General features: G+C 37.2%; 1 protein-coding gene across 5 annotated transcripts; it reads right to left on the minus strand.

Annotated features, from left to right (window-relative positions):
- Positions 1-5190: 5190 nt before the first annotated feature.
- LOC132155102 (chloride channel protein 2-like) lies at positions 5191-50186 on the minus strand. 5 transcript variants are annotated; one of them, XM_059563895.1, is made up of 25 exons: positions 49663-50186; positions 29443-29596; positions 23273-23404; positions 20126-20254; positions 19885-20018; positions 19697-19774; positions 18475-18504; positions 18000-18078; positions 17741-17866; positions 17573-17657; positions 17133-17234; positions 16863-16947; positions 16519-16677; positions 15716-15785; positions 15229-15339; positions 14694-14904; positions 14453-14586; positions 13460-13638; positions 11655-11763; positions 11480-11526; positions 9150-9215; positions 8450-8488; positions 7749-7853; positions 6664-6750; positions 5191-6587 (listed from the first exon to the last, which is right to left on the minus strand). In XM_059563895.1, exons 2-25 carry the CDS (start codon positions 29594-29596, stop codon positions 6132-6134), a joined length of 2907 nt encoding a protein of 968 aa, XP_059419878.1. In that variant the 5' UTR covers positions 49663-50186; the 3' UTR covers positions 5191-6131. The 5 variants fall into 5 exon arrangements, with proteins under 5 accessions (XP_059419878.1, XP_059419876.1, XP_059419875.1 ...); XM_059563893.1 differs by lacking the exon at positions 49663-50186 and adding an exon at positions 45929-46110 and having other exon boundaries at positions 18475-18498; XM_059563892.1 differs by lacking the exon at positions 49663-50186 and adding an exon at positions 45929-46110.
- Between the last annotated feature and the right edge of the window lie 10665 nt (positions 50187-60851).

The raw sequence follows: 60851 nt of genomic DNA on the forward strand, positions 1-60851 counted from the left end.
TGACAAACTATTATAATTTTGTTAATATTTTAATTTAATTTTTATTTTATAAATATGTACATATAGTTTTAAGTTTTATTTTATTTATTTTTCCTTAAACATCTGACTCAATTTTAACCAAGTTTTGACTAAAATGAATGAAAATGAGAAATCTTGCCTTGTCAACCGGAAATAAAACAAGTAACTTGTTTTAGTTACTTATACTGTAACTTCTGTTTCAGATAATGTTTATTTCAAGTAATGATTTTATTTCAAGCAAGGTTTTTTTTTTTTTTGTTATGTTGTTTTAGTTTTAGTTAACGATAATAACCCTCAGATGCAAGCTGCTCTTTTCCAAGCAGTGAATGTGAATGACTCTCAAGCAAGAATGATGACATTTTAGCCAAACAAACTGATAGTATGACTTCAGAACATTAGGTCATGTGGACCCCTTATGATACTTCAATGGTGCTTATTTAAAGTTTCACTTTTATTCATTTATTTTCATTTTAGGTAGCCTCTAAACTTCCGTTGTAAGGAAAAGAGCAGCATGAACTTGAATCATAACCTCAGTGTGTCACAGTGGATTCAAAGATCCACTGAAGAAAGTAACTGAAGAAAGGATTTCCATTTTTGAGAGAACTCCTCTAATCTCTTCCTCTCTATCCCTGCTTCCTCTTGATCTACATCTTCTTCATTTGAAATGAGCATCCAAGAAACCACAGTACTGTTTCCTTGTTCAAGTGGCGAGTAGGATGATAGTGGCATTCAGGGAAATGCGGACGTGATGTTCATTGCCTGCGATCTCGGTCACGTGTCTGTGACGACACATCGAGAGACTGGAATATCTCTGTGGGGAACATGGTTTCAAACGTTTTCCTTTTGTGACTGTTCAAAAGTGACGTAATGCTCATAGTAAATTGTTGTTAATACTGCAGTTTCCTGAGGGACAGAAAAAGGCCAGTTGTTCATCATATTTGGTTTTAGATGTCACGCTGCGAGTGCTTGTGTGTCTCGGCTTGCTCCAGGAGGGTTCTGCTCTGATGGAGCGTTGTAACTATGAATAGAATGTGCCTGTTATTATGATCACTGTGTGATGTATATTACCAAACTATGGAAGCCCATTTCTGACACATTAGGAAAAAAATGCTTAGGTATTTAACCATGACATAAAAATGTCAAAATCTTTACATAAAAGTCGAAATTATGACAACTATGTAACAGTAATTACTACAGTATTAAGGCTGGGCAAAATGTTTAATTTTTAATATAACACATTGTAGTCCATTTCACAAACCAATGACTCTTTTAAATCATTTGTTCACTTTAATGAATCATTAAAAAAACTAACTTGGAATTAGTCTAATAAATTTGTTCATTGAATGAACTCGCTTTAATTTTGTTGTGACTGTATAAACATGAAGTTATCCTTACTTCTGATGATGAAATATTTTAATATATTACAGGATGGATAGAAGGATATTTTGTGTCTTATATTATTATTATTATATTTATGTTTTAAAATATTCTACCACAGGATCAAGGGAAAGAATGGAATACTGAATATACAGTATATGCATTAATAAAAAACTGTGTGTGTGTATACTATGTATACACACACACACACACATAAACACACACACGTTTTCTAAAAATTTTTTTTTTTAATAATATTGGATTTTGCATATATATATATATATACACACACACATATATATACACACATACATACATACACACACATATATTCTTTTGATTAAATCTGAAATAAGAATCATAATTATTATTAATCATTAAGTTGAAGATGAAAAGTCTAAATTATAAAAGTCTAAGTTGAAATGACTATGATATAAAAAGTCATTAATGAAAAGTCAAAATTACAATATAAAAGTTGAAATTGAATTAAAATGGACAAAAAAGTAAATTATTGGGTAAGAATATGTAATTATGATGTCATTTGTGAGATGAAAAGCTGAATTTAAAAAAAGACATCATTAGAAGAAAAAAAGTCATTATAGATCAAAGTTTTGTCAAATATTAAAAAAAGCCATTGTAAGTAAATAAAAAAAAAATTCCTAATAATTTTGTCCTTTTTTTCTTAATGTTTACTTTTTATCTCATAATCTGACACCATAATCATTAAGTTTTATGTCATGATTGCCAAAGCAATATTTTTTGTTCCCTTTTATGGCAGAAATGGGCTTTTATACCAAACTGAGTGAGAATCCTCTTCCATGTTTTTGCTTTCCATTCTGCCATCTTTTCCCTCCCTATCTGCACTTCAGAAGATATTTGATTTGTGATTGGCTGCTGAATGAACAGGTTTTTTGAAGCTACCAATTAATACAACCTTGACAGGCAGCTACAGTAAAACAGCTGACAGAAGAAATATGTTGCCTTTCGACACTGCATTCATTCATTGCAGAAGCATGGGGAAGGGCAGTGTTCAGTTCAGAACTCAACCATGTTATGTCATCATTATTCTCAATATGGAACAGTAACAGTAATGATGTGAATTGTGTGTTTTTTTTTATTGTTTGTACTGAAAATGACTTGAGGTCAAATGTGATAATTATGATTGCATTAAAGTTATGTGTATTCATGTTTCACTGTGTCTTCTGCAAAAAAAAAAAATATTGAGTGCTTTTGTCAGGTTTTCCAGTAATCATTTGAAATATTAAGATGTGAGCACTGTGCGTGTGTGTATGTATATATATATATATATATATATATATATATATATATATATATATATATATATATATATATATATATATATATATATATATATATATATATATATATATATATATATATATATATATATATATATATTATTCTTATTTACTTCAGGGGTACTTTTTTGTTGTTTCTATATTTTACAGGAAAACAAGAGGAAAAAAACTTATTAGATTTACAAAATACCAGCATAACTATACAACACAGTATTTACCACAAATAAAATGAGTTGCATAAAGCAGAAAGCTTTAAAGTTGAAATTTAATATTTACTGATGTACAAAACAATTTAATGTTCTCTGAAAAATAATGGTAAGAGCTGATTCAATATGCTTCTCTATATGTACAGGGTATGTGAGTAGAATTCATTTACATACCGCTTTACCCTGTATTCTGTACAAGCAAATGATTTATAAAAACCATTTATGGATATGGGAGCAGACTTATTGCTTATAACTCTACACTGAATGTGCGGCATGCTAGCAGACACTTTACACACCGTGGGCTTGACTTAAACTGCACAAGCAAACAGACAAAACCTGACACGACATATCTAAAGATCATTATTAGCTTAAGTTATTCCTGTCCCACATCAGGATTCGGTTTCATAACAAACGTTAATAAAACAGCTGATTAGTGCAGCCGGATGAATTTCTCTCTAGTGGCTCGCAGAACCCATAGCAGGCGATTCTGCGAAATTGAGAAAAGGCTGTGTCAGGAAGTCAGTCTCACGGATATGGTTTTGGTCCACTTTCCTTGATCCATTTAAATCAAACCCAATGCCTCCCAATTCTGCAGTGAACAAGAAAAAGAAATGTAAGTCATTCTCCATTTTGCTCTGCTTCTAGCTGTGTCTGGGGTAGTTGTGCTGTTCTTGACCATACTGCATAGCTTCGTTCAGCCACAGTTTTGATGCAAACAATAAAAGAACATTACATCATCCTTAGGCTGAAACTTGTGAAAACTCCTCCACCAGGTCCAGTAAACACTTTATAAGTTGTGAAAACGAAATCTGAAGGCATTTCAAACTATTAACTGTCCTTTTGTTTCAGTACATGTCCTATTCATGATGTGCATTATCGCGAGCAGTTTCAAAATAATATGCACTGTAGAAATAGAGCCAGTGTTCAGTAAAATAATCCTATTTGGCAAGCAGTAATTCTTATATGACATTATTGCACAGTTGACAGCTCAAAATCAAATTTTCAAAGCTTTGCGCATATGTAAAACAATTCAGATTGCAGGTACACAGTTGTAATGGATTACATTTGAATACTTTGATGATTGCTGGATGAGATCTGCACAGTGACCACAAACTCCCTGCAATTGTATTTATACAAAGGCTGGTTCTTGCGGTTCTAACACAGTCGAAAACTTCACTCGATCTACACGGTCATCGTAGTCTGTGACGTGTTGTGAAGAAAAATATTGCACTCTATTTCTGAACAAATCTGGCCTTGAATTAAAACGCAAAAGGCCATGTAAGTAAACCTGAAGAAGTAACATGAAACAGGTCTATGCAGTCTTTTTAAATGGCTGTATTTAAGCTGGCTGGAAAGCAGTATGATGCATATTGTTTATGCGAGTGTGTGAGCATGCAAATGATTGCATCGGGGTTCATGCATATAATTAAGAATTTAAGAGGCTCTGTTTCTCCACTTGGAGTCTCTCAGAGTATTTCGAGTTTCTAAGGAAGATGCTTATATATATTTTTAATGGCCAGGCAGCTATGCTACACACTGGTCCTGATACAGATTTTCGCATGCCACATAACGTGCCTACATAATGTGGGATATCATTTCTGGTAATTACAGGCAACACCATCCAAATGGTGAGTTCAATGATGATTTGTTAAAGCGTTTTTTAAAATGTATTTAATTTTTTCCCCCATGCTGTCAGTATGGAAAACTCCTGTGCATTGCTGTGTTTTGTTTGAATGATAATTACAATGTGCTTCAAAACTACCCTGGTTGGAAACTGTATGAGTCACTGCTGGTTTTATAGGGGAGAGTGGGGTAAGATGTGCCACCCTGTAATCTAGCAGACTGGATGGTTTTTGTCACATGACCATGCTTAAAAAAATGACCATTGTATTTAGCTGCCTGTAAATCACATAAGCAATTTTTTGTGTGTTACAACCAAAAACCAACAATATAACAAAACCTGCATGTCAAGGTAATTTTCCTACATGGCAGGAATTCCTCATTACATCACATTACATAAATAAATAAATACATGAATAAATAAATACATTTAGCAAAGAATTAGAAATGATAAAAATTTTAGCTTTTAGGTAAAGTGTGCCAGAGGCACGCAGTGGGGATGAGTTTTGCATCCAAATGCAAGAAAAAACAAATGCTCATATCATAAATTTTTGAAAACTGTTACACTACATGCAAATGCACTAGATTTTTCTAGTTGGTTTGTGAAAATTAGAATTTTGTACATCAAAATAAAACTTTGAAATAAGATTCATGTTCACTAAATTCACAACACATCCTTTCTCTAATGTGGGGTAAGTTATATCACTGGACAAAGTCATATATTTTTGCCCCATGTATTTGTAAAATATAATCAGCCATATTCATTTCCCTGATTGCTTATTTCTTCTTGCTTAGTTGACAACCTAAGTAAAAAGTGGCACAGTTTACCCCACTCTCCCATTCATTCTCCTGCCTTTCCACGACTTGTGTTCATGTATCCTTCTTGTCTTTCGCTCATTTTGCATCATGTTCTTGTTCTCTCCATGTCCGCTGTGTCCTCTTTTGCCCACCCATTCCTTTTTTTCCCCCTGCTCTTACTCTCCATGTTTTCTTGCAGTGTGGGTTATTAAGGGCTATATTTAGAGCAAATTTGTAGTTTGGCTCTCAGAGACAATTTTATTTGGATTTAAAGTGTCGGCACCAGATGGGTGCGTTGGCTAGGCGCAGCTGAGTCACTCTCGCACACACACTAAGCTTTTCTTACACACACTCTGTCGCTTGCGCGAGGAAGCCACAAATCAACGAACAAACACGTTTATGATGAAAACTCGCCGTGACATCATCGAACATAAACTTCTTTAAATGAATTTCATCAACATACATCAACACAGAAATGCGCTATGAAGCCACAAATCAACAGAAACCCAAATGTATGACAAGTACAAACAGACGATCGCTCATGAGCCCATCGTCAAACACATCTGAAGCCACATGGCACTCATACTGCAGTGCGGATCTATGACATCCCACACATACAAACACACGACGTGTTTCGTGTAAAGGCAGGACCAGCTATTAGGGATGATTTGATTAGTGCGGAACAGAGAGTGTGCTTCATCACTTAAAGACTTCCTCCAGTTTCTCCTTAACCTGACTTCACAATTCTGCTTATGTTGTAAATGGAGCGTGTGTTACCGAGCGCAAGCAGCTGTCATTCAGGCTGACACTCTGGTGGTGAAGGGATTCCCCCACTCACTGCTTCCTTGATCGGAGCTGGGCACTGCTCGCTGACGGCCTCGAAGCCCCCGTCCTCCAGAGGGTGGGTACAGTCACAGGGGAACTGCGTTAGGTGCTGCTCTTGGGGCGTGGCGTCGGTGTAGGGCAGCTCTGATTGGTCGTCTGTGTGTAATGGGCTGTTTTGACTGGACAGCTCTGTGCACTCGGTCTCGTTCACCAAGCTGCCCTCGGACGGCTGTTCCGTTTGGTCATCCAGGTCGGGGAGGTTAGGTTCTCGTGGCAACAACAGGCTCCTGTTACGACTCCAGAGCTTGTGGAGCTCAGTGACCTCTGAGACGCTGCTGTTGTTGCCGCTGTCACGGAAGCTGGCCAGCGGGGGACGGACTTTTACTCCAGTCACAGTTACAGAGCCCTCGATGGCCTTACGCAACTATAAACAGACATTTGTTTTTAAATGTGTTTTTCTGCTATAAAAGAAGGGCTAGTAAACGAATACAATCACACACCTCCTTAAGAGAGACCACTCCAACTAGACGTCCGGTGCTGGTGACATAGGCATGATCCAGACCAAGTAGTGAGAAAATGGTGTGTGTCTGAACAAAAGGAACAGTGATAAAGACTGACATTCATGTTTCATTAAAAGGCAACTGGGATAGTAAAACTGGCCTGTTCGATTTGGTCACACTTTAGCTTGGGGACCATTTCTTACTATTAACTAACTATTAACTACATCATTTGCCTTAATAAACTTCTAATTTGCTTCACTTGGTAATAGTAAGGTAGTTAGGTATGGGGTAGGGTTAAGTCTGCAACTAGTTGATAGTACAAACTGGTCCCTAACCTGTGTTACCTTTTCCAACTGACTTTATATACAGTAGCTTACAATACAGTCTGTTCCTAACAAAAACCTGCCATGCGGCTTCAGGAAATATCTTACAATTTATTTGCTCTGCTTTAATGTTTTTTCCATTTTAGATAGATAGAGTGCTGTAGGGATGGGATATTTTTGTAGGCCTAAACCCAGAAACATTTTTGCATTTCCGTTTACTTTAAAATGCGTTTTTTGTTTCATTCCTGAAATAAGTTCTATGTTTAACACAAGCTCAGAATATGTTTCACATTTTATTCTATGACATAGAATACATCAGTAATACTTGTGATGTAAAAGGCGGTTGCTGACAAGTGGCTTATGTGACATTAAAAGTCATGATACCGAACAGGTAAACTCATCTACTCACTAGTCTGTTTTAAATTAAATAGTAACACTCCGTCAACCCATTCTATTTTTTTTTTTTTTTTTATAATAATTATTATTTTTTTATTTATATAGTTTGTTTACAGCCTACATTTAGCTCTTCCTTTCTGGGGATCATATTTAGACTTCAAAATTCATAAAACTTGTGAAGATTAACTTAAAATGTGTAAGAATCGTAAAGGTTTGTTGGTCACAGAGCTTATTTTGTGCTATAACTCAAAAGCCAGAGGAAGAATCCTATTGGGTTTATGTAAAGGGAGCTAGGGTGATGTAAACATACAAAAATGCATAATCATTGCAGCACTTTAGGCTTGTCAGTTACAGCAAATATTTTACCTTATGCAAAGATGTCCGTTCCACCAGCTGAAAGGGTGCAGGGTCTATTTTACAGTTGTTGAAATTAACAGCCGCATCCAACTGTTGCTCCTCCCACTCTGTTATCTGAATAATAATAATAATAATAATATGAGGGGGAAGTCGTGGCCTAGTGGTTAGAGAGTTTGACTCCTAATTATTATTATTTTTTTTTAAGGTTAAACTATTAAAAGTTCCCAAAACAAATTTGGGCAAATATTAGGTTTTATACTATTTTATGCAAGATCCTAAGATTATCCTGTCCATAAGCAGTCCATTAAATATTAAAGAGATAATTCAAGCAAAAATGCTAAGTCATCATTTGCTCACCCCAATGTCATTTCTAACCTGTATGACTTTCTTCCTTTAGTTGAACACAAAAGGAGATGTTTATTGCAGAATATGCTCTTTTTCATTCAATGACAGTAAGTACACTTGTTAAGTATGATTCTCAAGGTCAAATTTTCAGTGTTTAATGTCTGAGGGTGAAGACATGAGGATGAGTAAATCATGATATCATCTTGATTTTTGATTGAACTACCTCTTACAAAAAGCTACAGAACTAGCTCTATTACTGAGTCTCCTAAACAGGTGCAAATTAGGTTAAGTGACAAATCCCAACGTTTGAAAAAATCACGAAACAATTATAACATAATTAAGAGTAAGTATAGTATTTAATATACCTCTGCTGTTGACATGTCATCTTCAACATCAGGTGAATCCTGAAAACATCAAGCCAAGAATTAGACACAGAAATGCAAAATGTCCTAATTGTCCTCACAAATGGTCATGCAATTCACTCAGTTCACAAGACAAGCTACACATACTAATGTAATCTACCGAAGCGGCTCAAGCTTTACTAAACATTAGCAAGCTTAAGCAATACATTAAACGCAGCCCAGGGGAGGGTGAGGTAGATTGGATGCCATTACCAAGGCAATAAAGAACTAAGACAGGGAATAGCTTTTCAAAAGGTTTTTAATTTGATTGGAGAGGTTAAGTTCCCAGTTCAAAATTGGACTTGAACCAACTTTGTAAAGCTTTGTTCAAAACAAACAGGCTCAACTGCAACATCCCTTGATGTCTGCCTGTAGGTTTAAAAACCTGTTCGAAATCTTGACAACTGCACAACCAAACCATGCGTCACACAAACACACTCATCCGATGAGATAAATATACACTTCATGGCATGATTCATCTCATGAGTCAGCTTGTTCCCTGTTCCCTAGAGGGGAAGTATAAGCTGGAAGAGAGTATCAATACAGCACACAGGCAGAACGCAATAAGGCCTCTGGGTAAAGGCCCTATTGGCTGTGCCACTGCCACCCCCGATGATGCGTGTTTGTGGGCGAGCGGAACGAGTCCCTACGGCTGCGTTCTTACCGCCATGGGTATCTTCACATGCTTGGGCCTCCTGCTCCTCTTAGGAGCCTTGGGGCCAGCATTGCTCTTCCGGACAGAACAGATAGAAAAGGGAGGAGCATAAAGTGTTAGTGTAACTCTAACACATCCCCCCCTTTAACAGCTGCACCTTCAGCATTGATTATTATCAAGGGACACTGTTAAAGCCATCAGTCCTCCGAAGAGAAAGACAGAAAGGGGTGTGTAACAAATAAATACAGCAGCCGAAATCCCATCCCAACAGATGTCGCTTGATAAGAGAAGTCCTGTGGGATTCTACTTGAACATGAGGTGAAACTCCAAAGAAACTGACTAAGGTTTGGTTCACACTGCACTTAAATCCTATTTGTTTTTCAAGTCAGGGGCTGGGTTCATAAAACATTCTATAAGTACGAAATTCTGCTGAACTGCTGTTCTCTCGAAGAATATTTTCTGTTCCCAAAAACATTTCCAAAGAATCTGTTTTAGATTATTTTATAGACTGAACTTAAGAAGAATCTGAATTCCTGAAAATAACATTTTGGAAAAAATAATTTAAACCTTTTAAAGTTAGGAAGAAAAAAAAAAAAATATATATATATATATATATAAATATATATATATATATTTTTTTTTCATATATATATATATATATATATATATATATATGAAAAATAAATACACACACACACACACACACACACACACACACACACACACACACACACACACACACACACATATATATATATATATATATTTGATCAAAAATACAGAAAAAAACAATAATATTGTGATATATTATTACAACTTAAAATAATAGTTTTCTATTTGAATATACTTTAAAAACATTACATTTATTCCTGTGATGCAAAGCTGAATTTTCAGCATCATTACTCCAGCCTTCAGTGTCACATGTAACATCCAGTCTATCACATGATCATTTAGAAATCATTCTAATATTCTGATTTATTATGAGTGTTGGAAACAGTTCTGCTGTCTAATATATTTGATGAATAAAAGGTTAAAAAGAACTGCATTTATTCAAAAAAAAAAAATTCTAATAATATATATTATAATAATATATTTTCTTTACTATCACTTTTTATCAGTTTAACACATCCTTGCTGAATAAAAGTATTGATTTTATTTAAAAAAAAGAAAGTAGTGTATATTGTTATTACAAAATATGTATATTTTAAAAACATAGCTTCTTCTTCTTTTTTTTTATTATACTTTTTATTCATCAAAGTATCCTAAAAAAGTATCACATGTTCTGAAAAAATATTAAGCAGCAGAACTGTTTCCAACTTTGATAATGAATCATCATATTAGAATTATTTCTAAAGGATCATGTGATAATGATCCTAAAAATTCAGCTTTGCATCACAGAAATAAATTATAATTTAAAGAATAATACATTTAAAAACAATTATTTTAAATTGTAATAATATATCACAATATTATATATTTTTTCTGTATTTTTGATCAAATAAATGCAGGCTTAATGAGCAGAAGAAACTTCTTTCAAAAACATTAAAAATAGTAATGTTTCCAAACATTTGGTCTGTACTGTATATATATAGAAGGGGCAAGCAACCCACACATCACTGATACATAATTCACACATCACCGACATACACACACATGCATACTTGACACTTCCCCTTTAAGAGTTAGAGAGTTATGACAAAAAAGATATGACTGTTCTGGTCTGATGCAGCAATCTTAACTTTTGATAGCTTAAAAAGCTACAATAAATTTAAATATATGGAACAATATGAAAAACATGACTCTGAGTGCTAAGTCTCAAACACAAAACTTGTCATCTTCTTTTTATGAAAAATAAAAAGGAAGTTGTCAAGAAGATATTTGAGAACTTCTTTGGAATAAAAAAAATGCATTCAGGAATATTCTTACAATCTTCTCAGAATTTAACTTAGGAAATTTCTTACGTTCTTGCTTAAGAAGATTTTTGTAAACTCAGCCCCTGATCTGTATTTATATCCAATTTAAAAAAGCGGATCCATTCAGCATTCAATAACTACAAATGTGAGTGAATTCAGATATTCTGCAGCATAAATGTTGAATAAAAATACTTGAAATCAAAATCTGAATAACATTTGACAAAAATGTTCAAACAGGAGACAACTAAACAGAAGTGAGCTGAATACACCAAACATACTGTCTGTCTGAACAAAACCTAAGACAAGCACTGAAACATTAAAAAAGTTACAAACAAGCTGTTTAGGCTAATCGTCTCTGGGCACCTGTAAAATCTACAGCTACATAAGTGCCATGTATCACCCACAATCCATAGAGAGCCATCGTACCTCTACTAGCTCCTTCACAGGTTCCCCAGAGGAGAGGTTTGGAGAGCCTGCAGAAGAGGATTGATTAGATTAATACAAGATGGGTGCATACCAGGGGTCGCAGACTGTTCGCAACACGAAATACATGAGTAGGAGGAGTTGAAATGTGTGAGTAAGTGTTATATACAGTACATACTGTTCAATGACTCTGTGTTGCTGATTGCAGACACCGTCTTCAGAGCAGACTTGAGGGGGATCTGGGAGTTAGTCAGTGTGGGGCTGAAGGAGGACTCTTCAGTGGAGATCTGGAGATAAACAGTCTGTTACATCCACTTATAAGTAAGTTTGATTACGAACACAGACTTCATGTACTCCCAGCTGTATTACTGAACTCAGAAATGACAGCCTGTCGGGAAGAAATTCTTTGGGATGAGACAGAAAACATGAAAAAACACCTGCAATCTGTGACACAGCAATCTGACAATCTTTAAACTTCTTGAGAAATACAGACAAATGGGAAACACAGACTTTGAAAATAATGTCAGACTAACATGAAATATAATTCCTATTCTCACTATTTACTAGTTGCTTTTTTGCATGCATATTGATAGCATATTTGCTGTTTATTAGTACTTATATAGCACATAATAATGTCTAATTATTACACATGACCATATTCTTCCTTAACTACCTTAATAACTATTAATGAGCAGTAATTAGGAGTTTATTGAGGCAAAAGTCGTAGTTAATATTTAGTTATACTGTAAGTGAGAACTGGACCTTAGAATAAAGTGTGACCAAAATTATTTATTACTTTCTCTGTGTTGTTCAAAACCCATATGCCGTTTTCAGCCAAACACCGAAGAAGAAATGTTTATGCTGTACTACGAACTCATAATGACCAATGAACACTTATAAAAGAACCATAAAAGGAGTCCATGTGCCTCATTTGCTAGATTTCAAGGCATACTACATAGGCTGAAATTTAGGACCTTAATTATGGAAAATGTGCCTCTTCTCTGCAGCTCTTGCATTTTCAGTTGCTTTCAGAGGTGCAGAATATATCAGTTCCACACTGATATTTTTGGATTTAAGGCATTGTTGGATATTTAATTGTTCATGCTCACTTATCTTATTTTAACATTTAAATTAACACTGACTTAAAATTAATCTTTTAAAACAAATCATTTAATAATACTGTTTCATGTAATCTTTAGCAAATATCTAAATGAATATCCATTTTACTATTAATACTATTATTCTGTATTATTTTTAGAGTGCTGTGAAGCCTAAATCCATTTGTAGCATTTAATATGATGAAATTTAGCTTTTACTGTTTCATTTTAACTTAATTTAGACAAGTATGGCACAATGTAGAAACTACAGATATGAATTCATCAGCTACTCTCCATAATCTGAAAATAATTATTGGCGTATCATTAGTGGCCATAATGCTAATATTAATGCATTCCTGAAGGCTTTTTGGCATCTAAAACATTGTGCAATCCGAAAGTACATGTGAGGTTTCAGTTTCACAGAAAAATTGCATTCAGGCTTAGAAAAACATGTGAGTCTACACTACTGTTCAAAAGTCTGGGGTCAGTGCGTCCTTGCTGAATAAAAATACTAGTTATTTATTAGCATCTAGTATAACTAGAAGTATGCTAATAAACAGACAATATGTTGATAAAAGACATATACTTTTATAAGTATACTTATAAAGCAAATATTCTGCATGACTATATTTTGCATCCTTTAATCCTACCCAATACCTAAACTAAACAACTACCTTACTAGGTAACTAGTAATAAGCAGCAATTAGGTGTTTCCTAAAGCAGAAGTCATATTTAATAGTTAGTTAAGATCTCAAAAATAAAGTGTAACCAAAAAAAAGTATTGACACCAAACTTTTGAGTGGTAGTCCATGTCTGATTCATCTTTATAATGACGATATAAAATGATTTGCCTTTCATTATTGTATTGTAATTAACACTAGCATACCAGGAACCGTACGCCACAACCAGTCCTGGAGGGAGAGTCTTGGGGGAAGGTGGGCACATGGGTGCCATTGTCCTGAGCACGTTCTCTCAAGTACTCCAGCCTGCGAGCTCGGCAGAGCTGCTGCGAGAGCAGGGACTGAAGCTGGGAGCGCTCTATAGAGCCCAGCAGGATCATGGACTCTGGAGCCAGGTGGGGACACAGGCAAGGGAGACAGAAAGAAAGAGAGAGAAAGAGAGAAGTGAGAGAGACACAGCGGGAGAGCTGGAGGAATGGGGGATAGCAAAGGGAAAGTGTGGGAAAGGAGACGGAGAAGGTAAAGAATGTGTCTGTCACAGGGTATGATGTGGAATTGTGGGATAAAATTAAATTAAATTAATGCATTTAGCAGACGCTTTAATCCAAAGCGACTTACAGTGCATTCCGGCTAACAATTTTTACCTATCATGTGTTCCCGGGGAATCAAACCCCCAACCTTGCTTTTGTTTGCTTGCTAACGCAATGCTCTACCACTTGAGCTACAGGAACACAAAGATAACATTTCCAGCTGTAAGCTTTCATTTGGGAACATCAAGAAAAACATCAAGCAAAACATCCAAAAGTATTTACAGCCTAATTTTTGCACACTTATTTACTTGTATTTTTTTTTTTTTAGCACAGTCTCCATTGTTAAGCATCATACAAACTACAACTGTACACTTCTCGTGGTCAAACAATACATTAACTCAGAATTGCTATATCCAGAGATCAATCTAATATACTGATTTGGTGCTCTAGAAACATTTAGTATCAAACAGCTGTGCTTCTTAATATTTTTGTGGATACTTTTTTTGATGAATAGAATGTTGAACACTGCTCATTTCTTGCCAAAAATCTTTCTAATGTAATTTCTAATTTCTAATTTAAGATAGTGGTATGAAGGACATGTGCAGAACAAATTATTATTATTTTTATTTTTATTAAATACCTTTATTACAGATATTTTATATGACTCACCTTTGGACTCCACCAAGGCCAGGGTTTTAAGCTGGCCTGTTATGAGCGCTTCCTGCAGGTCCCGGTAAGAAGAGGAGAGGGTGATATACCGCACGTCTCTCACCATTATGTCCTCCACACGGATATTATATTTCCTACATGTAAAAAATCAAATAAAAAGAGAGAGATGGGAGTGAGCATTGAAAATCCAGGGAACTGATATGAGAGTGACAATTTGGGAAAGTTAAGTAACAGCCCTCACTCCTGTCCCCAGCCCAGCTCTGGCAGGTAGGGAAGCTTCTGGATCCGGATGATGGAATCATAGAGGGAAGGCTGCAGACTCTGAGCCACGGCATTGGCTAATATCACAGCGATCATCACGGGCAGGATGTGCGAGATTTGACCGGTCAGCTCGAACACAATGACGGCGGTGGACACGGTGTGAGTGACTGCTCCAGAAAGAGCCGCCGCCCCTGTGGAAATCACCATTTCATCTCGTATCAAACTACAGTAGCAGTCACCTGCCGCAAGCCATCTGATTTCCTATTGTGCTCCTGACAAGCTTTCTGCTCCGCTGCACACTGCAGCACTACCTCTGAAACAATTTCCACGGGCGAGATCTAATTTGGCTGTTGGTCTGTGTGGGGTAATGAAAAATGTATGACTCTTGCATACAACACCCTGCAGGTTCAATTACGTGTGAGAATAAGATATAGCCACGACGGGCGGAAACTGATGGCTTTTGAAAGAAAACTAATGGATATCCCGGAGAAGGCATGCACAATCGACGGTCTCACCTACAACTGCGTATGCACCGGGAACTATGGGATATACAGTGCTGTCAGCGTGTATTCCTTCTGGGAAGACGGCGGCCATGCTCTCGCCCACCAGTCGACCGAACCCGGCCCCTGTACGACACACAGAATTCACAACTCAGATACAATGACGTTTTAGGAGTTACAAAAACACCAACGTGTGCTTGACGTATACTTACATGAGATCACAAACACTAACTCCTGAATAAAGCTGCAGTGATTTCACGACTTTACACACAGGCTTTAGTTAGTCAGACAGTGATGAGGGATGGAAATGGAGAACATGATTGCGGGAAAAGGAAAACAACCATTAAGAACAAACTAAAGTATGGTGGCTGGTATGAACACAAGAGCAAAATAATGTTCAAAAGTGCTCGCTCATACAATAGTGAATTGAAATGGAAACCAAAAAAGCATATCCCACAGTGCTGGCTTTCAAAAACAACACACGCACACGATAATCACATACCAATGAGGAAAACCGGCATGAAGGCCCCACAAGGAACAGGCATTGTTGTGGCCAAAGCTGACATCCAGAACTGAAGAAAACGTTTAGAAGCCACAAGGTCACACACTTGAACAAAGACACCGTTTAATAATTAAGCAATATCACACTCGCAGTTGTGATGCTGTAGTGAAAATCAGGATGGCTGTGATTTTCCTGCAGCTGAATCAAACGCTGGTTTTTACTATATATCATAAGCACAATTCAACACATACAATAGCTCAAACCAGAAGTTAATACTTAGTGACTGCCATTTCAGAGACATTATGACCAAATGTTTTATTTATTTTTGCAACTAAAATAAATATAAAAGAAGCTGTATAATACAATAATGTTACATTCACATATTGCCTAGTGTTTTACATTGCTGTTAAAGAAATACTTCTTCCAAAAATGAAAATGTACTGAAAATATACACACCCTCAGATCAAGCACCATTATAAAGAAATAGGTTGGTGGATTTTGATTTGACAACAGAGGATGGTCTTTTCTAGTGGAGGAAGAAATATTATGAAATTTAGACTTTTGGTATTTTGGCCAGAAACAATGGTTTAAAGTTAAAGGTGTAATGCTAAATTTGTAAGTAAATTTGTAAGTAAGTAAATTTGTAAGTAAAAATGCTCCAAATATGTTCAGATGAAAAAACAAACTTGTCTACATCTCGGATGGCCCGAGGGTGAGTACATTCTTAACAGTTTTTAATTTGGGTTGAACTATTCCTTTAACAATCATGGTCTTCATATTTAACATACTATGATGAGACACACCTTCATGACAATGAAGAGGAGGAGTGTGATAAACACACCGACTTGTGGATGCTTCCAGGCCTGAGGTACTTCACTTGAATACGCAAACTCCTCAGCAACACCTTGCTTGTACCAGGTCTGGTTGTCAAACAGTGCCACTAGTGACTCATGTTGAGTCAGCTAAATGAGGAGGCAGCGCAGTTTGTTATTTAATGCAGAAGTACTGATCTGCAACAAATAAATCTATCAGCATGAGGCACACTTGAAACACTGAAAAAGTCTGGTTGTGTAGAAAGAAGAAAGATATAGGGAATGAAATCTGAAGGAATTTAAATAAGAGACAAAATAAACATGAAACATCAGACCTGGCCTGCCATGAACTGTCCAAACCCCGGAGGAAAGGTGAGTGTAGAGACAAGAAGAGTGACCACTGCTGGATACACTAGTCTTCTATGGGATGCCAAACATGAGAAAGAAAACTTTTACCTAAAAATACTAAATAAATGTTTAATTATTATAAAGTAATATTCTTTGTAAAATTCTTTACAATGGAATGGAAATTTATACTGAGCTAGTACCTAAAAAATGCATTGGACAATGAGAAATACTGTTGAGAAGCAGTAAAAAAACCTCACTTTTTTAGCAAAAACTTGTTGATGGTTTTCTGTTTTCTCATAGACTCCACTATGATCCTGTTCAGGTAGACAAACAACGCACCTCCGAAACCACTGGCAATCCTGAGAAAACAACAACAAACAAACAACAACAGATTGCATTAATCTCATAAAACAAGAGGCATAACTATGATCATTGCACATTTCTATTTTACAAAAAAAAGAACTAACTTGTTGGATTTAAAGACTAGACGTGTGAACCTGAACACAACTCTACATGTTTGAAAGCAGAAGTCTAAGCTTTGCAAATAAACTGTTTTAATGCGCTTAGACATATTTGACACAAATGTTCTCAGACAAGGATGTTGGTTTGCATGAAATCAGTGTTTTGACTACTGTAATTTAAATTATGCAAATCGCATTTCTGTTTAGGAGAAAGATGGCGAAGGTGAGACACAAACCCGAGCACAGCAAAAGCTGGAAGCTCTTGTAGGTCAAAGGGAAAGTCCAGACGAAAGCGCGTTTTGAAGAGAGCCGTGATTGTCTCTGCAGTATGACGAAGAGTGAATGACAGTCAGAAATTTATGACGTATGAATCATCTGGCTATCATAACTGATTTTTCCCTCACCCTCATCCTTATTCCACACCGCCAGCACCCTGAAGATAAAAGCACTGAAGGTTGCAGCGAAGAATCCTCTCCAGTAGTTCCTCACAGCAAAGAACGTAGATGTGACCTCAATACTAAACAGCACTCCTGCCACAACACAGCAGATCATATGAAAAACAACTCTGCTCAAAGCTGGAAGTATACAGGGGAACGTTACTGTTATAAATGTGATATGGCGTTATCTCCAGTGGCCAGCTATGATCACAATGTCAGGACTTACCTCCAATAGGGGCCGCAAAGCAACAGCCCACCCCCACTGCACAGGCGGCTGACAGCATTTCTGTGTTTCTCAGCTCGTTCTGTCAGATTAACAAGAAAACCCAATGCATGCAAATCCTGTTTCAAATGACTGTCGCGGTGGCATTTAACAGACAGCCAAAAGTGGAACAGGGTAATTACACTGATGGATACATGGCAATGACATGCTGTGAACACAGTTAAAAAATGGACAAACACTGCTCTTTCATTCACTATATGCTATCTTTGTGAACGGTTTGCTACGGCCAGGTAGGATGAAGTCCAGTAAGACTCTAAATTACAATGGAAAAATGGTAAACTTAAAAAAAAAAAAAAAAGAATCACAAATGGAGATTTAAAAATAATAATAAAATTAGATTTTTTTTTCTTTCATTATAACACTTTCAGTAAATCTGATCACATGGACACACCCAAACATAATAATACCTGCATCTTACCTTGTTTCCCTCAAAGGGCTCTTCCTTCAGCAGTAAATCAAAATAACACACATACATGTGAATATCTGCACTCTGTTCTTTCAAAACCTATCAATACTTTAAGTACTGACACTGTTTCAATTCTGTATCTACAAAAAATAAATATGTGAATAAATAATGTGAACTGTAAAATTTTGACTACGTTTGATCTGTCTGTCTATCTATCTACGCATCCATTCCAAAAGAAATCTATCTATCTGTTTTCCCCTTGCCCTAATTGGAGCTCATTCATATCCAACTATCAAAAGTAACACCCACAGGTATGAGGTGTCAGACAAATAATTATCAGCACGACCTGTTACCCCAGACCCCACTGCCTGATTAACTGTGCAAACATGCCATTGACATTTGCCTAATTAAAGTGCATTCAATTACAGTGCAACAGTTAAAATGTGCCGGAATGTTTATGTTCTCCGATTTTCTGTCAGATTCACTCTGCTATAACAACATGTTATTGATCCATTCCCCAGCGTGCTGTGATCTCTCAGGTTACTTTGTGGGAAGAGTCCAGAGGGTTTATATGGAATCACATAAAGGCTGACAAACGGCTCCATTCACTGTACTTGACATTCCCTCGAGAACCGACACCTTGTGTACTCTGACTAATCACAGACTAACAAAAAACCCTAGAGAACCCTCAGCTGCTTGTTTGTATGATACACGCAGATGAGACTGGAAGAACAAGGCCATGATATTCCGGTTGCAGTGACATGTAAAGTAATGACACAAACACAAGTCATTGGTAACGCTTTATGATATCTCTCATTAATGGGTCATTATTAACAGGCCATTGCATCATTTAACAAATATTATATGATGTTTAATTGATCAGAAGTTAAAGCACAGTCAAATATTATTAGTAGGTGTTACCCCAACTATTGTTGTTTTCAGTATTTTTTTCCTTTTCAAGAAAAGTCTGAAAATATCAGGTAGATTTAAACTAATGCTAACTCTGTGTGCACATTTGCTTTCTAATTCCTTCATTTTAGAGTGTGACAGCAGTGCCCAAAAGGGTTCTTAATAGGGCCACTAACATGTCTAATTATTTGATTGTAAATTGTCTTTTGTAAAGCTTAATATGTTGCAATAATGTTTGTTAGTGGAAGGTATTATAAAGTGTTACCACAGTATGAGATGTCAGAAAGTTACTGACAAAAGACAGCATTAAAAGAAAATCTCTCACCATGTAGATTCCTCCAAACAACGCCATGAATTTGCTCAACAGAGCAGCACATAGACTGGCAACATGAACAAATGGTCCCTAGAGGACGCGAGGGGAGATAGAAATAACAGATGTGATCACAGGGCAAAGGCTTAAAGTATTTTAGCATAAGAACGCTTATCTAGGATCAGATATCCCATCTCGTGCACCTCTTTGCCCAGAGGCATGCCACTTCCAAGGGCACAAGTTAAGCCAATCACTTTGGCGACGAAGGTTTTGAAAGTGAGGTACTCTTTTAGCACCACACCTCGGAGAATGGTCTTCATCTCTGGGATCCCAGAGCCTAGAGGAAGAAAAGACAAAGGGGTTTACAAAGAGATCTGAGAACACTTAAAGGCCATTTGGCTTAAATTGATTACGTGAGCATGGGTGAGTGTGTGCGTATCTCACCCACTGCCTGTGGCGCCAGTATCTGTGTGAAACCGGCGGAGAATGTGATGAGAACTACTGGGTAAGTGACCCAGGCCAGGTACTGCAGTAACATGTTATTTTGCAGACCAACGTACATCCACTTCTGTGCTGCAGACACCGACACACAAAATATAATTACATTTCTGTAGAGGGATAAGATGTGTAGCAATGCGTGTCCTCATGCGCTATTCTATGTCATTTGTAGTATAAATAGTGTGAGTAATGTGTTAATGTTGAAAACTGCAAAAAGAAAAAGTACACTTCATATACCTGATGGTGCACTTAATAAAACAAAAAATGACACTTAATGTACTCAACATGCACTCAGCTGTCTAAAATTCATACACTAGATGGTAAAGTACATAGTAAATTGCATAATACCTGGTATGCATAACACCTGGTATGCAACTATAGACTATATATGTACATTTACTTGTGTTTTGTTATTTAACTGTTAATTTTTTAAGTTCATTTTCCTGCCCAGTTTATACTGAGACCTATTAATGTGGATGAAAAATATGTATGTATATATATATATATATATATATATATATATATATATATATATATATATATATATATATATATACATACATACATACATACATATATATATATTATTTTATTTTATGAAATGCGCATAACTTAATAAAACTATAGACTATACACCTACTTTTACTTGTGATTTGTCATTTATTTGTTATTTTTTACTATCCATTTTCCTGCTCAATTTGACAGCTGTCTTAGAATTAATACTGACACCTATTGGCGTGGATACAATAGAAAACATTTTTGAATAAAGAAATGCCCATGACTGAATAAAACTTGTGCTCTGTGATTAGTTGTAACCCTTTTCAATTATTTTCCTACCCAAATCAATGACACATATTGGTTTGGATGAAAAAGTGGTGTTTTTTTAATTGAAAAAATGCCCATTAAAGGTACAATTTGTAAGATATTTGCAGTAAAATGTCTCAAAACCACTAGGCTAGTGTTATATATTTTGTCCAGCTGATTACTAAAAATATCTCTAATGTTTTCAACTACTAGTAAATCATGAGAAAATTCCCATTGTAGACAGTGACACGGGGTAGTACAGTCGCCTGTCAATGACGTTAGTTACCCTTTGTTACCGCCGTTACTGACATAGAAACCACATGACAACAGTGTCGTGGACAAATGCGGAAGTAGCTTCGTGACAAACTTCAAATAGAAAGAGATGCCGATCTCACTTGTGTTTTACTCGACAAGTGAGTTGTTTTGATTCGTATCTTTACAGAGAACGTATGCTATTATAACGATCAACAAGATAAGTATTATAGGGCATACACGCCAAACGCGGAGCATCGCGTCTCTAGACCCGCACGAGGACGCGTCTGGTTTCATAGTCTGATCGCGTCTTTGAATTGACTTTGTATGTAATCTACTTGCGCAAATCGTTGATCTCGCGTTAAATCCATGATTTATCTTTCCTTCTGATTGATGGCCGTCAGCGGTTGGGTAGAAGACAACAAATCCCATCCCATCACAGGTCCTACAACCTGTACCTTTAACTAAATCACACTATAGACAATTGTTTCAATTCCTTTTCCTGCCTGAACTTTATACTGACACCTACTGGCGTGGTTGAAAAAATATTATATTAATTTTTATTATTTTCATTGAAGAAATGCCCCTTAGCTGAATCAAAAGTGCACATTAATGTGATGATTACTGGGATCATTTAAATCGGCTGAATATGATCTCAGTGGTCCACCTACAGTTTTCAAAGTCCCTTTAATGCTAGTCATTTCACTTGGTAGGCCATCTTTGAAATGCTTCTTGGGCATGCAAGTGCAGTTCCTATCTCTCAGAATAGGGAAATTATCGAATTCTCCAAAACTGTTCACCAAGCTTACGATTAAATTTCATCTTTGAAATCAACAATGAAATCTGACAACAACTGTCTAATAAATGTTGTTTCTTTTGCTCAAATAGCGTTAAATGGCTAGACCAGCTAGTGCGCATGCAGTCCTAAATGCAGTGACACGTTGACTTCTCCGATATGTGATTGGCTCTTCTATTCAGAAGGTGGGGCTTCTTCGAAAGAGTGGTCATATTGAGTGTTGCATTTTCCCACATTCAAAACTATATAAGTGACAAGCCTTGGGTATTCTATAGTCTTTGGGGTTTTTCCCCTCTTTGAAATCTATATGGCAACTAACATTAGGGGGTTATCTACTCTATGGCCCTGTCCTGTACACTGAGTGCTCCTGCACATTTGCATTGGCAGTTGTCTGCCAAAGGTCGTTGTGCACCCTTAATGCTCCCTTCCTGATGTAGACTCCACAACAGACTACCACTGACAGTCCATGTGACATTACAAGACCAAGGTGTGGACTCAGTCTAAAAACAGGCCATGTGTAATATAAAATAGTTTTCTGGGGGCCATTGATACGACTGGGTTCTTCATTTCATGCGAGTGTACGTCATTTTAACATATCTGTCATAACATATGTAATACTTCACAAGTACTACTTAGCAAGTACTACTTGTATTTTTTGTACACTTTTGAGGTATTTTTATGTGTGGAAAGCACTTGATGCAGCAAATACGGTGACATTAAAAAATGCCCTTGGTATGTACTAAGATAATTCTGTGCTTTTTTGTTAATCTGAACTGTCACACCTCCAGTCCTTGTAAATAAACATATTCTTTTGTAAAAAAAAAGAAAAAAAGAGGTCTGCGAGATGGCATCAATTTGTTCAAACATTAATGCACAATCGCAGAAAACACATGATGATGAAAAAACAAACAAAAAACAAAACAATACTTGACTGATTAAATGACACCATCTGTACTTTCATGGAACCGTGCCAAGCAGCACTTTATTTTACAGTCCTGTTCCTCATGTACATACTATGTACTTATTAATGTTATTAATAATAACTAGGTAATAACTAGGTACTGACCCTGAACCTACCCCTAAACCTAACCCTACCCCATTTAGTTACCTTATATTACCAGTACTTTTTAGGTAAGTACACTTAAAGTACACTGTAAGTACTGTACATGTAAGTGCACATACTAAAATTAAGTGCAACGGAAAATTGTCCTTTTCTTTCTTGTCATTCTTTTCTCTCTCACCTTGCTGGCAGAAGGCAATAGTGTAGTCCATAGCCCAGCTGACCAATGCCATGAGAAGCCCCAGGAGGATGAGAAAGATCCAGTCTTCACCCACACGGGAAATCAAGAACTTCCGACACCATGATGTACAGACTGCAGAGAAAAATTATACAGATTACCTAAAAAAAAGAAAATTCAGTCATCATATACTCTACCTGCCATTCCAAAACTGTATTACTGTATTTTTTTTTTTTTGATACACACAAATGGTGAATTATAATAATATGCTCCTGTCCAAGCAGTTCTAAGTAATGACCACCAAGGCACTGAAGCTTAAAAATATGCAAAATCTATAGGAAAATCAATTTATACAACCACAATCAAAAGACTGGGGTCTGTAAGTCTCTTCCGCAGGTCTTTATTTGATATAAAAATACAGTAAAAAAAATGTAGGTACCACTTTATATTATGTGGCCTTATCTACTATGTACTTACATTTTAATTTATCATTTGGTACAATGCACTTATTGTGTACATACATGTTTTTACATTGTACGTATATTTTTTTCAATACCCGCATGTAATTACATCTGTAATTAACGTCTGTAATTACATTAATAATAACACTGTTGACCCATCCCTTACAATTTAACCCATCCTTAATTCTACCCATACCACCAACCTGTCCCTAACCTTACCCGTATCCCACCTCTATAGCAGCAAAAGTGTTTTGCAATACAATATGAACACAATAAGTACATTGTACTTATTTTTGATGTAAGTGCAGTTAAGGCCACTTAATGGCCTTTTATAACTGTTGTGTAGTTAATAGTCTATGTGTGTGTGTGTGTGTGTGTGTGTGTACACACACATAGAGAGAGTGAGAGAGAGAGAGAGAGAGAGAGAGAGAGAGCATGAGTCATGTGGAATACTTTTATAATGCATTTATAGTAATTGCAAGGCAAGGGCAAAATTATTGAATTTTCTATTCTAAATTTTAATGATCAAGGGGTGTGAGTAAATTCGGTCATAATTTTGTTTTTTGAGTGATCTAATCTATTAGGCACCTTCAACACCCACAGTTTCCCTGTTCTTTATAGGTCAGTCTGTGTTCACAGCATAGAGATAGGCTGTATGAATTGGAAATGAACAACTCAAGTGCAATTACCCAAACCCAGCAGTAGGTGCACAGTATGCTTTAATGAAGTTAACATTTGCTCATAAACGAGCTTGTTTTTTCCCTGGAAAGTTTCCAGACTCCTGAGAAAACAGAGTGTGAACACTTGTGCTGTTGCATAGGGGTGGACAGGGTTGCAGAGACCAAGACAGGAAATGGCTTGTGTGTGTGAAGATAAGACGCATCTGAAAGACAGCAGAAAGGGAAGGGTCACGGCAGGTGAAGGGACACCTCTATGTAGAGATGCTGCCCCGCCAGCTTCAGCACCCGCTCAGCAGCCCTTAGTGCTGGAGTTGGCACACGGGCAGATTTGCCAACTGAAGTGACACAACAGATGCTCTTTGCTCTCAAAATAAACCCTGTAACAATCCACAACCGAGAAAGCAATAAGCTGAACCAAATTTACCGCAACTCAAGCCACATTTTGGATGAGCAAACCTGCAGTGCTTATCTGCAAACCGTGCCAGACAGAAGTGCTGAGATGCGGCATATTTTGACACTTAATGGGAGTTTGAGGAATAACCGTATAAATATGCAGAACCCATGCTTCCCCACACAGACTTTAATGTCTTTGACAAGTGAGTCACAGGCCAGCACTGGATGTGACATCCTTATGTGGCATGCATGCATAATATAACAATGTATTATATATCCAAGACCTATTTATATCCCCAGAGCGAGTGGAAAGGTGTAGGAGGTTTGGTGAGTGGCAATAGTATCTGCCCTCTTTCTGCCTGATATGACAACTTATGCTGCATTTTCTTCATTGAGCCGCACAGTTTCCCATGAGGGCGAGCTGCTGGACTGCTGCCAGTTCTCTGTTTGCATCCACAGTTCCAAAACAATTAGTACTGAAATAGACAGATTAAGTCAGCTATGGTTGTAGGACTTCTCTCTAAGTTGCATAGAGAACAAACAGCAGGATGCTGACAGCTTGTCGCAAATCTACCCCCCTCTGTCATCTTGGAATTCACAAATAAAGTGTAATTATACAAGAGAGAGAGAAATATGTGCTTATATGCTCTGTTTGGTTATGGGCTGTATACTGTATGCTCTGATGCTGGATCTCATACGAAAAACATGCATATTGTTTTGACAAATATGCTTAATTAAAATAAGTTGATCAAGGCAAACTGTTTGATTTCATTAATGTGGTTTATTGAAGCAAAAATATAATAATTACATCAATAATGTTTTGGGGGAACACTTTATTTTGATAATCCACTTTTTACTAATTATAAGCAACTATGTAAACCACCTGTCATTTAAGTATTAGTAGACTGTTTACTGTCTGAAGTGGACTGTCAAAATAAAATGAATTGGAATTGCATGGCATTATTGTTAAGAAAAAGTGTTTATAAATTTGTCACTGTCATAGAGCCGTCATGAAAAATTTCTATATTATTTCTGGGACGTAACAACTCATCACTACATAATGTGTTTGTGGGTGTGTATGTGTGCTGATGCCGGTGAAAATTTTGTCAGGGTAGTTAACATTTTTACAGAGCCATCTGATAATAAAATAAAAAAATATTTTTTATTGATTAAATCTTGTTCTCTTTTATTGAAAAACAATCAATACGTCAATACATTTTTGCAATTAGACATTTGAGTAAAGAAGGAGCAGGAACAGGCAGAAGGATAATGCAAATTTTGTATAGTGCAACTCAGACTGTAGGTGGGGGAATAGTAGTTGGTCATACTCTATTGTGCTGTATCAACCACTAACAAACTCAAATATGTTGTTGTATTCTGGAAACAGGCCCAGAAAGCACAAACCATGACTGCCTAGATTTATAAATGAGTTTATTACAGTATTTTATGATAATCTGGCATAATAACACTGACTTCATCTCAAAAGCTAATGAGCTGCCATCAAAACCAACACCATAAGCCCGTTCTCGACCAAAAGGTATGCTATCTGCCAAAATACTCTCTTCTGGCCAAAACATCACATGTATCCTTAACACAGAAGGCAATCCCAAAACGCACTTTGACAAGATCAGTGAAAAAAAAATCCATTGCACAATACTTAAAAAATACTGTAGAGTAAATACAAATTTATTATGGCACCCAATATTTCAGTTTGCTATGAATTGCTTATTAGAGTATCATTTTCTCAAAAGCAACAAGCTAACAGCAAACTCAATGTTTTTGCTTAAACAATTGCTTATTTCAGTACCTTTTATTAGTTTAATTTGTATAATTTAGTATTTTGGTTATTTTTAAATGCTTGGTGTGACTTCTACAGTCAACGGTCATTTATACTCAAACTAATGTTTGTTATAAATATATCTACTTTGCTCAATCCATAAAAGTATTTACTATAGTTAGTGTAGATAAAAATGTAGCATTTTACCCAATATTTCTATATGCTGTGTATTTTAATGCATCTCGAGCACCTTGCAGTTATGGAAATCTATTAGAGACCAGAGTCCATTGCAGAGAGCCATGTATGTGTTTCTGCATAATGCATAGCATTCCAGATCAGTCACTCATGAGGTTTCATGATGGTTAGGATGCCTTAGTAGGTAGCCACCTATGTAGGCAGTATGCAGAGTGGCAGCTCGCTAGAGTTTTACAGTCAGATGGAGGAATAAAATAGAAATGAGACAGAGACACAGAGAGAGAGAAACAGACATATGATGCCAGCTCTGTAGACCAGTGTGTAGGTAGTGAGCTGAGAAGCCTCCAAACCCCTCAAACTCAGTCAAGGAGGATCAGAAGACCTGCGCTGCACACTTCTGATAGATTTCTCATGCTTTGCACACTCAGGGAGGCAGGAAGGATGATATAGAGACAGATGCGGTGTGTCTTTGGAGATTAAAGAGCAGTCTATTTATATTACAAGAAACCAATGACATACCTCATTAGCACTAAAAGCATTGGACTGTGAGACACTGTTGCCTATTTAATGAGAACTTAACTATATATATATATATATATATATATATATATATATAGTTCAGGGAATTTATCACAGACTTCTAATATGAATGGCAACTGCTTTTGTCCAAAACTCTCTTTTTTCAGCAAGTCATCTTAACATACCATAAAATGGAAAAATAAATCAGTTTTGGGCGAATAGTTTTTATCTGTAAACTCGAATGTTAAGGTCCATATAATACCTCGTTTGGTGAATGGTGATGCATTTCTAGACCCAGATGCACAGGCACACAGAGGTTCATTACAGATACACTGCACGTCTATGTGCATCTATCACCCCTAAACAGCGCAGACTGATTATGCTCCCTGCTGGTGAATGGCAAGCACTGCACTGAGGTGCAGAGAGAATTGAACAGGCTGATAAATGCTGCAAGTTGTTGTTTACAGGCTAGACAACAGCAAAACGTTCATCGCCAATGCTTGAAAAATGAAAAGTGTCTCCGCCATAAATACGAAGACCATGAAGATGCCTTTAAGATTCAGTTGATGACCACACCTGAGGAATATGTGTGAAAGATTGATAAACATTGAGAGCTTCACAAACCACTGACAATTAATCACCAGTAGAGGGCAATCTAGAAAACAGGAGGTTAAACACTACGTCTGCATTGCAAGCACTGAACTGCCTCAAATACATGAGCAGACCCAGATGAACTTTTTCAGGAATATATGCGGAATGGATTTAAATATGCTAAAAGCTATGCTTCATGCAGGTTAGTGCTGGTTTGATGCTAGTCTAACAAGGGTGAAAAAGCTGGATAGCCACCATGTTGTATTATTGTCATGCTTTTTGACCAAGAAAGTCTTGCTGGTTAAAGGGATACTCCACCCAAAATGTAAATTTTATTATTTATCACTTACCCTCATGTCGTTCCTAACCTGTAAAAGCCATGTTCATCTTCAGAAAAATATTGAAGATATTTTAGATGAAAACCGGGAGGCTTTTTACAGTCCCCCTAGACTCCCAAGTAAGTTACACTGTGTCAAGGTCCAGAAAAGTATGAAAGACGTCGTCAGCATAGTCCATCTACAGTACCATCAGTGGTTCAACCGTAACATTATGAAGCGACAATAATTATTTTTGTACACGAAGAAAACAATAAAAAAAAGTCTTTATTCAAAAATTCCTCTGCTCTGTTTCTCTCCTCATCACCGTAGCACCATTTTGGAGGTTATGAGCTGAACGCAGGCAGTGTACGCTCTTCTGTATCAGCGGCGCTGGGTACAGCCTTCCGGTTTTCATCCAAAATATCTTCAATTGTGTTTTACGAAGACGAACGAAGCTTTTACGGGTTAGGAACGACACGGGGGTAAGTGATTAATGACAAAATTTCATTTTGGGGTGGAGTATCCCTTTAAGTTGGAACAGCAGTCAGGTTTGAATTATGGTCTGCCTCCCTTAATTCAAGGCCAAAAATCCCCTAACGATGGGTCTCAAAAGTATGTAAAACTTTTACATATAGAGGAAAATATTGTTTTCAGATAGGGTTTCATTAACCACAAAAGTTAGATTAATCAGAGCACAAACAGAAGTAGTGATATCTGAGGGGGGGGGGGGGGTAACCATAGCAACAGCTCCTTGATGGCTGAGTACAGTACTGTCATCATTTTTGTCATTTGTTTTTCTTTGGACAATTCTTATTTTTATGGTATATTGCTGTGTATATTATAAGTGATTTATTGGTAGATTAAATCATGCATTGTTATTTTAATTCACGTCTCCTCATAATTTTGAATCAAAGTTCCAATCCTTGGCATGAAAAGCATGAATCCTTAGTGCCCAGTTTTACTGCCACTTATTCCATGTGGGCCTGAACAAGAGCTGAGAAAATCCCTCCCATTCAGCTCCACGGTCTCACCTAATCCCCAGTTCCAGCATGTTCTTACCAACTCTTTTGCCTCCTGCCTTTTGAAATCTTTTTTCTTTCGATCCCTGCTGCCCTTCATCCTTGTGGATTTGCTTTGCTTTCCTAGCTTTGCTCTGTAGCCACTGCTGCAAATAGCAAGCTATGATGCTGGCAGACCAGCCAGCAAACAATTGGCACATGCATTTATATAGCACACCCACCTTGACACTTGGCACACGGGTCCTTCTCATACTCCATCAGTTCTGGCGCCTGGCCGCGCACACTGGTGGTCCTCCGCAGTGCTCCATCCTCACGCAGACGAGCTGCCTCTTCTTTGGCAAAGGCCCCCAACTCCTGTGTATAGCGTCCATACATCTGAAAGTTAGACAGGAGTGAATGAAGATTTTACTTGGGAAGGAAATGAAGGGAAACCAAGCCCTGAAATAATGTACAACTTAACAGGCTGGTCAAAACCCCATCAAATTAATATAGGTAGTCTGTCAGAGGTTCCTGTCCCTGAGTACGATTCCTGAAATATTAAGCTACCATGCTTCACTGCAGTGGTGCTATTTGTGAGATTTACTGTATATAGTTAAAGAAATAGTTAGCCCCAAAATAAAAATTGACTAAAAAAAGTACTCACCCTAAGGTCATCAAAGATGTAGATGGGTTTGTTTCTTTATCGGAACAGATTTGGAGAAATGTATCATTACATCACTTGCTTAAAAATGGATCCTGTGCAGTGAATGGGTGCTGTCAGAATGAGAGTTCAAACAGCTGATAAAAACATCACACTAATTCACAAGTAATCTGCAAGCCTCCAGTCCATCAAGTAACCCTGTGTAAAGTAAAAAGCTGCATGTATGTAAGCAAATCCATCAATAATGCATTTTAATTTTAAACTATTGCTTCTGGCCAAAATATGTGTTCATAATCGATAATCCAATCCATAATCCAAAATAATATTTCCACCGGTGAAAAAGTCAATCTCCTGCTGTCGTCTTGCATCAAAACAACCAAAATATTTAAAACTGTTTTGGACTGTTATTGTTTGTAAACTATGCTTGATCTGCACATATTTCTCTCCTGATTCAGGTGGGATGGAGAAAGCAGTATTATGGATATAGGACTTATATTTTTACTGGAAACAACAGTCTGAAGTTAAAAATTTCTTAATGATTAATTTATTAGCATGCTAATTGCTGTAATGGTTTTATCAGCTGTTTGGACTCTCACTCTCATCTGATGGCAACCATTCACAGCAGATGAGTTGTTGATGAATATGTCGTGTAATGGTACATTTCTCAAAATCCAATAAGTATCATTATAAAGCCTATAAGGGTGAATAAATTCTCATCAAATTTTCACTTTTGGGTGAACTATTCCTTTAAGCATCCACATTTGACCTAATTGGATGATGGAAATTGTTGAGTCACTCTCATTCCTCTCGGAAAAGTCCACCTGAGATGTGATTTGAGCTCTTGCCCGTACAAGACTTGCAAGAGTACAGAGTTATGAATTGTTGATGTTGTTGTGTGTCTCAAGCATGTTCTTCATGGAGGCTGTAACTTCTATGTTCTCTTTTCCTAAGGCTCCGTCCACCTAGACAAACATCTTGGTGAAAAAACGTCTGAGCAGATTCAGAGTTATTCCACGTTTTTGGACATAATTTACTTTTCTTCAAGGTATGTTCAATGCTTTGGAAATGTCCTATGTTCTTGACCTGAGTATATTTTATATGTATGTTGACGCAGTTTGGCTTTGAAAATGCCTCTGTCCTGATGACATAATGTTTCCTTAGAACTGCAAAGAGATGCTCCCACACAGAGCCAGGTGTGTATTATTTTCAATACATGTGCGTCATTCCTCAGATTTAGATACACAGATTCCAATTAAATCATAATCTGATTGGATAGATCAGTATTAATTTAGCTTTTAAATTAAGTCACTAAATACTTGTTGATTCAGTTATTATTATTATAACTATTATTATCATTATTATTATTATTATTATTATTAATAATAATAATAATAATAATAACAATAAACATTTTTAATGTGTGTGACTTCAAATATGGGCACTTGGGTACCAAGTTTTATGTACAATTTTATTTTATTTTATGTCAAACAACAGATTTTCACATTTTTGTAATAAAAAGGCCAGATTAAAGTGGAAACTTTACTGTACATGTTCCAGACAGACTGTGCTGTTAATATTCAGCATATAACATTGTTATGCCAGTGGTGACAAATGACTGTCTTGTCTTGTCAATGACTCAGCTACTCAACGGATTTGTTCAAAGACAACAGCTCATTCAGGAACAATGTAAGTGATGTGAGTGAGTGAGTCATTGAATCATTTACATAACCATTCATTTTAAAAACACTAATTCATTCAGGAATGATGTGCCACTACTCAACAGTTAATTCTGCTTGTGTTATATTCCAGATTATAGGCCTACTTAATAGTACTTACAGTTTTATACTAGATTCTGCCTCCTATGTCATTGCAGTGCTTCAGGGATGAGTAACACATTCGATTATGTAAGAATAGTCTTTCACTTTTGTAAAAATATGTTTGGGATTTTCAAATACTTTGGAAAGTTTCAATCAAAAGTTATAATGGTGTGATTCATCTCTGAGCTGGTTAGTTTGGGTCAAAGAAAAGAATACATCTGTAATGAAGGACACTGGAAAAGTGTGCATGTGTTCTTCACCAAATCTGTAATTTTCAAGACAAAAAAGAGAAGAAAACAGAAGGAGAAGAAGAGATTACTTGTATAGCTTTTTCTAAGCTTCTGGATAGGATGTGTATTTCTGTTCTCCCAGGGCTCTACACATTAAAGCTAACAGTGTCAGAAACAGTGCTGCTGTTACACACAGATACAGGACCACAAAACACCATCAGAATTTAAAGTGCCCCTATTATGGATTTTTGAAAAATACCCTTCATGCAGTGCGTTATGTAGATGTTTGTCCATCATAATTAAAGTTATTTTATCTAAAATACTCTGAACTGCGCAAATGAGTCGTTTGTAATTCAAATTCCATTTCAGTAAAATGCATTTGTCTCAAGTTAACACATCTGCATAATGCCCTCCTATGTTCTGCGAGGACATCCCTCAAACACTGTAGCTTGTTCATGTGGATAACGTACTGTTGTGAAGATGCCGTGCTCTGCGCTGTGAAAGTGAATTCGGTTTATTTTCACTTCCAAAGGATGTGAAGAATCAGTTGTTAAAACTCATCTCTACTCTGATACCACAGCAGTATCACCTTTTTCTGTGTTCCTGTCATTTCACTGATGACTGCTTTCCTGATCTCCATGAGTTCAACACGGGATTCATAAACCAGTTATCTGTGAAAAATGGGTCAATGCCCAACATGTTTGGACCATCTTGCTACTCCGAATCACAAGCTGTAAGTATGATTAATAATTGTTGCTTTAATGCTCTGTTGAGCGTGCAACATATGTAGTTTTGTGTATTATGTTATGTATACACTCAGTATAACTGACGTTCTGCTAGTCAGCTGGGGGCCTGCTATTGTCTAGAAATGTGTCAATTAATATAGAATGGCTGATGTTCTTATTACTTGGAGTCATGATAAAGGATGGAGCAATACGCTGGTTTACAAACTGCAGTGATTTATCAGTACTCCATGTCTGTGTTCATCTAACGCAAAAACCATTATTGTTTGGGTCTTTACTACCAAGTGGTGGGCCCGGTTCACTAACATAAGTGTAAAACATCTTCTCCCCCTCTGATTCTTTCTTTTTAGAACAGAGTGGAGCACTATCATGATTATAATAGGATGTCTTTTTGATAAGCTGTAATCCAGTCATGCGGAATGCGCTGTACTTAGTAAACCAATCACAGTTGACTGGATCAACTGACCAATCAGACCAGAGTAGCTTCACACAAAAGAGGGGTTTGGAAAGTTTCAACTTTGAACGAATCATCTGAGAGTTGCTAAGAAATAACATAAAATTAAATGCATATTATAAGACAATGAAAGTGTTTTTGACCTTGCATGCATGTAAACCTGTTGTTGGGGACTCCCAAAACCAAAATATGACCCTAGGGGCACTTTAAACTACTTTCAGATTTTGCTGCATTCAGCTGATATACGGTAATGTCAAACAGTGAGAATCAGGTTGTTTAATGGCCACGTCCACACGAACACAATTATTTTTTAAAACCGCAGCTTTTTCTACGTGGTTTGGCCGTTCGCTTGCCAGGGTGAAGATTTTCAAAAACTCCAGTTGAAGTTTAATCGTGTAGACAGTAAAACTGGAGATTTTGGCTTGTGATGTCAGAGCCAGCGCTGTAATCTCTGCCTACTGGAAACTTTTTCAGGCTTCTGATTTGCCAACATGGCTTTAACAGTTTAGAATGTATCACCACCTGTTGGTTTGGAATGGTCTTGACAGTGCATCATAGCATACAGTTGCGTTTTCACGTGGACAGCATGCTTTATTGGTGGTTTGCTTGATGAAAAACATTCAATACAAGTTCAGTTCCAAAACTATTTTGGAGACTAGAACAAAGAAACATACTAAACATCAGCATTTTCCAACCACCCTGTTGCCAATTAATATTTCACTAGACAATAAAGTAGTTACATATGATTGCACACAGATCCATGAGACCATAAATCAAACTGAAATCTATGCTTCTACTCTCCAACTGCCCAGCACAGGTTTACTGAGGTGATCTTGAGAATGTGATTTAAATGAGCAGTGAAACTTCATTCTTCTCCTCTGAATCCAAATGGCTTGTTATTTGATAAAGATGCTGTATTGTGCATTGATATAATTAGCAGACATTTCCCTGTTTAATCTATCAGTCTGGAAACTGGATAAACAATAACTTTAAAGTGAAAAAAATGTAAAAGGTTTATTATGTTTCTGGTTTTCAGGAACACCATGGGAGGTATATTGAGGATATTGCAAAACAATTTAAAGAGACGAAGATACACATTTACAGAAGGCTGGATAATGATACTTAGAAAAGTCTCTATAATTTATGTTTTTAAAGCCATAGCACAGCTTTATGCATCGCATAAGAAACCACAGACCATGATTTCTGTCTGAGATTCAAAACCCAGACAAACAATTTATCAAGTTGATCAAAGCAGAAGATGAAGTGAGGATAAAAAAACAGAGCAATTTATTCACTGGATTGCTGGATTTGTTAGCTGCATTACTATTAAAACTTAGTCTGAATTAATTTGACTAGACAAGCAAAATCAATGTAAAAATTGTATGCTATGGAAGATCTTGAAATAAAGACAATGCACAGCAGCACACAAACATGCCAAATATAAAAAAATTAAAGGATTGCAGTGCAAAATATTTTTGTAGGCTAATTAAATATTTAATATACACAACGTGCACTTTACACTTTGCGTTTAGATCGTTAAAATAGGGCCCATTGTGACTTGTTCTTATGTTAATTTGTGTGGCTTAATTTGGGAAGCAACTGACATACACATCTCCACATACAGTACAACAGACAGCCCAAATAAAACTACCACTTTTAAAATTGTTAAAAACATGCTTTCCCACATGGAAAAAACCTATATAAACATATATATATGTTTCAATACAGGTTTTGATATAGGTTTTTAATATATGTGACATATATAAAATTGGCCGTTTTCCTATATTATATGTACATATATGTACATATATGCACACACATATATATGTACATATATGCACACATATACTTACACATATGTGTACATATATGTACACATATATATGTGCATACATATACCTATATAGGTACATATATGCACGTATATATGCACCTATATGTTCACCTATAACAGTAAAATTAAAATCCATAGCTGCTAGGCAACATAAATAAAAGTCCAAAATGTAGAAATGTACATTATTTATTTACTCAAGATCAATCAAATAGTACAAAACTACAAAATGACCAGATCCTTCCATTAGCTATTTAGAAGACATATCTTGTATGTATAGGGCTTATATGTGGATATGAAGAAGCAATACAGGAGACCTATATTTCCTGTATATGCACATATATGCACCTCAATTTTGCCTATATGAGGCATATATACGCATATATGCAGCATATATATTATCATATATGTGCATATATGCAGCATATATGTGCATATACACTGCATATAGGTTTCATATATGTGCATATATCCACATATAGGTTCTTTCCATGTGGGTTAGTAGGATGCTTTGAATCACTATGGTTTGAAATGTGCATATCCCATTTTGTGGCATTATAATTGCTCGCCAAACCCAATTTAGCTTTCATTTGATGCACTTAAAAAAAAAAGACTTTTCTTAGTCTAACAGAGATTATTGGAGTATGTTTTACAAGAAAATGCTTTTTCAGTTTTTCTACTTCAAGATTCCACGATTCATTCAATGTACTACCTGCCATTTCTTTGTAATTATTTGTCAAATTAATGAAAATTGTTTCCTATGCCACTATATTTTCAGTGTTTTGAGCGAGGTTACATTTTGGACCCTGACTGGAGATCTGATTAATGAATCAATAAATTTTACAATTTTCTTTTACACCAGAAATCGGGGAGTCAGTTCTTTCGGCAAATCAATTGCAAATTTGCAACAATACTTTGAAAAACTTTGTATCCTCCAGCTGAATTTCCATTTCATTACGTTTAACAGTATCATCTTGACATGATTTTGTCCTCAGATATGAAAAAAAAATCCTCATGTGTGGGTGACGTAAGGGGGTATTTTGAGCCATTTCCCACCCATTGTAACCCTGCCCTCTGCCTTTCCCTTTTCCTTTCTTCTCCCATCCCTCGTTCTTACCGTCAGATGCTCCCACACATAGGCACATGCCCACGGCACTAAAGATGGAGAGACAGAGATATTGGCAGGTCTGTTGTGTAGTGCCTCAATCCTTCTCTCCTACTCCCTCCTCCTGTTTCTCCCTCTCTCTATGTTCTATAAACACACGGCACTCTGATCTGAAGAGCTCAGCCACCAGCAGCACATTAAGATGAGCATCACGATTCCAGTAGACTCTCTCTTCGCTCGCATGAGCAGGTGCAGCTCATAGAGAGAAAGCAAAGCAGCCTGACGCAGACTGATCCGCACTCTCCTCTTCCTCCTCTGCTCCGTCTGCCTTGTTTCACACAACTCACTCATTGAGAGCATCGACCCACCTGAAGCCATCGCCCGACATGTGATGCCTAATCGTCTTCATCACCTTGGCACCCGTCCCTCTCGGACAGCTTGATATATTCATCTGGCCCAATTAAACTCTCCCATCTTTTAGAAGCAGAGTCACATTTAACCTTAGCAAAACAAGCTGTCACATTCAACGACCTGCTGCAACCAATCAACTACACATCCGTAATGTGATGGTCCTATTATAGGTGAGTTTCTGACCTCTACCAGAAATTCAGAAAAGGGTTTAGGCAACGAGCTGTGAAAAACAAGGTTCACCCACCAGATTATGCCTCATCACATCAAGCTCAACCCTTCCAACACTTCCGAGGACACTCAATCGATACAATAAACCTCTAAAAATTCCCCTTCAGTATCGTAGCGGTCAAATAGACCTGCGGCATTTTGACCAAGAAGTGCTGTGCACACGCTACACAACTCTGTCACTGAGTTATTGGGCAAACGGGCCACACATATTCACACCTGAACTAGAAGTCAGGTCTGACAGTGCTGCTTTTGCTTGCAACAGTTCAATAACCCACACCAATAAGACACACCATATATGCTGGTTAGGTATGTTTTTAGCATGGCAGCTGGTTTAAACGGGTCATAGGTTGGTCATAAGCTGGTCCTGAGCTGGTTTAAGCTGGTCGTAAGCAACTAGCTCCAGCTCAGGACCAGCTAACCGGCAATCTATCATGGCTATGCTCACTGTGCATTATAGATCAATTAAAATCATTATTATAAAGGTGTTTTTAACAACAAAATAGATTTACTTACATGCATTTGATAAGAATATTAGATATTTTACAATATACTAACACGTTTGTGTATACTTTTAATAAAAAGTCATAATCTTGCATAATCTTACATACAGTGCTGTGATGTGTCATATAACAAGCTTGAAATAATAAAGTGATAAATGATGAATAACTGTCGGCTTTAAAGTGTTAGTTCACCCAATAATCAAAATTATGTCATTAATAACTTACCCTCATGTTGTTCCAAACCCGTAAGACCTCCGTTTATCTTTGGAACACAGTTTAAGATATTTTAGATTTAGTCTGAGAGCTCTCAGTCCCTCCACTGAAACCGTTTGTACGGTATACTGTCCATGTCCAGAAAGGTAAGAAAAACATCATCAAAGTAGTCCATGTGACATCAGAGGGTCAGTTAGAATTTTTGAAGCATCAAAAATACATTTTGGTCCAAAAATAGAAAAAACTACGACTTTATTCAGCATTGTCTTCTCTTCCGTGTCTGTTGTGAGAGAGTTCAAATCTCTGTAGTGTAGTGATATCCGGTTCGCGAACGAATAATTCGATGTAACCGGATCTTCTTGAACCAGTTCACCAAATCAAACTGAATCATTTAAAACGGTTTGCGTCTCCATTAACGTTTTTAATGTGGCTGACACTCCCTCTGAGTTAAAACAAACCAATATCCGAGAGTAATTCATTTACTCAAACAGTACACTGACTGAACTGCTGTGAAGAGAGAGCTGAAGATGAACCAGATATCTGCCGAGCCAGATAACGAACAAAAGATTGACTCGTTCTCGAGTCAAGAACCGGTTGCATCGGTTTTCGGTTGGGACCATAAACTAAGCTTCGGTTGCATCGGTTGAAGAAAACGGTTCACTGGTTCTTTTGCGCTCGACCTAATGACTTCATTTGCGATGATTGCCCTTGATTCAAGCCTTCGGTTTACCCGCGCTCATAACACTAGCACAGAATCAGTTCAGAATCAATCACCAAAAGAATCAGTTCAGAATCAATCAACAAAAGAATCAGTTCAATTCAGACACTCTGTGTGTCAGTCTGCTTCACGCTGAATCACACATGCGCAGTATCATCAGCTCCTCGGTTCTTGAGTCGGACGCGTCTGACAGAAACGGTTCTTGAAGCGAGAACGAGTCAATCTTTTGTTCGTTATCTGGCTCGGCTCGGTGTTCATCTTCAGTTCTCTCTACACAGTAGTTCAGTCAGTGTACTGTTAGAGTAAATGAATTACTCCAGGATATTGGTTTGTTTTAACTCAGAGGGAGTATCAGCCACATTAAAAAAAAGTTAACAGTTTAAGTCATTCATGGATTAATGCGTATTGGAGACGCGAACCGTTTTAAACGATTCAGTTCGATTTGGTGAACTGGTTCAAGAAGATCCCGAATGATTCGTTCGTGAACCGGATATCACAAACTGCTTTGTTTTGAACTCTCTCACAACAGACACGGAAGAGAAGACAATGATGAATAAAGTCGTAGTTTTTGCTATTTTTGGACCAAAATGTATTTTCAATGCTTCAAAAAATAATTCTAACTGACCCTCTGATGTCACATGGACTACTTTGATGATGTTTTTCTTACCTTTCTGGACATGGGCAGTATATCGTGCACACAGTTTCGATGGAGGGACTTAGAGCTCTCTGACTAAATCTAAAATATCTTAAACTGTGTTCCGAAGATAAACGGAGGTCTTACTGGTTTGGGACGACATGAGGGTGAGTTATTAATGAAATAATTTTGATTTTTGGGTGAACAAACCCTTTAAGAACTCATCTTGGGAGCTTAGCTAGAATATTTGAAACGTGTGTAAGTAAAAATTGAATTAATTATGCTATTCATTTTGATAATTGGCAAAAGTAAAGAAAATAAATAAATGAATAAACATTTGTTTAAGTCAAAGTCGTGTGACAGGACCCATGGAACTACCATGGGATGAGATGTAAAAGAGTGAGACGTGGGACAGTTTATGTGTGTGTGTGCGCGTGTGTGTGTGTGTGTGTGTGTGTGTGTGTGTGTGTGTTTTGTCTATTTTTCTATTTTCTAATTTATCTATTGAGCAACATAAATAAAACATTTACAGGCACAGGGGTTGGATATTCCAAATATTTTTAGATTGTGGGTGGCAGTGAGGAAAAGCAAAGTTTTCCCTGCTTCGCCAAATTTGACAAACTAAGGTTTGACGCATTTTGTGTGTTGTTGGTGGAACTACACAAAATAGTCTATGGCACCAGAGTGAAACAGAATCTTATGAAAAAGGGTCTGAAAATCCTCAACCTGACCTAGTCAAGCTTATTTTATTGTCCCAAAACATTCACAGATAAATGCTTTTTACTTGATTGTTACACCACATGGCATATTAGAGGCATGAAATTTGACCCTTTTTTGGTTATGTTATAAAAGTTTTTCCAACTGGTACACAGCTAGCAAGTATGCTAATCAAAAATAAATCTGAAGGAGGGTTTCAGGTGGATACGAGTGGTCTGTGGCAAAGATCTCTCTGAAGCATTTTGGAGTGTAAATGGAGCCTTTCACCACTTCTGCCTCAGATCCTTATGCCAGCCAACTGAGAATATCAAGTGCCCTAAGCCAGGTGCGGTGGTCCACTAGGTTAAATGGGATGTTAAAGCCCCAAAATGTGCAATTTGACCCCATTGAGATCTTAGAGGATGCCCACAGCAGACTATGAAACAGTCTGCCATTCTTCTGCTCTTTTTAAGGTGGCCCAGTAGTGAAAGAGACAAAGGGAACAAAGTCGCCAAAGACCCCCATACCAGGAATAACCAAAGTTCCAGTTTAAATTTCCTTTTGACATTCCTATTTTCTTAGCTAAATAACAAAAATATCAGTTTTACTAACTCGCCTCTCTTGTGTTTTTTTTGTGGCAACTTAAACCTTATATTGCCCTAGGACATCAAAGTGTCATAAGAGCAATCACACTGGAGAAATGTGACCAACATATTTTGACATTAACAAAACTCAGTAAGAGAAGATTAATCACAAAAGCCATGAATTGCTCATCATTGATTATGTCACAATGAGATTGCAGATTCTACATTACAACTTTGTTCGATCTACAAATTATCTTAGTAAGCAAAATCAGAGTAAAAATACTAGAATGTGTCTTTGGGTTAGCCAACTGTAGTGAACATGAGAAACAATTATTAAGCACGTAATTTTTTGCCAGTAATAATGATAATAATAATAATGATTATTTAACTTTCATCTATTTAACCTTGGCTTTGTTAGCACCATTCTCTAACAGTTGAGAAGATTAAAAACAAATCTTGATGCCATGAAAATTATTTAGATAAAAGAAGGGGGTGGGGGGAGGGTTTCTGTGTCACATGATCCTTCAGAAACTATCAATTTAAAAAAATAAATAAATAAATAAATAAAATAAAAGAATATATATATATATATATATATATATATATATATATATATATATATATATATATATATATATATATATATATATATATATATATATATATATATATACTTAACCCCATAGTTTTGAAAGGTAGTCTAAATACAGCTGTAATTTTTGTTTGTTGTGATAATAAATCTTTCCATAAACTAAAACCTACCTCAGCTCTTGGCTTTAAAAATTGAATCTTATTCTTGATAGGGTGTTATCAAGCATTTTTGTGCAACTTCAGTCAGGGCATTTGATGTCACATCTCTACAAGTAAGCTTATTAAGATATTGCACAAGTTTGAGCTCCACCATGTCAGACCTTCTTCAATATATATAATGGGAAAAGTAAGGAAAAGGGTGGATTGGATTAGCATTTAACAGAGCCAGAAGATGCATGAAAACAACCTCGGTCAGCAACCACAGCACCTCCTGTTTCTCAATACATCCCTTCAAGAATCAAGGCATTGATCCCATTAAACTAATGACTCCTCTGCAATCCAGTGCACCAGGTGTGGGCCAATTTGACATTGAGCCAGAATGAAGAATATTAAAGAATTGTGTAATATCTGAGGTGTTGTATTAAATTATAGTTGTCTTGGCCAAATGGTTTTTCAGATGCTTGGATGGAGATCATGCGACTAAAAGCTGATGTGAGATTAAACTGCCTTCTTTAATCCATTTTGCAATCAGGTAGATATGGCCGTCATTAGAGCTGTTGCCTTGCCTGCTTAATGTTATTCATCGCTTCATTTAAGAAAAAAAAACATAAATGGGGTAGTCAAATCATCTCGGTGAGTGATGAATAGCATATATATTCAGCTGTTAGAGTCTTCCCACCACAACCTCTCTCTTGTCCATGGTTTGTGGGTAAAGTGTGAGGTCATTAGCATCTTCCTGCTTTAGTAACTGCACTGTAAACATCCTCTTGCAGTACTAAAAGCATAATCACATGTCTGTGACTGCATGCACCATGCTGGAGAAGAGAGGAGAGGTTGATGTTACACAGTAGGACTTGTCCCCTCTGCACATCAACAGTCCTCTACAGTGATCTCATTGGTGGCCAAAATCCTACTCCCCTTGATGGAGGACATTGGGAAGCTGTCTAAAACACCTGTTCTTGTATATCCTCAATTCTCAAACACACAAAGGTCAAAAACCAAGGGTCATATATCTTCACTGCTAAATCTGAGGCAGAGTTTCATGCACAAATGAAAATCATCTCACATGCTTGTCATACCAACATATTTCATTCTATGAAACTCAAAAAGATGCAATGCAGAATGATCGATCTTCAAAATAAAAAAGAATCATATCAAAAGAATCAATGTGGCTTTTGCGGTATATTCCAAGTGTTCTGAAGTCATATAAAAAAATAGTTCCGTTTGCCATTAAAGGGTAACTAAGGGCCAATCTCATTTCTCTGTCTTACCCCTTCCCCTTCCCCTTACCACTTTGTCTGCGTCTTCCCCTTGCTTCTCGATACCGAGTGAAGGGGGGTAGGGGTAGAGCGTTCCACTAAGAAATGAGACGCCACTCGATTGCCGTTTGCGTCATCTTCCCTTGCCACTATCTGGCTGCTACGTCAACAGAGGCGACAAGCATTGACATAAACAAACGAAGATGCCGTCGTCTCAGGTTGTGATGTCGATTTCCTGGGCTCTCTTTATCTTTGCACGCTTGTGTGCCATCAATCAAAGACACCGTAGAAGAAGATTGTGTCCACCGGTCAAATCAATCAAGGAATAACGAGTAATGTCACGAAAATTCACTTCACACTAATTTCACCTAAAAAACATAATATGAAGTGTCATGTCAAGGATACAGATAAAAATTAACGTTAGCTTAGCTCGACAAATATAGCTGCTAGCTCGATTCAAAACAAAAACATTACAATTAAAATCGCTTAAACATTGTATTAAAGTATCCTAAAACACGAGTGTCATAATTATAATGTCAATTAAACTGATGAAAATTACATTTGTGCGACTCCTTCACAGTACGACGCTCAGCCATAAAAAAGCTTGATGTTGGCACTTCTTGAAAAAATTATACGTTGTTACCCCTCTCTTTCAAGTGTGGTCCTCCGCAAGCTTCGTTTCAAGGGCTATGTAGCCCTTCGCCTTGGCCCTAGCCCTTGATCAGAATGAGAATTGAGACGCCACTTCCCCTCACATGAACGCGCAAAACCGAGGGGGAGGGGTAAGGGTAAGGGCTAAGACAGAGAAATGAGACGCAGCCTAAACCCCTGGTCAGAGCCTGACTCCACCCACTGGCAATATTTGAAAAATGCTGAAAAGTGGGCAGAGCACAGAGGAGATAGGGGGGGCGAACCGAGGGCAGGGCTGAGCGGGTGGGGCGTGAATCTGAGACCCGCAATTACCGATTAATTGATAGCTGCTGTCAGAGTCGCTAAAATGGAGAATGACTGTAGTGACGCAAATAGCTTTGCAACAGAGCATTCATCAGAAGTAGAGGACTTTTCTCGCCCACCTTCGACTGAAGTGGAGGATGTCGAGGTGTCTGTGGACACAGGGCCAGGGCCTGAGCCTTATCAATTCAAGCCACTGGCTCAATCTGCGGTCTTAACTCCCGCATCGCGATCGGCACTGCATCGCTTTTCAGCGCGAGCTGTGTGGAGAAGCCCATTTCCACCTCCATTGCATTGGGGAAGCAATACTGCATAAAATGCAGTTTGCACACTCCAGCTCAAACAAGATGGTTTTATACTGCCAAGGGCGTGGTAGCTCGTACCAAGGGGCGTGATGAGCTGGAAACTGCTTACGTCACCTGCCACCGCTTACGTCACCTGCCACCGCAAACATCCAATAGGAAAAAACAACTGCAGTAGCCACCGTTCAACCTGAAGAGGGCAGCACTCAGACGTTTTTACACCGTATATTGTGGAATTAAAACACTTTATACTCAGATGTCAAAAAAGTTACTCGAATCAATGACAAGATCAAGATCATTAACTAAAAAAGGTGGTTTAGGGTTTAGTTACTCTTTAATGACATCCAATCTAGCTCAAATTGTCTATTAGCACCATTTTTAAAAGAACACTATGTAACAGTGAATTCTCTATTGACATCTGTGACACTGACATTTGAAATTCCTCTCAGACTCACAGACTGCTTCACAAAAGAAAAAAGTAATAAGGAATGACATGAGGGTGAGTAAATAATGACAAAATGTATTTGTGATTACTTTTTGGGTGCATGGCTGATTTGATCACTATTCCTTTAATTTTCACTGCTCTTGTAGTTCTGACTAATGTCTTCTCTGACTCAACCAGTTTCACCAGCACATTCAATCCCTCTTTTAATCACTCTGTCTTTCAGCATACCATCAATTTATCCATCCTCTCAGACAAGTAAACAGCCACTCTTGCGATTTGCTTTCCAGCACTGCTTGCCTCCAGACTGACTCCTGTTTGTAATCTCTACTCAGCTCTTATCCAGCTCTCATATGTAAACCCAAACTAGAGCTGCGGCATTTCAACTGGAGATGGAGGACGGATTTTTGATGGATTGAATACTGCCAATGATCAGACAGGGTGATAGCAGAGACTCTCCACTGGTCCATGCAGTTGGGGCTGAGTGACACAGAGTGATGTGTGCTAAAGCTAGGAGGAAAGTGTCCCCAAGCATTCTATTTTTGCTGAAAGCTTGAAGGAAACATTTGACCTGGCTCTCTGGAGGAAGCAGAAATGTAAGCTTCATGGTTCCCTTCTCCCAAACAATATAGAAAAATCGTCCAAAGGTACGGCCAGTGCAAAAGAGAAGCTTGAGAGAAATAGATACTTTGAAAGGAGGGGGAGAAAATTGCAAATAGTGTGGGTATGTGCAATCGAGAACTGCAAGATACAAAAGGCCACTGAAGAGCATACTCAATGCACTTGTGATGCCCTTCACCACAAGACCATTTAAAAGGTACTATGAGAAAATAATATTGGCAGTTCAATCACATGAGTTTCAGTGTATACACACGAATCACTGAGCAAGGCCGGATTTCTTATACTGACAGTATTGAGTGCTATATTTGATCATTTATACTCAGAAAATGTGAGTCACAAAAGCATAAGCATTGCAAAGTCCATTGAGAAATTCAATTAATAGACAATAAAATACAGAGAGTGAGCTTGTGCACATACTGAAAGAAAAACAAACATGGCATTGAAAAGCACACACCACAGCCTAATCCTGCCTTGGCCAAATTTGTCCAGACAGACTGTGTGTCTGGCAGTGCAGCTAAGCATGTTGTGAGCACAGTAAATGATAAAGACATCAATCAAAACTAGGCCCAACCCCTGGTTAAAGGGAAAGGTGTTGAGAGAGGGAATGTAACTGTGAGTCTTCAGCCACCATTTTGTAAAGAGCTTTATTGATCCTCTCACCAATTAGGAAAGCAGCGCCGAAAAAAAATGTCCCAGTTTCATTCATCACACACAGAGACACTGAGGAACACATCGTCTGGCCCTGCAGGGAGTAAGGCTGCTCAGAAATAGCCTGAACTCAAAAAGATACAAATGCAACACATGGATCCAAGAGCGGCCACTTCACGCCTTCCTTCATTATGCAAACGCATTTGTCATAACAGTGCAAAAAAACTTGCTCAGATAGATGGATGTTAGTGGGAGGGGTGAAGCAGGGGATTTTGGTGCAGAAGAGACTGTACCCCACACCGACCGTTTGAACGTGTCCTTCTCCAGTTCTCCTTCTCTTCATATCTGCCTGAATGTAGAGATATCCCTGTCAAGAGCTCCAGGGTACAGCTGTCAATCACCATGTGACAGAAATGGGGGGAAACTGGTGCATGAGTCAATTAATATTCAGAGTGGATCTACATTTAGTCCACAAGTGCAAGAGCAGGAGTAGGAGGGGCACTGGAAAAATGAAACAGGGATGAAGGGAGGACTTTGATGATGCCCTTAAACTTGAATTGTGGATGAACTCACAATGCAAATGATGCCATTAGTTATGCTTCAAATGTTATTGTGGACGCGGCAGATCTGAATTACCTCCTATATCAACATACAAATGACTCAATTAGCTGGAAACGGCATATAGGTTTGTTACCAATTCCAAGCAACACGCAGAAATGAAATATCAAATGTCTTTTACACTCCTGGCCTACAATAATTAGGCTATATTACATTCTCGCCATTCAACTCATGTAATTGCCCACTTAAGCAAATTTAAAATGTGATTTCATACATACCTCTGCGGATAAAATAGTTGGTCTCGTGAAAAATAATTATAAATAAAATAATGATAAAAAGAAAATCAGAATCACACTGTCTACCAATACTCACGAGAGTTTGCTGGTACTGAAGTACGCGCTGAGGGGCTCGGTCTCGTGCCATAACCGTGACTACAGCGGGAATTAAATATTTAAATGCTATATGAAGTTCCCAAAAAGCTGCATGATCACCTCCGCATCACCGGGACGCAATTCAACAAGCAGCATGAACTGAGTAGCAGGTCCTTCACTGCAGAAAACAGTCCAGCAGCCCATCCAGCAGACGAATGAACTCTTCCTCTTCCCTCTTCCCTCTTCCCTCTTCCCTCTTCCCTCTTCTCGCACACACTAAATAAATGCCATAACATGCTGAAAACCCGCTTTGTGTGGGAAGACAGGGGTTACTACACTTCATGTTGTCAAAACTCGATTGTCAAAACTCAATAGATACATATTTTTTTTTACCACTGTGTGAGTAATAGCTATTTTGCACTACTGTACACTCAAGCACTTATTGCGTAGATTACGCATACAAAGGTGTTTTATGACTAAGTTTTAATGACCTGAGGCGGGAACAGATATGTGTTCAGTTTATCATACAAAGATTTGTTATTTGCAATGAGAGAAAACTTTGGATACTCAACACTGATACTCATAAAGCTGAATTATTTTCAGTTGAAATTGGGATGCACCCGTTACCCTTCTAAATGAACTGATTTGTACGGAAACAGAACATCACTTTCAAAACCTGTGGAGAGCCTGAGCAATTCATTACACACCTCATTAATATTACTTATGCTTATACTGTAAATACGTCTAAATATAGATGCAAGCTTGAAATGCATAGGATGCATTTTAAACTCATCCCACGAGCACAAACAGCTCAAAGGCATCATGGGATGAAAGACAAAATTCATTGGAGAGAGAAAAAGAAGCCAATGAGTTGATAAACAGATCTCCATACAGAGACAGAGACTGGTAGGGTGCTCTTAGGCTCAGTAACAGGTCTACTGCCAGCTCAGGGAACAGCAGGAGCACAGGCTGGGATGAAATATCAATGTAGAACTGTGAATTCTGTCAGTTTTCTTGCAACACTGCAGTGTTTTTGTGTATACATGTGCAGTGTTTTTGTGTATACATGTTCAAGCTCTCTCTCTTTCCTCTATGCATGCAAATGCATACAGACTTAACTCAAAAACCCTGTCTTTGCTTATAAATACTTTTAGAAAACAACAAGTCTTTGTGTTTGTAGCTGTCATCAAACAGATCATTGCAAACTACACTGTCATATCTGGTAATCTACCTCTATCCGATGTTGTTTAACCCTTTAACTGTCACCCCATCCCGTATACGGTACACCTACATTTACTTCACTATATTACAATTAAATCTAATCTAATCTTGACCAACTATATATCGTTGGAAAGATCTAAGACTCCCAAATATATATTTTACCAATGTTTTTTGTTAAAAATTATATAGGAATAGTAATAAATTAATTTATGACAAGAGTGCATGCTCAAAAATCCAAATTATAACAGGAGTTTTGACCTTTGTTTAAAAAAAATACTTCTTTGTTGCCTTTTTCTCTATCACATTTTAGAAATTATCAGAAATTATATATCAACTGAAAACTTAAAATTCATCCTTTAAAACCCATTTTAAAATCAGACATTGCATTACCATGTAAATGGTACATCAATATCATGTTACAAAATGTTTTCATTCATGAAAAAAATGTAAGTTTGAATCATGCACTATAATGTCTATGTGCAAAAATGTGAGTGACAGTTAAGGGGTTTTAAACCAAAACTTCTTCAAAATATCATCTTTTGTGTTCCACAGAAGGAAATTAATTGGTATGTATGGACAGGTGAGCATCCCAACCCATTGCACATGGGTGTTCCAATTCCCCTTAACACTAACACACTGACCCAATTCGATGCATCTTCTAAAAAACTTTCTGTAATGTTCTTTTAATGAATTGTGGAAGCCCAAAGAGTTCAAAAGAACATCTTGGTCATTCACTACTTAATGTGGGTCTGGGTGAGAAAATATAATCCATAGTGGGTTTGACAACGCTATCTCACAACAAATTCGTACAAATTTTACGAGGTGGCTAATTCGTACGAATTTGTACGACCTCACTCACTGGTGTTGGTCATTCGTACTAATTCATACGAATTGTGCAACTCGTAAAATACGTACGATTTGGCAAAAATCGTATGAATTTGTACAAGTGTGGTCATACAAATTCGTACAAATAAGCCACCTTGTAAAATATGTACGAATTGCCTTGAGATCGGGTTGGGTGTGAAACAAGGGTTGATATAAGATTACAAACACATTACCATCCCAGATGACAGGGAATAAGACCCAGAGCGCCTTAAACTCAAAAGCATGTGGCTCTTTTTGAGTGTGAATAGGCTACGTTAAGGCTGGAAATACACTGTATTATGTAATTTGATATACAAATGCTATACAAATCTATTCACTTATTAACTGAACAGTTAACTAAATAAACTTAAGTTATAAATTTCGTTATTTTCATATACAATTAAAAATTTTTGAACAAAAACAATAAATGTAATTTCAATGTAGAACACTGCAAAAATGTTTTCTAGAAGTATAAAATTGTGAGGAGAATTTTATTAAATTCAAGAAGGCAATTTACAGTAAAATATTGCTGAAATTGTGATTCTATTTATATTTATTTGTCTTTTATTTTATGAGGAAGAAGAGTTCACAGAATCCCCTCCATGATCAATCAGATTCGCTTAGATTACATTCAAATAGTTTTTATTTTTGTTATTGAGATGTTCTGTTATTTTTTATTTTATTTAATGTTTTACATTAGTGTCATGTGAGTTACCCTGATGGTGTTTTGTGTTTGTGTGTCTTCAAGTTATTATTTGTCACTGTTACTGGAGAGGCCAATGTTACTGAACTTTAAGTCATCGTGGCCTTCCAGCGTACCATTTTTTATCATATCAGCACACTTTACAACAAACAGATTAAACCTCAGCTAGGTTATTATAACACTTTATATAATTAAATGACATAAATTTAGCAACTGTGAAATCTTTTTATGGTAAAGTTCTAGCAAATACAGCTGACATTTTTACCATACATTTACAGAGTAATGTGCATAATTTCTTCAATCAAACTTGAATTGATAGCAGTTTATCAACTCCACATGGCACCAAATCAATCAATCAATTTAAGGGGAAAAAGTTTCTCTCCAAGTTGTGAGACTTTTCTCTCTTCTGAATGTGAAGTGAACTCTTCATTTCCAATTTGAACTTAATTTTTCCCTTAAGTGAATGCAGAGGCTGAGATATCGAATTATGTAGATGCAATTATTATTATTATTAATATTATTTTATTTTTTATTTTTTTCATTTTTATCTTATTTTTTTGCGTTTTAGATTCCTCCAACACTAAGAAAGGACCTTGAAGGGACATTGGCTCTAAACGACGGAATCCACAGGGTTTCTTGAGAGCCATAGGACATCATCTTACACTAATCGGTCTGAAAAAAAAGTGCATATTTGTTCTCATTAAATGATTTGAGAATCATGCGCATGTTTAACTCCCTGCACGAATAACACTGTGCCCTTGAGCCCCACAAGATACCCTGTCGATTAAATGCCCCTCGGAATAAAAATGACACGCAAAAGCTTAAAAAGGGGAACAGATTGTTCCGATGGCAGTTGAGTGACTTCTAAAGCGCTTTAACGCGCAGTTTATCGTCAGCAGCATTGGACACCTTAACAGGTTGCTATTTCGTCTTTGACGGCTACTCACATTTTTCCGCGCCGGCTTTTAGTCTCGTAAGAGCTCCTCTTGAACGCAACAGTCCAAACGTCACCTACGCCGCTCCATTTAATGACGCAAAAATATAAGAAATCCCCACACAATTAGAGCAATGCAATCAAAAGCGAGTAATGACGTCAGTGTCGATCGGTCCCAATTCTTCGTCTAGACGATCGAGATGCTTTCTGTATCACTGTCCTCGCTGGTGAACTGGCAGTGCCCTGTTGCTGATGCCTCTCGCTCGTATTTGAATTCGCGTCAGACTGGAGGCTAAACTTCAAAAAAAAAAAAAAAAAAAAAATGGAAAAAGAAAATTACACTATTGGCCAAGCGCTTCCCTTAAAACATACTTGTCGGTGGTAATGCATGACCTAAACGGTTCGGATTAGAGTGCACGGCACGCGCTAACAGGTAAAGGAGAGGCACGTGCACTGGCCAGGAATTGATTCTGTGATGCAATGCGGGCTCGGTCACTGGTTTAGTTATTGCGGGTTTACTCCACTTCTGTTCCTATTGTCCGTCATTAATACAATGTGATGGCGCATTTGTCTTCATCGGTGCATTGCGCTGATCTATCTATCTATCTATCTATCTATCTATCTATCTATCTATCTATCTATCTATCTATCTATCTATCTAGATGATCTACCATGGGACATGTTCCCCGTCTATGTGTGGTGTTGTAATCATTTCTGATGGGTTTCAGAGCTTGTCGTGATTGCAACGACTCCAAGGCTTGTATACAAGTCTTTTTGCCCTTTATCCTGATTTTTCGCAGCTGTGACTTGTGGGCTGCTGCAGGGTGACTGAGCGGAAGATTGTTTCTGCACTGCGAAAGAGAGAGTGTGGTGACAGCCTCTAATTTCAGTGTGCGCTAATGTTCAGAGCAAACACTGTCATATTTAAATATAACTATGACCATTCTGCACTGAAAAAAAAATGTTTTTAGTCTTCCAATAAAAATAAAATAAAAAAGTACACTGAATTTTTTTTTCATTCATCCAATATAAAAAAAAAAATCCATATTTTATAACTTGAGCCAATGAAAAATAAATAACTTGCCCTAAACAATATTTTCTGTCTATGAAAACATATTTTATTTTATAAAACCTGGTACAAGGTATATTTTTCTTGTTAAAGAAAGTCAATTAATTTAAATTATATTTTTTATATATATATTCATGTGCTGATTCTTGATCTCTGTGTAAATGATGCTGTTGTTCTAAAGGTTTTATGCATAAGATGTTTTTAAAACCCTTTGTAATAGTTCATAATTTCATCTTGTAGCTTCATATAGCTATTGTAAAAAAAAAAAAAACACTAATGTTAGATGAATGATTACACCATTATCAATATTTAACCAAAACCACTTAAAGGGATAGTTAAATTAAAATGTGTTGTTTATCTGTTTACCCCCAGGGCATCCAATCTGACTTTGAAGACACAAATGAAGATTTTTAACTCAAACCGTTGCAGTCTGTCAGTCATATAATGGAAGTGGATGGGAATCACAGCTTTGAGAGTCATAAAAACATACACATACAAAACCAAATTAAACCCTACAGCTTGTGACAATACATTGATGTGTAAAGACGCAAAACTACTGGTCTGTTTGAGAAACGGAACAGTATTTATATGTTTTTTTACAGCTGATTTTCACCACAATGTCCGAACTGTCCTGAGTGCGTTCTCAACAGCCGGCGCCTGATGCATTTTCTTCTTCTTTACAGCTGATCACAGACTTATAAGTGCATTACCGCCACCTATCAAATGGACCATTTGTGGACCTCAAGTGGACCATTGACTCTCCTAATTGAGACTGGAGATAGAGTGTCAATGGTTCACTTGAGAGATATATGCACTTATAAGTTTGCGATCTGGTGAAAATCAGCGGTAAAAAATGATATAAATAATGTTCAGTTTTTGGAACAGCCCAATCGTTTTGTGTCTTTATACATCATTGTATTGTCATGAGCTGTAGGGTTTCATTCGGTTTTGTATGTGTATGTTTTTATGACTCTCAAAGCTGTGATTCCCATCCACTTCCATTATACGACTGACAGACTGCAACGGTTTGTGTTAAAAATCTTTGTTTGTGTTCTACTGAAGAAACAAAGTCACCTACATATTGGAGGCTCTGGAGGTAAGCAAATAAAAATAAAATCTTCATCTTTGGGTGAACTATACTTTAATCCCAATTATTTGTGGCTTTTCTTGCTATAACAAACGTGTTTTACTAACACAGTTACAGCAACGAAAAACTAACATTAAAAAGTCAAGAGCCCAACTTAAGCAAACCCTGATCGCCATAATGGTGAGCTCAAACCAAATCTATATGTTTTTGTTTAGTTCAAAAATAGAATTAAAATTAATTGACTTTCTTTATATTTCAACAAGAAAAATATACTTTGTGCCAGGTTTTATAAAATAGTTTTCATAGACATATTAAATATTGTTTAGGGTAAGTTATTTATTATTCATTGGCTCAAGTTATAAAATGTGAACCATTACCCTAAAATTTTTAAAATTGGATGAATGATGAAATTTTTTTCAGTGTGGCTCAGTGTTCACATTTGCAGCAAATAAACAGTGAATCCACTATGATCTCCTCATGTTTACAACAATTCACCAAATCCATAGACAAAAGGTGTTTTGCTAGGAAGATATGCCTGCTATATTTCTACCACTGTCTGTGCATGCATTTAAACATTATAGCCTTACAGGTGACAGGTGTTGTGCTAAGACTTAAAAATCTTAAATGAAATGACTGCCGAAGCTCGTCTTTTGTGATGTGTGTGTGTTTAATCTGGCAAAGAGATATGTCGATATCAGTGATGTATCAATAACAATATAAAGAGTAAAATATAAAGTGTGCATATATGGAGGTAGCCTATAAATTAATGAAGGAATACATACAAAGCATGTCCTACTGCAATCCACTGAAAGCAGAAGACTGATCACGTAATAAAATATTAACTAATACACGTGGGCTCATTTTGTTTGTGCAGCCTACCTCTTTTCAGAAACCTTATTACAGATTTATTTATTTAGAATTGCATCAGTTTCCACTACATCTGCAGGGTTACTCTCATTTAATGATGTTTTTGGTGTGTAGTGACTCACTGCAGAGACGTCGGGGCATGTTCAGAGACGAGATAAAAAAACGTCCCAGTCGAGAAGGGAAGATTCAGGATTCAGAAAGTGTGGGGGCGATGCACATGATGAGTGTAGTGAATGTGGAGGATGAGCGCACCTCTTGGTGGGCGTTTTCACGTTACTTCTTCAAAAAAGACGATCTCCAATGGAAAGCAATGCAAGTGAAGATCTCATGTTGTCACAGGGCATGGATTTAGGTAAGTATGCATACATGATGCTCTTCTTTTGCAGAATTGGTCGTGGAGATATGTGTTAGCAGCTTTTAAAACTCTTTCTATAAGAAATATATATATTTTTTGTGCAGTTATTTTGAAAATGCTTCTAAATTTGAGTTTTGGATCAGGTCTTTAATATAAACTAAATAAAAAAATGAAATGTTTGATAGATTATTTGTAGATTATTTTAAAAGCAAATTTAGCTGCACACGACTAGTTCTGCTCTATCCTGTCCTAGCTCATCTCTCACCAGTTCCGATGTTTTCGTTTTGAAATTGGAGACTTCTGAACTTCTAGCCAGGTTTATTAGGTTTTATTCTACCTATATATACTTTGCATAATAGGACTAGGTATTATGATGTATGTACAATCATTGCCAAATGTTTTGGCAGTGACAAATTTTGTGTTTGGCAAAGTTTGCTGCTTCAGTATTTGTAGATATTTTTTCCATGGTTCCATGATTCTATGTATATTGAAAAACAATGATAAGAATATCAAGTTTTAAAGGCTTTTATTGGCAAAACATAATGAGTCAATATTTACATTGTTAACCCTTGTTCTTTGTAACCTCTGCAATTCACTCTGGCATGCTGGATATTAGCTTCTGGGCCAAATTCTGACTAATATCGATCCATTTTTGCCTTATTAGTTCAAAGAGTTGAACACGATTCATGAGCTTCTGCTGGTCCACTTAGCTTTTGAGGACTGACCACAGCTTCTCGAGGGGATTGCAATCTGGGAAGTTGCCGGGCCACGGATCCAAAATTTCAATGTAATGATCTTCGAGCCAGTTCTTTATCACTCTTGCTTTGTGACACGGTGCTCCATCATGCTAGAAAATGCATGGATCATCACTAAATTAGTAATGGATCATTGGAAGAAGTCATTCTTGCTGGACATTTGGATACCATTCTTTATTCATGGCCGTGTTTTGGGGCAGAATTATGAGAGAGTCAACTCAAATTGTTGAAAAGCAACCCCACACATGTATGGTCTGAGGATGCTTCACTGCTGACAACACAGGACTCATGGTAGCATTCACCTTTTCTTCTCCAAACACCAGATTTTCAAGTGATGTCCCAAACAGTCGGAAGGGAGCTTCAGAGAAAATGACTTTGCACCAGTCTTCTGCTGTCCAATCCTTGTACATTCTGCAGAATTTCAGCCTGTCCTTGACATTTTTCTTGAAGATAAGTTGTTTCTTTGCTGCCCTTTTTGACACCTGAGCAACCTCTGCACTGCTGGTGACACGATTACATAGCAAACTCCTCAGGAGGAGAAGGTTTGCATGCTTGCTAGACACTCTGGAATATCCTGGGACATCCTGTACACTTCTTCACTGCAGTCAAACCTCTCACCTTGAAGTTCTTAATGATCTGGTAAATGGTTCTTGCAGGTGCAATATTCTTTGTAGCAATTTCCTTGCATGTGAGGCCATTTTGATGCAGTGATAATGACTGCATGTGTTTCTTTAGAGGTTACCATTGCTTATAAGAACACAATGATTGGAAGCGCTTTTTCCCTCCTTTTACAGCAATCAGTCTGCTCTTACAATCTAATTATTATGATAGTGATTAACCTGACTAGTACACATTCACATTTACATTCATGCTGAAGCTGTCAACCAACATTATTAAAAAAATGTTTTTTAATAATTGTGCTTAACAGTATAATTTCTGATGGAAAACTACATTACCCATGATTTTGCAGAGAAATTACAAGCAAACATCGCTAAAAGAAACTCCCACATCAATGAAGCACTGCAAATGATGTAGAGTAACAATTAATTTGGTGCAGCATATTTACTGTTTCTGAAATTAAAATACATGGTAGAAGTAGGAAGAGGAGTGTGTGCTAGTGTGTGCTTCATGTAGCATGCTAGCATCTGTTTCTCTAAGATCTCAAACTACTTAAATATTTGAATGTATAATATGCATATTTTGCAAATAAGCTATATGTTGTTTCTATATAGTCTATATGATCAGCATCTTTAAATCAATAGTTTTATATTTAATCCATTGTTTTAAACTGGTGTGTTCTTCAATGCATAAGGGGATTGTAGCTCTTTCTTTCATCAAAGCCCTCATTACAGTACACATACCTTTGTCCTTTTGTCAAATTTTCAAGTTTGCAATCTTGCAATTCACCTCGTAGCAAATTATTTTGGATCATGGCTTACTGCTATTTAATAAAGATTAAAACAAAAATGCATTTAGGAAAGGGAACAGTACTTCTGGAAGCAAGACAAAGTGAAAGTGGAAGAAAAAGTGAGCAGGCACTGTTGCACTCTATTATATAAAACATTTTGACCACTCAGTGCTGCAACCAATCAGAATCAAGTATTCCAAAGAGCCGTTTCATGTACCTATTGATTTATGAATTTTATAATGTAATAATGTAATTCATGGTAAAGTGTTACTGAATATTGCACATTTGTGACTAAATGGATCCACCACTGTAATGCATTATTTTAGTTCCCAGAGTTACATAATACAGACACATTTTTTTCTCATTGGACTGGTTGTCTTATAGGAATGCTGGTAGTAGTGTTCAGCATGGTTGCCTCTGAACTGTCTCCCGTTCACACTAGATCAATTGACTTTGTGTGTGACAGCGAGGCCAGAAGAGTGATGAACAAGGTCAAGGACGTACAAGTGGAAATGGTAAGACTGTGAAATTTACTTCAGATGTAAACAGGTCTTTTACTGATTTTTCTGTTTCTTTTAAGACCCATTCACATCAAGAATGATAACTTTTCTTGTTGCTGTTATTTTTATAGTTATGTCCTTGGTGTGAATGGACCTCTGGGATGTTTATCTGTGGCCCAAACGTTAAATTCTTACCTTGCACCATACTAACTCATAAGAGATTAGTTACAGCTGAGGCCATTTCATTTCAAGCACAAGCCAAGGTCTGAGATGATATTCATCTCTGACTTGGACTGGTGTTTCAATCCAAATTAGCCTATATTTTGTGCTTAAAACATATCCAAATAACCTTCAATTGAATTAGGCTATAAAAGTCTTCCAATCCATTGAATAACTTTTCAAGTCACCACCATATATTTAAGTTTGTTAGTAAAAGAAATTAAAATAAAAAATGCAAGAATTACTAGCAAGTTATCATTTTAAGTTTAATAGCTCAGCCTCATTAGATGTTTTCATGTGACACTTCACTTGACAGATATCTGTCAGTCTATATATTTGCATGTTAATTGTTTTGTTTGATTCTCTGTCATCCTCTGTTCTGGTGTTATCCACTATCTCACTGACTTGACTCTGTTTGCCTTACTTCTCAGGGTCTACATCTTTGCATGTCTATCCACCAGTGAGACATTTGATAGGCTGTGCTTTTCTCCCCCTTTACAGGTAGTCTGCAGTGCTGTAGATCCTCTGCTGTCTGATATTAAATAACCATGCATTACAATTCACAAAGCAACTTGGGAAAGAAAATCAGTGAGTTGTTCAATGCAGCCCACTCCCACACATTCCCTCCATTAGAGCATCAACCCACTCATGCTGCTCTCAGGCACACACTCTCTGAGACACCTGTGTGTGTGTGTGTTCCAGGTGCATGAGCAGAGGGCCGAGATCGTGCTGTCTTTGGGGACTCTAGTGCAGGATGTGAAGTCTGCCAGGACACTCAGCCAACCTGGCTGTGGACTCTCTCTGCTGGAGCGCTTGGAGCACAGTATCAACAACTACTTGCATGTAGTAAGACTACTTCAAATTAAGGTGAAGACGACCAGTTCAACCTTGTGCTGCAGCTCAGATAGATATTGGCACAGAGACTTAAGGTGTGCAGACAGATTGAGAGCCTCTAGAGGAATAGTAATTCCTCTAGAAAAATAGTAATAGTAATTCATATAGTATTTTAATTACTACACTAAACAGTAATTAAATTATTAAAAAGACATAATGGTAAACAAAACTTATTACAATAAAATACATTGTTAATATTTTTATTTAATAATAAAGGGGTCTTATGATGTTGCTAAAAAGAACATTATTTGTTTATTTGGTGTAATGAAATGTTTATGCACTTTAAGGTTAAAAAAACACATTATTTTCCACGTACTGTACATAATTGTTTTTCCTTTAAGCCCCACCTTTCTGAAATGCATACATTTTTTACAAAGCTTGTAGTTTTGAAAAGCGAGGTGTGCTCTGATTGGCCAGCTATCCAGTGCGTTGTGATCGGTCAAATGCCTCAAGCGTATGACAGAAGTGTTACATACTGTAATGGCGTGTCCAAGACAATAAGACAAAAACAATAAAACCCCTTATAAATGAGGCATTTGTTGCATTCAGTAAGGACATAATTAGGGATTATAATGACTTATACTTTGTTTCTATGCGTTTCGTTGCATTGTACCACATAAACATAAAACCATGTCTGCATTTGTGATCGGAGAAATGACAAACAACAAGTGCTTGAGTTTGAATCATCAGTGGCAAATTCTTTATATATAAAAGACTTAATTACAGTCTGTGAATCAGAACAGCTTGCAGTGTAGTCTTCTCTCCCAGGATCAGGAAAAAGTCCTCTATAAAATGTTCTGCACACACCAGAATATTTCGGTTCAACTTAACCACTAATTTCTAGTCATGTCCTCTTTTGGAAGATAAATAGTTTCGCTTTCACAACAACACACACAGTGTCTCCATAAAATTACACCGACGGCAACAGCGAGAATTAAAGTTATGCCTTCTTTCTTTGCATGAACATTTGGACGGCGTTATGCAAATCTTCCCACATCGTGATGTAGACGTGTGGGGGCGTGTTTGAATGAGCCATTTTAGGGGGGCATGGACAAGTCTCAACTTTTATAAAGAATATCTCTTTGGGTTTAGTCTTTGCAACTTTTGGGATATTATCTATTCACGAACAGCTTGTAACAATCCAAAGAGAAAGGAAAACTTGAAATCGCATCATATGACCCCTTTACGACTTTATTGCAATTGTTCATTATAAACTAACAGCTTAAAAGGATACTCCACCCCAAATGAAAATTTTGTCATTAATCACTTACCCCTGTGTCGTTCCAAACCCGTTAAAGCTTTGTTCATCTTCGGAACACAATTTAAGATCCACACACCAATTTGAAAAACTAATGGATTGCATAGTCGATATAAAAAACTGGATGAAGAGTAATTTCTTGCTGCTAAATTCTGAAAAAACAGAGGTGTTAATTATAGGACCTAAAAACTCTGCATGTAATAACCTAGAACACTGTCTAAGACTTGATGGTTGCTCTGTCCATTCTTCGTCATCAGTTAGGAACCTAGGTGTGCTATTTGATCGCAATCTTTACTTAGAAAGCCACGTTTCTAGCATTTGTAAAACTGCATTTTTCCATCTCAAAAATATATCTAAATTACGGCCTATGCTCTCAATGTCAAATGCAGAAATGTTAATCCATGCTTTTATGACCTCAAGGTTAGATTATTGTAATGCTTTATTGGGTGGTTGTTCTGCACGCTTAGTAAACAAACTACAGCTAGTCCAAAATGGAGCAGCAAGAGTTCTTACTAGAACCAGGAAGTATGACCATATTAGCCCAGTCCTGTCAACACTGCACTGGCTCCCTATCAAACATCGTATAGATTTTAAAATATCGCTTATTACTTATAGCGCCCTGAATGGTTTAGCACCTCAGTATTTGATTGAGCTCCTTTAACATTATAATCCTCTACGTCCGCTACATTCTCAAAACTCAGGAAAGTTGATCATACCTAGAATATCAAAATCAACTGCAGGCGGCAGATCCTTTTCCTATTTGGCGCCTAAACTCTGGAATAACCTACCTAACATTGTTCGGGAGGCAGACACACTCTTGCAGTTTAAATCTAGATTAAAGACCCATCTCTTTAACCTGGCTTACACATAACATACTAATATGCTTTTAATATCCAAATCCGTTAAAGGATTTTTAGGCTGCATTAATTAGGTAAACCGGAACCGGAAACACTTCCCATAACACACTATGTAATTGCTACATCATTAGAAGAATGGCATCTACGCTAATATTTGTCTGTTTCTCTTTTGTTCCGAGGTCACCGTGGCCACCAGATCCAGTCTGTGTCCAGATCAGAGGGTCACTGCAGTCACCCGGATCCAGTACGTATCCAGACCAGATGGTGGATCAGCACCTAGAAAGGACCTCTACTGCCCTGAAAGACATCGGAGACCAGGACAACTAGAGCCCCAGATACAGATCCCCTGTAAAGACCTTGTCTCAGACGATCACCAGGACAAGACCACAGGAAACAGATGATTCTTCTGCACAATCTGACTTTGCTGCAGCCTGGAATTGAACTGCTGATTTCGTCTGGTCAGAGGAGAACTGGCCCCCCAACTGAGCCTGGTTTCTTCAAAGGTTTTTTTCTCCATTCTGTCACCGATGGAGTTTCGGTTCCTTGCCGCTGTCGCCTCTGGCTTGCTTAGTTGGGGTCACTTCATCTACAGCGATATCGTTGACTTGATTGCAAATAAATGCACAGACACTATTTAAACTGAACAGAGATGACATCACTGAATTCAATGATGAACTGCCTTTAACTATCATTTTTGCATTATTGACACTGTTTTCCTAATGAATGTTGTTCAGTTGCTTTGACGCAATGTATTTTGTTTAAAGCACTATATAAATAAAGGTGACCTGACTTGACTTGACTTGACTTAAGATATTTTGGATGAAAACCAGGAGGCTTTTTACTGTCCCACAGACTGCCAAGTAAATTACACTGTCAAAGTCCATAAAAATATGAAAGACATCATGAGAATAGTCCATCTGCCATCAGTGGTTCAACTGTAAAATTATGAAGTGACAAGTGACTGTTACAAGCCTGCCAGTTTAAATATGTTCTGAAGACAACGAAAAGTTCACGGATTTGGAACGACATGGGGGTATGTGATTAATGACAAAATTTTCATTTTAAGATGGAGCATTCCTTTAATAATGTAATGTAATTTAATTTATGTCATTTTATTTTTACAAGACTTAATGAGTGAGATGTACTTTCATGGGACTTGAAAACCAAGTATTTGCAAGGTGAACAGGTGACGTTGTAAAGGGAAAGAAAAAGAGCTTGAAAAACATTTCAGCGTGGAGACGTGAATGGAATTTTTCTCCTATTTGAATGTGGTTGTGGAACTACGTAGTTCTCAATGAAAATATCCTGCCTTCCCGGAATCTTTGTTGATTTGTCACATCATCTTGGTGATTTTGAGTCCTGGTGACCTATGGAAAGAAGGGAAGATATGTTTGATCAGTGAGAATGATGGGAACGTGATGCTCTCTGAAGTGCATTGCAGCCATGGCCTGCTGATAAAATATACATACTGCCACTCCTAGATTAAAGCATGCACTGAGGGGAGATGCTGGACTGTATTTAGCTTATTTCTGATGAATTTGTGAAACATAATTAAACCACGACATGTGAGGATCAAAACTGGTGTTTTCAATGATCTCAGCGATGAACCAGTAATATTCTTAAATTGCTCAGTCATTTCTGTCAGTAGAAATCCATTCTTTTCTTTCCTGATTCAACATACCATGACTATTTTTAGCTTGAACCATTTTCCTTATCTGTCCATCTTTGTCTCGTCCAGCAGGGGGAGCAGGTAGGGTTCAAGGCAGAGCTATGTCTGGGTCAGCCTTCTAAGGATTTGGGTTTGGTGTTAAAGCACTTAGGGCTTCTGCTAACTGGCAAGCTGGAGTGGCTCATGGCAGAGATGGCAAAGGAGTGCTAGACTGTAAAACTGACTTCTAATCTCAGCTTTTCTTCAACCTTGAATAATGGGACC

This window comes from Carassius carassius, chromosome 12, assembly GCF_963082965.1.
Source record: "Carassius carassius chromosome 12, fCarCar2.1, whole genome shotgun sequence".
Taxonomy (NCBI): domain Eukaryota; kingdom Metazoa; phylum Chordata; class Actinopteri; order Cypriniformes; family Cyprinidae; genus Carassius; species Carassius carassius.

Bases quoted from the DNA above. Each gene is read 5' to 3' on its own strand.
- LOC132155102 (XM_059563892.1), bottom strand. From the start codon at position 45,979: ATGGCACGAGACCGAGCCCCTCAGCGCGTACTTCAGTACCAGCAAACT. The intron at 23,405-29,442 runs GTGGGTGTGCTA...TTTTCTCTGCAG, and splicing joins CCCGTGTGCCAAGTGTCAAG to TCTGTACATCATGGTGTCGG. The intron at 9,216-11,479 runs GTACGATGGCTC...TCTGTCCGGAAG, and splicing joins CTGTGAAGGAGCTAGTAGAG to AGCAATGCTGGCCCCAAGGC.